At 35.2% G+C, this 51341-nt stretch overlaps 2 long non-coding RNA genes across 7 annotated transcripts in view; one reads left to right on the top strand and one right to left on the bottom strand.

Annotated features, from left to right (window-relative positions):
* Positions 1–28372: 28372 nt before the first annotated feature.
* LOC149771967 (uncharacterized) lies at positions 28373–41015 on the top strand. Of its 2 annotated transcripts, XR_016418079.1 has the most exons (4): positions 28373–28475; positions 35123–35226; positions 36773–36849; positions 37093–41015. It is a non-coding gene; the product is annotated as an uncharacterized LOC149771967 (long non-coding RNA). The 2 variants fall into 2 exon arrangements; XR_016418078.1 differs by lacking the exon at positions 28373–28475 and having other exon boundaries at positions 32459–35226.
* A 7138-nt stretch (positions 41016–48153) lies between these two features.
* LOC149771966 (uncharacterized) overlaps positions 48154–51341 on the bottom strand; it is a 12240-nt gene continuing 9052 nt past the window's right edge. For all 5 annotated transcript variants that reach the window (XR_016418073.1, XR_016418075.1, XR_016418074.1 and 2 more), the window contains one exon: positions 48154–50459. This is a non-coding gene — a long non-coding RNA (uncharacterized LOC149771966). The remainder of the gene's footprint in view (positions 50460–51341) is intronic.

Here is a 51341-nt window from a genome sequence, read left to right as displayed (position 1 = left end):
GTTTTCAACCTATGACTAAATCCCTTGGAGTAAAGACGAACCCAACGGTCAATTTCAATTGCATGTATAAAATTGTATTTACATGCAATAGTTTCCATGTTATGACCCAGTGTTTAAGTCCATGTGAGTGGGGATGGCCTCCGTGGTGAAGGCCAGATGCGTGTGTAATTTCATAATTTCGTCGTCATGCACAATAAATGTATGTATGTATGTATGTATGTATGTATGTATTTGTGTGTGTGTGTGTGTGTGTTATTGAATTGAATATAATGACTTATTTCGTATACTAAACTGCACACTTTTAGTGATGGCATTTTTAAAGATAACATTGATTTAATACAACAGTAGATGCTTTCATTCAGAACATTGCATCTTGTCGTTTATTTCTGTATGTAATGGATAATGCACATTACGTTTTTTCTCTCACAAAATCCTGGTTTTTTTGCAGCATGTTTGAAATCTATCTAAAGCAAAGTGTTCATTATTACACAGGGATGTTGATGGTATGTCTTCACCTACATCAGTCTTGTCGATAATTACACACATGCTTATTGATTATTACACAATAACTTCTTGATTATTACGCACTAGCTTGTCGGTTATTACACACTAGCTTGTTGATTATTACACACTAGCTTGTTGATTATTACACAGGGATACTGATGGTATATCTTCACCTACATACAGCCTGTCCATTATTACACACTAGGTTTTCTATTTGATTACACACTAGTTTATTATTACACAGAGACGATGATGGTATGTTGTTGGTGGTATGTTGTTGATGGTGTGTTGTTGATGGTATGTATTTATGTACATACTATCTTGTTACATTATTGTCTGTAGCTTCAAATTGATTTACGATGTACATTATATTTGTAAACCACTGGTGTCTACATTTTAACCATTGTCACCCTTTCCCGAAAACGAAAGTAAGGAAGTTTCTATTATCTCCCTTATTTCTGATTATGTGCAGTGTGAAGTTTCTTAAATTTTAATTTCCTTTAGTGCTTTCTCCTTTTTGAAACATCATTTTTCTCTCGGTATTTCATTTTTGATACGTCTGATTGTCCTTGCGACGCCGTTTCGTTGCTGGTAGACAGGTTACACATGAAAGACGTACCGAAACTCTTGTCACAATTTGGTTCACCTAATGCTTGAACGCAACTATGCCATAATACAATATCGTTGCATCGACACAAAGAGTGACGATGTCAGGGAATGTTACACAGTATGCATCAGTATATACCCACTTCGCGACTTCCGATGTAAAATGCAGATGCTTTGAGTGGGACGATCGATTAGATATCACTAATGTTAATTACACACGATCCAATAAGTGAATTGTTACGAAACATGGTGTGACATTAATATCGGGTTAGATTATCATTAATGTAACAGTAAGCAAAAACACATCTCATTACAGTACGTATTCATGCGCAATTCAATCCCCCCACCGCAATTTTTTCATATAATTATAACACGATTTCTCCTCAAACATACTGTTCAATTGAAACTGTAAATGGCTAAGAAGCCCCATGACGGAATATGGATGTAAACACCTGTATTTCTCCCGCAGGAGATTAAAACAATGAAAGTGTGTAAACTCAAGATGTTAAAAATCAAAACATTTATTAGAATTACGCTTGAGAAACTCGTTATTAATTATGGCACTAAAGCTTTGTTTAGCGGTGCAAGAAGTTCTGCCTTCAACACACATGTGGAGACGTAACCATAGCCTCGTTCATAAAAAAAATATCGTTTGGCTCCTAGTGACCCCACTGTTACGCCTAGGGGTCTAAGCTTTATTAACCAGACTAGGTAAATCCAGCAAATATTCAATTTTTCCAAGACAAAAATTTATTCAAAAAACAATACAAAATCAAACAAAGTGAAAGAATTAAAAATAACTTACAGTGTATGAATTCCTACAATGTAATCCTAATAATGTATTATCATTTTCTCACTATTCCGGAAGCTGTTCTAAGGTATTCCGAACAAAGCTTGTATAGCGCTTATGTGTTACCAAGATACATTTAGTTCAACAGAATTATTAATCCAAGCATCATTACTTCAATGTAATCTCGTGAACGTAGAATATCACTGAATTCCTCGAAAGTTTCACACAATTCGATTGAATTAATTAAAGATTCAAGTCCTTGAATGTAATGACTTAATCCTCCAACTTTTGACTGTATAAGTCAAAGATTATTTACTCTGCTATATCCAACAACATGTAAATCACAAATTTTTCTCTTTCTCTTACTAACAATGTGTATAACTGAAATAATCAACATGGTATTGCGACTCTGTGGTCTTTAAGTAATAGAAACCAGCAAGTTTTGTAAAATTCAACAATTATGTATTTCCCTATACTAAAAAGTTAAAGTAGAAAAAGAATTTGCAATATTTTGAATTAAATCCATAATAGTCCTATAGTTTCTAACACAAGTCCTAATGAATTAAGTTTTGAATAAACATAGGTGGTATTTAAAATAAAATCCAACGCTGAAGGTGTTAACGTGCCTGTAGTGGCCTGCAGTCTCGAATGTACTAATCCACTAATGGCCTGAATGGTAATGACGTGCCAACAATCTTTTGATTCTTTTGATGAAACACAATAATATTATCCAAAATTGCCTAGTTTGAATTCCCTATAACTCGAAGTTAATGTTTTGTCCAAGAATATTATTGAGCACTTTGTAATTCCAGAGAAGAAATAATTTGAATAAATAAATTCCCGACCAAATGAAATACTGAACACAACACATGAATTTGCTTAAACATCTTAAATCACGAATAATAATTTTTCTAGTAACAATATTATATTTATTTTAAAAAAAACTAAGATGCAAAAGAATAACTCCAAAGGTTCATTAATAGAACAATTGAAGCTATAATTAGAAAGTATGTTACTAACATTATAATAAAGAACATCATAAACATAATGTCTTTGTCTCAGACTAAAATAATTATCTTAATATTTAACATAAACTCAGAGAGAAATAAAAACTATGTATCAGTTCTTTACAGAATGAAAAGAAGAAGAAAAACCACAAAAAAAACAAAACAGAAACAAACAAACAATAATTCTGGTAAGGTAGACAATGAACTTGGTTTTGGACAAGGTCAGACACAAGATAGAATTTTACATAACACTCAGTATAAAATTAATAGAAAAAACTAACAAACAATTCAAATTAAATATACATAACACAGATGGTGTTTTCGTCTTCATTATATAGTGTTGTTTTGCATTTCAAAAAAATAAATCTGATTTTCTAGAATTTTCGAACAATATTACATATTTTGTTTTGTTTATGGTTTTATGTTTGTAATTGTCCTTCATTGGTGTCATCCGCTTTGTATCGACTAGTTTCACGGACTTGAAGTACTGAACTTTGTCATGTTTGGATCCAGCATAAAATTTCGCTGCCAAACATTCTCCCGAATATCTGATGCAATTTAAATAATTTTTATCCATCTATCTATCTATCTATCTATCTATCTGTCTGTCTGTCTGTCTGTCCGTCCCTCTATCTATATATCTATCTAGCTATCTTACCCACTCTTTGCATACAGATATTAATATATTATTTGCACCAGTATGTTTCTTCGATCAAATGAGAACCTTTCATGAAAGCAACAAGTTGAATATTAAGAAAATTTATGAGCACATTTGACAGAAATAACTGAAAATATCAGGCAATACCGATAATTAAATCTCAACTTCTCAAGCATTTCCGTGATGGAAAATACACATGAGGCCATTATGTTCTAGAAATAGGGTAGAATTTCGTATTTCTGTTATAACATATGAAATACATAATTCGTTGAAATTAGCTTTACAGAATACCCCTAATTATTTTCTTTGTATTTGGCTATTAGCACATCATGGAGCGATCTTCCGAAGACCAAAATATTTAGAATCGCAGATATTACTATACGTAACAAATAAGAGGTTATTCTCGGGATTACTGGGATGGTCGAATACTTACAGTTGTAATAAAATGTAGAATATTTTGACCTTTACGCCCATCACTGCCGAACACTTTACGCTCGGTAAAATTGCCATTTACTTACACATCACGAGAGAGTTATTTGCAGTAATGGATATACAGATAAGTAAGTTCTCCCCTTGACCGCGGAGTCAATAAAATCAAACAGTCTGGCTTTCTGTGTCAATATAACTTTTTACTACCCTAAATAACATGTCTAGAGTGTCAATTAAAAGAGAACTGTTCTTATTTTGTGTATTTTTATTATCCATTTTGATTTTTTTTATTTCCGATGGCAGTTGGCTCAAATCTATCCTCACAAGGATTCTAAGATATCTGAAAGCGCACTTCAGTGTATTATTATCAAACCAATACACACACTAATGCTTAAGGTAAAGCAGGCAGTTTTTTTTTCTTCTTCTCCAGAAGTAGGAAAACAAGAAAAATGTAATTCAGTACTTCATGTCAACACTTAAGTTTCTCTTTATGTTGGCAAGATAAATATTAACGATTATATAACCGACAATAGAAACACACTTTTTGCGATAAGATGCGAAGATAACTTATTACGTGAAACACTCCGGGTTCGGCGGGCATTCGTTTAGCACGCGTTGTTGTTAAATTTGTTGACAAAATATCAGATCACAAACTTCTCATGGAAGATAAACTTTTAAAAAGAGATTGAAACAAAGAAGCTTATGCTGAAAATAGGACTAAAGGCCATTCAGTATCCTGCACGAATTAGGACTAAAGGCCATGCATGGGTCTTGACAATAATATTTGACACGTAAGGAGCTGTATACGAATGAAACAAAATTAAAAAAAACATCTAAAAGGATCAGTCACGAATAAAATACTCGAGAATTGTATCCACTATGTCTATTTTTTAATGATGCAAATGTATTTTAGATTTATATAGACTTATTTTCTGTTTAGAAAGGGTCTGATCATGTGGAAAGCGTGTACAACAGGGAACCAAACGTCCAATAATAGCGCACACACCAAATGTAGAATAAACGTGGAGAAGTACAACTGAAAACTATAATAAAGGATAAGTTATGTATGGTAGGGTAAATTATGATTTAATTTTCTTGTCAATGTTCATAGAATATCAAGATTTCTTTCTCTATATCGTTATTTTAAAGCTTTAAAATGTGAATACTAAGTTAAAGAGTTGAATAAATATAAGAAATAGGCTCTTTGCTCGTTTTTAATGTCTTTGTTGCTGTTGCTGGTCGACCTACTTGAGCTGCGCATGCGTCACTTGATAAAAGTACTTGTGTGCACGTGATTTGTTTTGGTTACGTATGAATAGTGAACAACTTTTCATTACACGTTTGATAAAACTGCTGCCACTACATCCAGACATCCATGGTCATGCAATGTCTTGCATCATAGCTGATTTTGTTCCTCTCAGTTTTACAACAACGCTTTGTGCGATTGTTTATATTTACGTTCCGCTGAGACAGGCCAATGTTTTATCTCCAGAGGTCCGGGTGGGTGGGTATTATACTTGGTGTTAAGGGGATAGTGGGGTGGGGGTTGGGGTATGACTTTTTTTTTCTCGCACACTCCAAACATTTAGAGTGCAATTACCCGTGAATGACAAAAGGTATGGTACAGTTGCACATCTTATATTTGGGCCTGATAAATCCTATGTAACGGTGGTGGAGGTTCGGGTGAGTTTATATGTACTCTGATTTAAAATTAAACCAATATCACCAGAATAAAACGGTGAATAAGCAAATATAGTCTGGTCTTGAACGTTCATATTGTCAGCCTTTACGTGGAAATTATTGGCTGAATGCATTCCTAATAGCACAAGTCCAACATTCTCTTTTATTATTTTTTCTTTCTTTTTATTTACTGCCATTTCCTTTATCAAGTTCGATCATTGAAGCAATTCCGCTAACACATTATTCATCACATCAAAGATTGGTTCAATTTCTGATGAAATATTCAAATGAACTTGAAAACGATATCTGATATTATGATTATTCAGTATATTAGGGAAATTAACCCATTTCATTGCTATCATATACATTATTTACAAGTGTTCCAAGTGAGAGCCATTGTGATAATCCATTTAAATCGTCCCAGTCGAATGTAAATAATTCCAGTTTCTTTTTCCCCCTCTTGATCTCTGTTGCTTAGAAATCTCGTTTGCAGTGAGTTCTCTCGCTCATGTGTTTAGATATTGTTAACTATACTTTTGTATATTTCCTATACTTTTGTATATTTATATGTATGTATGTATGTATGTATGTATGTATGTATGCATGTACATATGTGTATATATATGTGTGTGTGTCTATATATATATAGACACACACACACATATATACATATATATGTGTGTGTGTGTTTGTATATATATATATATATATATATATATATATATATATATATATATATATATATATATATATATATGTGTGTGTGTGTGTGTGTGTGTGTGTGTGTGTGTGTGTGTGTGTGTGTGTGAATATATATATTACATGTTTAGTGTGCTGTAAATCCATTAGTGTCAAAATATGTTCCTATCTCTATTGTGTAATAATAAAATATTAACTGAATGAAATCTCTTCTGAAGAGGAAATAAAGTCATACATACATACATGCATGCATGCATGCATGGATACACGCACGCACGCACGCACGCACGCACTTTGTTTTCTCTTTCTTTCCTTTGCCAAGAAGGGAAATAACTCTGGCATGAAAAACATGAAAGGTTCTCTCTTTCAAGAGTAATTGCCTTATGAAACGGGCCACATATCAAACACTTCGTTTACTGTAACTGGTGGGTATTCCAGCTCTACAGCAACAACATACTATATTTGTATATTCAAATTATATTTCCAAACTTCAGACATAAGTATTTAGTTCCCTTTTTCCTTTGTTTGTTTGTTTTATTGCTTTTTGTCTTTTGCTACATATTTCACTAGTAAATACATTTTTATGTAAAATTTCCAAAAGAACAAAAGCAACGGCGTTATGTTAAAGAGTAGTATAGACTTATGATGATATCTACAAAATATGTCATGGATTATTGTAATTACGTAAGTAATTAATCTTCTCACTTATAACAATAAATAATAACAGCTAAACGAGCTTTTCCTTTCTTTTTGTTTCTTTTTTGTAATAAAATACTGGACTCTTTAACACATGGAAAACATTTTATTTTTATTTTTTGGATTCTATCAAATTTCTGAACGATTAATGAATCAAATAATTGAGCATTTAATTAATACTTTTCTTAAAAACTATCATTTGTTTTCAAATCAACTTCATTACATAAATAATAAAACAAACGGGAAAAACGCATATTTTCCAGGGAACCGGAATCGTGCCGGTGTAGTGTTAAATTTTGACCCTCGTTGAATTCTGACCCTCCGGGTCTGCTTTTAACGTTGAAAGTTGACCCAGAGTCAGTTCTTAACGTTGAATTTTGATTTTCACAGTCGTTGAAAACTGATCGCAGCGTTGAATTTTGATCAGCTTTCCGGGTCATTTTTTAACGGATATTGTTTTAAGTTATGCATACATGGGTTTATGAATCGTCAAAAAGGAAATGCTTAGTATGTATAAAATCAACAAAAGCAATGTAATGCAGTACATGTAGTAATGAAATTATGAATATATTTATCTTCCATATTTGAAATGGATATAATGAAATTTTGTTTGTACTTCGCCTGCTGCGTTCCATCAAACAATCAATGACCCTCTTCGAGCCTTAACGAAACAAAATCAACCATGGGAATGGAGGGAAAAACGATAAAGCGTTTGAAAAACTCAAACAGAATTTAATAAAATAACGCAATATTAGCGTAATTCGATCCTAATAAGGAAACGCAATTACTTGTACATGCAATTCCTGTCGGTCTAGGCACATTATTAACTAATAATGGAAAGATTATTGCCTACGTCTGTAGAGCACTTTCAGATGTAGACCAACATTTAAAGAAATACATCAGAGTAGTATAGTGGGACGATAGAGCGATAATGGGAATTAGCATTACAAACCACCCTGGGACGATATGGCGACAAGAGTTATAGCGACAATGGGAATTACCATTACAAGGTCCCGTGGGACGATATAGCGACAAGTACTTTGAAGTACAACCTGGGCCTGTATAGCGTCAAGGGAAAATTAACATAGGAATATATCATGGGCCTGCCTAGCGTCAAGGGGAAATAAACATGGGAATATATCGTGGATTATAAACACTGATACCACATTTAAAAAATAAATTTTTTTGGAGGGTTAGGCATGAAAGTCATTTGGTTCTTCTGCTTTTTCTTCTTCTACTTTCTCCATTTCTTTATCCATCTCCTAAATTTTCCCAATATTCCTTTCTTTTTGTGTTCATGCTCAGGAATCCAGTCTGGATGACCTATCGCTCTACATTTCTCCTGGACATTCATCCAGTTTTTGTTCATTCTCTCAAATGCTTCTTTTTTCTTTCTGTTCTCTTGTTCTTTCCTATCTTTTGCCCATGTGTCTTTAACGTTCTTGACTTCTTCTTCCAAGACCCTTTTCATAATTTCTTCTGCTTTATGGATTGGTCCCGTCCCCTTTTTAACAAAAGCCCACTCTGTCAAATTGAAGATATCATCCAAAAAACACCTGACTTTGATAACAATTTCAAGACATTGCTTCAGTGTTCCGACTCTTACATATTCAGGCGAGATGAAACCTCTCAACTTCTTTACCTCTTCTTTTATCATCCCTTCAATGTTCTCCCTGGCTATTTTCAGATTGTTTGCAAAGTCCAAGCTGCCTGGGATGGTTGGTAAGTTGGATTATAGTGGTTTTCGTTCTTTTGAACATGTTCCACTTGTTTATTCACGCACTGCGTAATTTTTAATTACTCCTGGGGGAAGGAAAAGGAGCCTCATCCCCCAGGCTTTTATGTACTCACAGAGTACTTTTTAATTTAGCCACTCAGGTGTAGGACTAACTAGTCCTTAACAACCTGACTGAAAGGCTAATAAACATGAGTGAGAATAGTCACACCACACACTCATATTTCTTAGTTGGATTGAAATGCCCCAGGTGTCAACCCAAGAAGTATGTGACGCCCGCTACGATTGGTCGGCAGCGATGACGTCACATTGGGACACCTGGTCTTGTGGCAGGTGGAAATCGTTCCACATACTGCCACGTGTACGTTGTCCGAGCGTGGTAAAGGAGGAAAGGTACTCGGAAAGCCAGCCATGGATGTCATGTACTCCCCAAAACGCCAGCCCGTACTTATTCCAAATCATGTCCAGTTTTACTAATGGACAAAATATACCAATAATGTGTTAGCCACCTCTGCAATTAATCAAATCATAAGAGTTATAAATTTTGAATAAATTTTCCGAGCACGTTTGAATTTAGTATACATAGTGTATATACTTATTGAAATTAAAAACCAATCGGTCAAGTCTAAATGACTTATAGCAGTTGAGTAACGCATGGTAAAAGAGTAAGTGTGAGAATTTAATAGGCGGTACCAAAACAGATCAATTCAGATGTAAGATTAGTTGATATAGGAGTGATACCAAGCCAAAATGGGCTGCCTGGGAACTTCCATTCTCTTTCAAGTCTTTCCACTACATACTCCGGATCTATCATCCAATACCAACTCTCCTTCAACTGGTTAAACAAGTCAGATACTGCTATCATCTTCTTTTCGCTTATTCCGTAGAATGACGCGAATGACGGGCCCTTTTTACATTTATATCTAAAGCACGGACGTGAAGGAAAACATGCCCTACTTTTGTCTTCTCATATTATCTACTATTCACACAAAGGTAATGAGACAAAAACCTAACCATATTATATACTATCCACACACGCAGAAATGCCAAATCAAACCACAAAATCTACCATCCACACACACAAGAAGCAGAAACAAACCCACCATTTACTATCCACACACGCAGAGATACCAAATCAGACCCCAAAATTTACCATCCACACACGGGAGAAGCTAACAACATAACCACAATCTACTATCCACACATGCTGAGAAGCAGAAACATAACCATAATATACTGTCCACACACGCTGAGAAGCCAAATCAAACCCAAAATTTACCATTCACACACGTCAAGAAGCAGAAACAAACACACCATTTACTATCCACACACACACAGATGCCAAATTAAACACAAAATCTACTATCCACACACGGGGAGAAGCCAAATTACACCCTAACTATACTATTCACACACATCGGGAAGCAAAAACAAAACCCAATTATACTATTAACACAAAAGGAAAGTTAAACAACCACACACTCTACTATCCACACAAACCTACTTGAGCGCTTGCAAACCCCAGTAATCTACTATCCACACACGGAGAAACAGAAACATAACCATAATATACTATCCACACACGAGAAGAAGCCAAATCAAACCCAAAATTTACCATTCACACACGTCTAGAAGCAGAAACAATCCCACCATTTACTATCCACACACGCAGAGATGCCAAATCAAACCCCAAAATCTACCATCCACACACGGGAGAAGCTAAAAACATAACCACAATCTACTATCCACACACGGAAAAGCAGAAACATAACCATAATATACTATCCATACACGTGAAGGTTTAAATAAACATACTCTCTACTATCTACACAAACGTACTTAAGCGCTTACAAAACCCAATAATATATCATCCACACAAACGTACGTGAGCGCTTACAAACACATAAACACACACACACACACACGCACAATTACACTAGGAAAGGAGGGAGTGTTTATATAAACACTACTCCACATTCTCACATTGGCAAATTGAATAGTGTTTCTTTTCTAGAGTTTTTGGTTAGCCCGGAAAAGGGCTGTTTTTTGGAACTCCACATACACCTGTTAGTGACGGCACCTTCCACAAACATATCTTCTGTTCCAGTAATTATCCCAGTTGACTGAAGTAGATGGGAGTGCAGAGGCTTGATGATTAGCTTCAGCACCCCAATCTTCTGTCTCTGGGATAATATAAACTTCCCTCTCTCTTCTTCTATGTCGCAGTCTAGGATGTTGTGGCCTCCTTATTTCTTCTTCCCAGCTTTCAGTTGGGCGAACCACAGGTAATTGTACTACTCGTGGAAGAGTCTGTGGTTGTGGTTGACGTTGTGGTACTGTTACTGTTGTTTGTGGAGGCGTCCTCGCCTCAGGTTTCACCTCACACTTAGGTCTCATCATAGGGTGAGACCTGATCCCTCTCTTCTTTTCCTCCTCTTCTTTCTTTCTTCTCTGTTCCTCCTCCTCTTTCATTCTTCCTTCTTCTACAATGGCCTCCGCTGCCAGTTCATTCAGGAGGCGCCTGGCATATTACAGGTGCATCTGGAGTTCGAACAGTTTGCTTATTCTGCTACTCATTCTTCACTGATGTCTCGTCGACAATGGGTAGCCAGACTGACGTGTGTTTCCATATATACTTGAAGCACGGACGTGAAGGAAAACATCCCCTAAGACCCAAATCTTACATTACCTATATGATTACCAAAAAAGAAACAAAAAAAAAACAACAAAAAAAAAAACAAACGCTCGGACCTAAAAGAAACACTCACTTTTTTCTACTAATAATTACTTATTCAACATTTCAGAAGGAAATCAGACAGGAACCTCATAGCGGTATTCATAGACTTTGAAAAGGCATTCGACCTAGTGTGGACTAAATGCTTATTAGCCAAATTAAATCACTACGCCATAACAGGCCGAATGTACAACTTCATCGAATACTTCCTAACGAACCGCAAGATAATAACCAGAGTCGGTGACACTCACTCTGATTTACAACCCTTAGAAAACGGAACTCCACAAGGGAGTGTACTCAGTCCCGCTTTGTTCAACCTCATGATCAATGGCCTAGATAAGAACTTGGCATCTAACCTAACTGAAATATCGCAATTTGCGGACGATAGTGGAATATGGAGAGCAGGAAACCCCTCCAACCACAAAATAATTAAAGACTTACAAGATAGCTTAAACAACATAGGAAAGTGGGCTGACAAACGGGGTTTCGAACTAGCACACGAAAAAACTATAGCCGTAATATTTACCCCAAAACGTAAAATAAACAAGCATCTCCCTACACTGACAATACAAAATCATGAAATTAAGTACGAAAAATTTGCACGATTCCTGGGAATGTATTACGATGAGCACTTAAGCTGGGGACACCACGTCAAAGAATTAATTAAAAGATGTAATAGGGACCTCAACCTCCTCAAAAACCTTAAAGGGACCGACTGGGGATCCAATCAAGAAACACTGCTAACCCTTTACAGGGCACTGATTAGATCCAAGCTAGACTACGGATGCCAAATATACAACTCAGCACCTAAACAGCATCTTAAAAAACTAGACTATATACAAAGAAAAGCCCTCATTACAATCACTGGCGCGCTACCATCAACATCTCTAGCAGAACTCCCAGTACTAACCGGAGAACTCCCGCTCTGTCTCCGACGACAAAAACTGATTCTAAGATACGCAGCCAGATTAACATCCCACTCAAATTCCCACCCCACTAGAATAGCGATAGAAAAATGTGACAAACCATTTAGCAATAAACTGCAACACCTAACCCCTACAAGGAAAGTAGTGAACGAACTTATAGAACAACTCTACATTGGAAACCTCAAACATAAAACAAACAAGCACTTCGTAACCGAACCTTGGATCAACGAAGAGCCAAAAATCAATATCTCCCTCACCAAATATGGCAATGAAAAGGATCAAGAACATCAATTACACACCACCGCAACAGAAGAAATTAACACCAACTACTCAAATTTCCTTAAGATATACACTGATGGATCAAAAACTAAATGACCAGACAAAACGTCAGCAGCATTTGTCATCCCTGAATTAAACATCAAAGTAGGACATAGACTACCCGACCACTGCTCAATATATATGGCAGAATTCTGGGCCATAAAAGAAGCACTTAAATGGGTCGAGACTAACAACACTCCGATGACAGTAATTATAAGCGACTCACTTAGCGTCATCTCCTCAATACTTAACAACAATACCAAATACGGAGAAAATTTTCTGAAACAAACCAACTTAACGCTAAAAAGTTTAAACAACAATAAACAGCACATATAATTCCTATGGATTCCATTCCATATAAATATACCAGGCAATGACCTAGCAGATTCAATAGCAAAACAAAAACTTAGCGAACATAGCCGCGTCCAATTAGACTACAGTGTTAGCGAAATATACAACCTAACAACATCATTAATGACAAAGAAAATGGCAGCAAAAAATGGAATGACAGTACCCAAGGTAGGAAACTTTACAACATCATTAATGAAGTCAAAAGAAACAGGAAACCACCCGTACTCCAAAGTAAAGATCAAAAGATAATTAATAAAATATATACAGGTCAAACCAAACTGGCTACCAGTTATGGCAAGCACATATGACCATTCCCACACAATCCTAATTGCTATTATTGCCGGATCCCTGAGGACCTACCACGCATATTCAATGTATGCCTTAAATTTAAAAAAGAAAGGGACATATTCAAAACAGATCAAAATAAAATAGGATCCCCAGTTACCTTCCCAGAAATCCTAAACAAATCCAACCCTAACCTGAACAGTACCTGTACAAATATAATAACCTACTTACGTAAAACAGGTTTAGATAAAAAATATATATATAATAGCCAATCATCGATATATCAATAATTGAAATAAGGAAAACTCAGTAGGGACCAACCAGATTAGATGTCCTTGAACCCTCTTAGAAGGTTCGAGTAATCGACAAGGATATCTATCTGGGACTAAAATAATTCTGATCAATTAACTTCCCATACGGCACAATTAAACTATATATATCAAAACCTTTTTTTTTAAATAAAAAAAATTATCATACAAAAATACTATAAAAATGTTATAATTTTTTTTTAATAACTATTCATATCCATTGACATAACAATACAAAATAAAATAAAGGAAACGCAATAGGGACCAACCAGATCAGATGTCCTTGATCCCTCTTAGAAGGTTGGAGTAATCGACAAGGATAACTATCTGGGACTAAAAGTAATCTGACCAATTAACCACAAATAGGGAAAACACATATTAATACCTAAAAATAAAAACATCATAATAATAAACAACATAAATAGGAATCAGGATAAATAGATAGAGGCTACCCAGATTTAAAGATAGGGAAGCTACCCAGATTTAAAGATAGGGAACCAACTAATATATATATATATATATATATATATATATATATATATATATATATATATATATATATATATATATATATATATATATATATATATGTGTGTATGTATGTATGTATATCTCACGTTGAAAAATTACCGACCGGATCAGAATTCAACGAGGGTCAAAATGTGATACTACATCTGGGTCGTTATTTAACAGGACATTTAAAAAGGGTCAGATTTTAACGTGAAATTTTGATCACGGTCGTTGAAAAATGACCCGGCGGGTCAGAATTCAACGAGGGTCAAAATTTAACACTACACCGGCACTTTAGGCAAACAGCCAACGATGCATACTGTATTCATTTCCAGGGCAAATTATACTAGTGCGAATGTATCAGGTGTAAACAGATACGGTTTCATGTAGAATAAAAACTATAAACAACGAGATTCTGAATTTAGGAAGTATATGGACAATTGTAACTACTTGGTTATTTTCATAATCTTCGAATAAACGCACGTCTTGAACACAATGGTATATGTGATTTTAAATCAATTGTTTGGGGGTTTTTTTGGGTGGTGGTGGGTTTTTTAAAATTTGTTTTTTTCTCCAGAAGATCGAATGTATGCTTCATTACTATATCACAATAACGAAATAATATTGCTTAATCTCTCTAGCTGATTTTAATAAATGGAAGAATTGTGAAAAAAGAAATTCAGTTTAGTCACCATCCTGTATTGCAGCAAATATTCCAAGATGATGGCCTCCTTCACACATTCGATATATATTCGGTAACTTGAATATGTAAGAAGTTGCGATTCCTATCAAAAAGAATCCTAACACCAATCCAGACTCGGCTTTTGGTTGCCCTAGCAAACGGTCTGAACACTTGGGATGATTCTTTCAATATCTGTCTAGCAACTACTAGGAGCTTTTACACCAATTGAAGTAAATGCGTTGTTATATTGCGAATGTTATGAGGCAGAGCTACAAACAGTACTCCGTTATACAACTGAAGCACTGAAAGAATCGCCCTAGTTATTCCGAGTGATGAAATACGTCACCATAGCTGGAGATAAGATAGTGGTTAATCCACTCGTAACTGAGAAGCCTTGTATGGATCTCCGAGTTGATACTGTCGAAGTAGAAGTCACTGGTTTTTATCCAGCTTGCGCAGTTAATAGAGCCATGGTATCGCATGTTTTTGAAAATGATGTTGAACAGGATGTTAATCCTTAAGCGGACGCCATCATGGGTCAAGCTTTACATGAGGTCACATTTGCGCCTAGTTTTCATCAGTCAGAAAGCATTGATCACGGTGATACTCTATTGGCTACACATTCTCTTAAATCTAATAATGGTGATAAAAAACAAGCACTGGTTGGTAAGAAATTGTTACGCTTGCATCGATGACGCCATCATCTACAATGACACATGGAAGGACCACATGGAAACCATCCGGAATTGTTTTTTTTTTTTTTATTAAGGTTCAGCAAAGCAAATCTGACAATCAAGTTGAGCAAAATGACGTTTGCCTTGCTTGTGTTACCTTTTAATGACACGTTGTGGGACATGGCCAAATAAAACCTATAGAAGTTAAGGTTAAGGTTATTTCTGAGTTCCCGTTCCTATCAGTAAGAAGCAACTGTTGCGAGTTTTGAGTATGCCTGGTTATTATTGGAAATTTAGCTCTAATTCTTCCATGATCTCTGAACCCCAGACCAATTTGCTAAGTAAGAAGACCAAGTTTCTCTGGTCAGAAAAATGTCAGAAGGCGTTTGATAAGGTAAAGGCCATACTCAAATTGTGCACCAATTCTGTCAGCTCGAGATTTCACTAAATCATTCAAAATGTATCTAGACGCAAATGATATAGGGGTTGGTAGAGTACTGTACATGAAGAGAGCGATTGTGTTGATCGTCCAGTGTGCAATATTTCAAGGAAATTGAATAAGCACCAGAGCAATTTTTCTATGATAGAGGAGTGTTTGGTTTTCATGGTGGCTTTGCAACACTTTGAGGTGTATGCTATCGCAACTTCTCCAATTATTGTCTTCAGCGATCACAACCCCCTACCCAACTTTCATCTATAAAATGAGGGATAAGAGTCAAATATTGTTAAGACGGTGTCTATGTTGCAATCATATAAAATCGATGGCAGGACATTTTTTCTGCTTGGGACGATTCTTTTACTTCTGGTGTGAACAGCTCCGGTGGCCTAATGCGGGAGGCCGTGGGTTCGAATCCCGGCCGAGTCATACCAAAGACTTATAAAACTGGTACTGACAGCTGCCTCGCTTTGTGCTCAGCATTAAGAGGTTAGTGTTGGGACTGATCGGCGTGATGTCAAGATAATGTGACTGGTTGAGACATCATGCTACATGTCTGCGGCATGATGCTCCAGTGCTTTACACCACTATAAATTGCCGCACTGTAGACATCGTAGCGATATGACTGAAAAATCCCCCCCACACACACACACACATACATACACACACCTTCTCTCTTCTGGTGGCACCACCGCTCTTCTTTTTTTGGATGCATTTTGGGGATTTGACTTTTCTTGCTTTAAGCCAGGATATCATTTTAAAACAGAATTAACGATGACACGGACGCGAGAACTACTGACACCAGGGTTCAAAGTAATTTGGTGTATGGTCTGAGTATCGATTCTTGGATCAGCCACTTGTGACAATTGCACTTCATATTTAAAAAAAGTTTGGTTTTAAGAGAGCTGTGAATAATGCCTTGAAGTAATTGACGTGCTTGTAAAAGAAAACCATCGTAAGACTTCTTTGAGACTGGCTTCTAATAAATGGGCTCGGACTTGTGTGCATTTTTCGCGAATGATGCCGTCCAGTGCACGGATCAATTTGGTTAGAAGATAAGATTGAAAGGAAGTCACGTTGACGAATGTTTAAAAGAAAAGGCGTGTAGGGTGTTTTCATTAGGTTTATTTTCAGAGAAACGCCATTGGGGACGTGTAAATGACAGGCTATCCTTCCTGGCGCCAGTGGTGAATTAGATTGATAAGAAATCTCAAATAATCGGGAAGTGCAGGTTTTAAATTGATGAGTAAATAGGCCTGATGCGTTTGCGTGGCATCGTCGTAGGAGTTCCTAACTGTCTGGCTAACACTTGCACTCGAGATTTACCGGTTCAACGTTTTAACAAGACCACACAATGGTCATCGAGACTGATGGTGAGATGTGCTTTACTTTGTTGAAATAAATTTTGTGTAATGTAAATGATACTAACATTACGATGATGGCCTTTTGTGTAAATCAAAGTTAACTTTCTTCTTCCTATTCTCCTAACAACATGTCATCAAAGATTACAATACATTTTGTCAGACACCTCTTCGCGAAGAATGCATTCAACAAACTAAATAAATTCTCTTGACTTTCATGAAGTATGATGTAAGCCGATTGCAACTCTTTGTAGCACCACACGATACGTTGGGAAGGACGATCAAACAAATGTGATTTGTTTTCAATCACACGTTTGACAAAATCGGGTTTGCCTGAACCACTCGGTCCAGCAATCAACATGTTAAAAGACAGCGAAGATACAATGCCTCCCAACTTTGATGATCTAACTTGTCGTCGATCATATTGAGAGCAGATGAGGAGGAGGAAGGTGTAGCCTTAGCTATGTTGTTAATATTTCTGAGAATAACATTGACGACACAAGACATTTCATACCTTCGACTATGTTTTTAATAATTCTGAAAATAACATCGACGACACAAGACATGTTATACCTTGGATACATGTTTAATATTTGTTCAAAGAACTTTACATTTCAAGAACTTAAAAAGACATACTATAAAAGTAAATGACTACCTATATCGCAAAGACACAAATCAAAATCACCAAAACTGAATATAAACAAGTCAGTGTACAACATACTCTATCGAAGAGTGTCCCAAACGATCAAGGAATACACTGATGTGCTCTTTTGCCTCAGTACCATTCACTCTCTCTAAATTATCCTTTGGGAATGGTCTTCCTTCCTCATTCGTTTCCATCTGTGCGACAGGTACTTTCCTGAAATTTTAATATTTCTTCTTTCTCTGTGTCGGGTTCTTCTACCATTGTTTCTAATATTGTCTTGAACATCATGCTCACTTCTGGCACTGGTTGTAAGAGAAACTCTTTGTTGGATCAATTCGTTACACAGGTTTTTGGGCATAGTCAGCCACGTCTTGCGTCCAAGCATCGAAGCTAACACGTTTCTATTCACATACTCTTTCTTCAGTGTTCAGCAGCTTCACATACATTTTGGAAGGCACTGAAACTCGATGTAGCGCATCGAATCCTTTCTTCGCACAGTGGTAGAGAAGTATCGATTATAAATTGCAAACACTTTTACAGAATGGGTGTCTCGTACACATTGAAGATTGAAGTGGTCATGATCTCTAGGCATGTTCTGCTCATCAGTAGTCCACAATGAATCTGATGGGAAAAGAAATTGGAGAAAAGTAGTCACCAGCCCACACACAACACCTTGTCCACAATTCAATGAAATCGTAGGTGAACATATTCATTAACATCCTTCCAAGGAATTTGTTTGAACAATACAGACAACAGTCGTTACATAGCATAATTATTTATATCCACGCGCTTTTTTTGTTTCAAGTACTTTCTCGAAAGAATCAGTCTTTAACAGTTTAAAAATATCACTAGTTTAAAAATCGAGAAATGATTTTCAGTTTGCGTCTCACTTAATTATTGACAAACTCTCTGTAAATTCATTCACTATGCTCCAAAGGCAGATTCTGAATGAGCTCTTAAAAACTAGCCATTCACAGGAATGTCTTTCTTTTCGAGGAAATATTAATAAGTTTGCCAAACGGTACTGGGTGGTAAATCATTCCGATCCAGATGAGTAGCTAACTTAGACACCACTCGCTGCGAATTATTTTTGTTGAGGCTACACTTCATTCAAATATTTTTTTGTAATGCTCTGAAGTGTCCTTTGGAAGCCTGTGTACCACTTTCACCTAGCAAATAGATGCGCCGCTGCCGCATGGTAAGTATAAATTCGTAGCATCCAAAGTCTTCTGACTCTTGGGTAGTTAATAAGTGTCTGACCATTTGAATAGTTTCAAAAGAATCAAAACTCGAATAGCATTCAAGTACCAGTGATAAAGCATTTGTGGTGTAATGAATGTGAGTGTTCTTTTGTATTTGTATTTTGACAAACTCTCTGTAAATGCGTTTTCTTAAATCAAGAGGCAAATGAGGATATTATTTTGGTCCGACCAAAGGAAGGAAGTGACAGCATGGAGACCATCCGGCATGTTCCAGTTAAGCCGAATGTTTATACTCCCATTCATGAAGTGTCACATCATAACTGAAACAGTCTACTTTATCTCCTTCTCCCAAATAGACAAATCAAGATCTTTTTAGAGTTTGGAGTGTAGGCCCATCTAGATATGTATGCCATTACCCTTTGACTGTCTGGTATTGACTTTCAAAGTCACAATAGCCAGGCAAAGCAACAGGAAACGTGCATTCTTCCTTGATAGGCACATCTTAATGAACTAGTGGTGGTGGTACCAGAAGTGGCATACAAGTGCGTGGATCAGATCCGTAAGTAGGTATATGCACAGCATCACACTTACGAGTAAAACAGAAACGTCATGAGTAGTTCAGTGGGACACTTTAGCCTCACGTAGACTTTTATGTTAAAAAAGGGTCCCGGCACAACTGCCACAAGATTTATAGCCTCATGTTGACTTCTATGTTAATAAAGAGTCTCGGCTCTATACCCTCAAACTAGAATTGAATATGGGCCTGTTTAGACTCAATAGGAATTGACGTTACGGTATTGGACACTGGCGACAATGTTGCAAGTGTCTGACCTCAATAGGGCGGAATACTGGCAACAATGTTGCAAGTGGCTCACCTGAATACGCGCTACCCTAGGTAGAAATAAATACAGGAGAGACATAGACATATATAACACATACAACACATATAAATAGATTGATACCGTAGGGCAAATGAGAACCTATATGGAAAAACACCCTGGTAGCATATAGAGACAAGGAGAATTTAACATGGAGAAATTTAACATGGGCGGGACTATAGCAGGTCAAGGAAAAGTTTAACATAGGTCGGGACTGTATAGTGGCAAGGCGAATTTAACATGGGGAAATTTAACATAAGTGAGAATATAGAGGGAGAAGTTAAAGTATAACATAGGTTGGGACTGTATAGGGACAATGTGGAAATGGTGTAAGGCCTGACTAGGGACAAGGATGGTAGAGGGCCAAACACTACAGAGACAGAGACAGACATATACTAATACTAGCTCGCGATTTATATATAAAGCATTACCTTGACCTGAAACTATGTTGGCGGTGTCCATACATCTGCATAATTGTAATGATGTATAAATAGATATAATCAAGGAAAGTCCAACGCCTAAATGATATGACTAAAAGTAATGCAAAAATGACGAAATTGTCTCAGAATTTAAAGGAGACTAAACATATCACTGAACATTAGATTACATTGGTTTAGACTAAAACGAATAAACCTAGTAACTATTTATAGTCTCAACTTTTGTGACGATCTGGATAAATACCCGTGTGTCTATTTATAGCATTAACATGTTGACATTCCTACGGAATCCCACTATATATTTATAGTTACAATTTGTGGGAAATTCCGTTGGAAAACCCCACTATCTATTTGTAGCCTCAGCTTGCGTGACGCTCCTGTTTGAAAACCCTAGTATCTATTTATACCTACAACCTGTGGAAAAGCCCAAGTCCTTATTTACTATATTTATAGTCTCTAAATTTCCAGCTTCAATAACGTCACTGTACTAGACACTAGAGGAATAATGGCAACAGTGTTGCAAGTGGCTGACCTGAATACGCGCTAATGTAGGTAGGTAGGTGAAATGTATTTGATAGGGATAAAGGGAGTTTAATAAAGACAAAGACCAATACATCCAACCAAACAAACGTACACGCGCGCACACATGCACACAAACAAACACCAGACGTACGCATGCACACAAACACATACACACACAAACGTATGAATGCACACACACACCACACAGAGGGAAGAAGAACATACAAATAGAAAAGAGATAGCATTCATTTTGTCAGAATCAATTAAAACTCCAAATCCCTTTTTTGCCCATGATGTACGTGTGTGTGTGTGTGTGTGTGTGTGTGTGTGTGTGTGTTTTGGTATACATGCGAGGGTCTGAGTTTGAATGCACACCAACATCTTGAGGACTGGACTACATTGTGAGGACTTACACATCAGTCCTCGAAATGTTTCGTCAGCAAACGGTTGAGAATTATCATAAGAGATGAATTACGCGTTATTGTGAAAGTCCTCACAAAGTCGGTAATGTGTGACAGACACTTACACTCACTGTATATCGTTCACACAATTTGCGACAATCCTTGGGCTATAAACTGGTGTGCAAACGCTTAGTCAATCAGAAGGCGCGTGACTTCTGATTGTTTGTCATCCAATGAGAACATCGCTACTGTGCAGTGTCACTGTAAATGTCGTATACCTATAAATACGACTCATAAAATAATTACTAGTATTATTAGTTATTTTTAAAAAGAAATAATTTTTTAAAATGGTAAACTGGCGCTGGCGCAGAAAGTGCGTTATTTTAAGCCCGGTGCGGCTGATATAGTGCGGTATTTGAGGCGCGTGATTTGGTGTGTACATGGGTTTTACTGCTTCGAGACTTAATGCACCTAACTCTTGGAAGGTGGCAAGACGTACTGGATCAAACTGGTAAAAAACAAATAGATTCTTTATAAAATTGTTTATTATATTCGTCCATAACAGCTGTTCGTACTTTCATTAATTATCATCTGTGACAACTTTCTTGTATCTGATTTCACCCACAGGGGCTCGTATCGTTGCTTAAAATTGACCTGTCATGCATGTACTATATACATGTACTATATAATACATGACTCTATAATAACTAAAGTCTTGATTATTAGATTCTCATGTCAAAACAGTTCACATTGATGTCATAAGAGTTGGTAAACGAAGAACCGGTTCTCTCTCTCTCTCTCTCTCTCTCCATTTCCTTTTCAACTTGAATGTCGAGAGAGAATATGATCTATATGAAATATAGTACAAGAAGAATATTATGATTTGTCTTGTTTTTTATTCCAGAAAAGACCGAAAAAGAAAAAGAAATAAAAAAAAGTCAGATAGGCAAGGAAAGTAAAATGGAATACCCCTGTGTCATTACCTGATACCCTTGAAAAGTAATTGGTTGGTCCCTTTCAAACTAGTAGAGTTCTCACTCTTGATGAAACAATTTATATCCCCCAACAGAAAATAAGGCTCTGTACATGACAGACTCGTTGATAAACAAACTTGGTTACTATAGTCTGAATCCTGACTTGGTATCACACAAGCAGGAGTGTTCCAAAATCACGTTCTAATAAACTAGTCAGCTACAAGTAAGACCTAGTGATTCTCAGGACTATGCCAGTTGGAGGTCCTTATCTCATCGCTGATTTTGTAGCCGGATTGGTCTGAATATTAAGGGATGAAAACATACACTGACACTCTTTTACTTATTTCTGCCCTTCCTATCATTACTCTTCTGACTGTCCTATCACTTCCGTCTTTACATTATATTTTACCACACACCATCCGTTGCTTTATAACCAAGCCCAAGTGTGACTGTTTCAGCATATTTATAGATAGATAGAGCTCCCCGTTTGTTTGTACCCCGTCAATAGCAAATCTTTAATGTGATAAAAAGTGCACAGAACTTAGTCATTTCATTCATTGAATTTCTAACCTGCCTGTGACCCGAGTGGCAATAACACTAGCATCCTCCGCACATTTCAAGCTTAACAGTCTTTCCATACTATCACGGCAGCATATTGCAGACACTATGGGTGAGTCTCTTTTCCTCAGACAGCATAGTGATGTAGTTCATCTTATTCGGTAACTGCCGGATAATTCCATATTACCATAATGTTGAGAGTTTAGTTTTATATCTCTTTCCACTCATGAATATGAAAAGTACACCGCTTGTTAAATCCACAGGAAAGGCACATTTGTATTTGTCATTTTTGTGTGTGTGCTTGATTTGACATTGTAAATATCGGACACAGACAACATAATATTTTCATTCTATGTACATACATGTGTAGTCCTGTACATACCACTTCACTGAAAATAGACGTGTCCAGGAACCAGAAATGACTGACAAGCATGGTCGTCTTTTAAACTGAAAACTTCGTTGAAAGTGAAATGTTCACATGATAACTGTGTTAGGGCCACCTTTGGCATAATCAGGTTTGAAATTATAAATCAATAAATGAACTGATTAAGTTCTGAGCATCTCTGATCTTATTTGTGCCTTTTGTTTTTTAAATTGGAGGGGGTTTAACAAATGGGGAAGTATATTTAGAAAATAGTTTAAGCTCGATTTAGTGGAACTTGCTGTTGTTATTGAATGGGATGGCCATGTTAGCATATGATATGTGAGAGCACATTCACATCAACACATATATTCCTGCAGAAAATTAATTCCAAATTTGGAAAACTCTGCATATTGTTATTTATACCTCTACACTTCCACACTAAGCCCTAATGAAATTTATTCGACTTAGGACTATCCCATACATATATACAATAGTCAGCAGCATCGCCATTGATTACATCAACGTACAAGGTTGACAACAGCTTTCTTGAGCAAATACATCTGTTGTAATATTTGTTTCACTGATGTTCTGTTACAATGATACAGAGTTATGGACTATTACATGTACTATCTCCCTGCTATTATTAGCGTAAGATTAATAGTTGCCCTAGATTGGACATCAGAAGACGTCACTGTCCTGTGCCATAAACATATATATGTATTATCCATACACAGAGCTAGGTGATATTTGACCATAAATATATAGTTCCCACATACAAATCTTGGTGACATCATCCATAAATATATGGCTCCCAAACTACCCGAGTTAAGATTTGTCAAACTTCTCACCTTCACACAAGTCTACTACTCCCCGTGCCACTGTTGTAATATATCCTCCAGTAGAAAACAGTGTTTTAGAGTAACAACAGTAGTACATTAAAAAACTCAAATTTACCAGAAAAATGAGACAAAAAATTCACTTTAATATTCCTAAAGGTTTTCTTATATTTTTTATAATTTTGATTGGGGAGAGATTTTGTCTCGAAAGCAAAAATAATACAATTTGGGGAAAATCATGATGGTATTATAATAAAATCGCTTACTTGTTAGTAAAAGAATAGCCTATCAGATTTAGCTTGTGACCTGTTTTAAAAAAATAAATGGGCAATGTGCATATGCATCCATGGTAACTCATTTCTCGAGAAGTGTAGATAATCATAGACAACAGACAAAGTTACAGGAGAATATTCTGATTTCAATTTACTATCATTCTTACCATTATCATGATTATCTTCAAAGGAACTAAAGTATATATGACAAATGGAGTTAAATATCAAGATTCTGTTAAAGGATTGTTGGAAATTGACTTTTAAAGTAAAATTGCTTTTATCATCAGATTAAAGATCATAGTACTTTCATAGATAATAAATGTTGTTTTTGAAGGATTTAATGCCATTTTTCAGCACAAGATAGGCTATACATGGCGGCCAGTATAACTGGTGGAGGAAATACCCTTGAAAAGCTTAGGAAGAACCATTGACCCACGAGAAACTGCTGGCAAGCTATCTCAAGTACCCACGTTAGCTGAGCCTGAGACTCAAACCCACAGATAGAGGCGAGATGGCAGTGACCAGGAACGGTGAGTACTTTATACAATGGCCAATCGGGGCCCCTAAAACAAATATAAAGGACACTGATACAGCTATCAAATGTATTATAACCGTATTTACAGTAACAAAGAACCACCTAAGAAAATCGGCTACAACAGCTCCTCATGGAACTTGAGATTTCATTACAGTATTCTGAACAGTGTTACTGATGTAGGTGTCCACTGTCTGTCACATTGCCAACACATGTTTAGTAGCTGACTGTTTTAGGCAGATGTTGATTTGCCCCATCGAAATAGTTTCTAAAGACTTTGATGAGAACTTTACTAATTCAAAACAGGATAATTAGTGTAATAGATTTTTATGGCAAGTAACTTTTTGTCATTGAAAGATTCATTCTCATGAGAACTGGGAGTTGTGAGTAATGAATGGGGTCACCCTAGCCTCAAGGGGACTTACCATGCAAAAAACAGTCCATGCACTCTAGCCTCAATGGGAATTTAACATGGGAAAACTGGGCCGGCCCTTTGGCGACAAGGGAAATTTAACATGGGGAAAACTGACCCGGCACTTTGGCGACAAGGGAATTTAACATGGGAAGAAGTGAGTTTGTACCCTGGGGACAATGGGAATTTAACATGGGAAATAGGTGATTTGTACCCTAGCCTCAATGGGAATTTAACATGGGGAATTTTAACATGGATGGGTCTGTTTAGAGACAAGGGGAATTAACATTACAGACCCCCTGTAGAAATTATAGCGACAAGATTTATAGCGACAAGGGGAATTAGTATTGTAAACCACCCTAGGCCTGTATAGCGACAAGACTTTGAAGTACACCCTGGGTCTGTATAGCGTCAAGGTAAATTTAACATGGGGAATTTTAACATGGATGGTGTCTGTATAGGGACAAGGGAAAATGAACAGGGGAGATGGAGATAACACAGACAACAGACAAGAGACAAACACAGATACAACATTTAAAAAACAAAATTTGGGGAGGCATGAAAGTCAATTCTTTTCAAGGCCTATGAGTGACCCTTACTTTCACTTCACTTATTACATACTATCTACACACGGAAAGGTACCATAACTAACCCCCTTATACTATCCACATGCCGAGAAGCAAAACAAACTCAAAATATACTATCCACACATGGGGAGAAGCCATAACAAACCCCATAATCTGCTATCCACACACGCAGAGATGCCAAATCAAACCCCAAAATCTACCATCCACACACGCTAAGCAGCAAACTTACACCCAAACTCTACCATCCACACAGAAGGGCAGGTTAAATAACCACACACTCTACTATCCACACAAACATACGTGAGCGCTTACAAAACCAATAATCTACTATCCACACACGGGAAGAAGCTAAATTAAACCCATAATTCTACTATCCACACATGCGGAGAAGCAAACAACTAAACACACAATACTATCCGTTTTAAATTTGATGTGGCAACAAGAAATGGTACAATACGCAACACAGGGATCGTAAGTTCACACTCCAATCTGTCTGCACTGCAATGGTAACAACGCTCTTGCATTGGCATTATTTTGCGACACTACCTTAGAAAAAAACAATGCATCACTCAATGAGATCAAGAGATTGAGAGAATAACAGTGGTAAATCCAGTTGGATTACAGAACCAACATGACCAGTGAAGAAATAAATTTGTTTGATACCTCATGACAATTATTTTTTACAATCTAGTAGACCCAAAAGTGACTTGTAGAAAAATTTAGAACGATGACATACACCCACACGGTTATATTAAATGGTTGACGTCAATGGTTGCTATTTCTTTGTTATTAAATGTTCGTACAAACGATATGTGTGTAAGCGAAAGCTAACACACGCACGCACACACATGCAAGTGTTACTGCATTGAGTGACAGTAGAACGGGCAGTACTTTAGTCTGGAGTGTTTTGAGAGATGGACAGATAGGCTTAACATTACAGTGGAGAGAGAAAGAAAGAATGGTAAAGAAAAAAAAACAAACGTAGGATACCATTTTTGGCTCCATTATTCTTGCGGTATTATAGGACAAATAATTGTTGAGACAACCATACATTCTATGTGAAATATGTTCCTTGTTTTCATTCATTCATCAATTTCATAAAAAGGTAATGTGATATTTATTGTCGACTGACTGCTTAGCATATCTCAGATTTAAGATATGTCCTGTGTTTCACAGCACACGTTACAAACAATGTTGCAAAGTTTTCACAAATCTAAAGCAGAGAAGAAAAAAAAGCACCATAACGCTCCTTGTTCTATCCACAGTTTAAAGTGGGAGAAAATAGGTCTAATATTATTTTTTGAACGTGTGTTTTGGTTTTAAAATTCAGAGTTAACCACGGGCAGGGTTATACAGTGCAATGCCACTCACGTCATTCTTGAACATTGTTACATTTTTCCGAACATGTGTTTTGGTTTTAGATTTCAGAGTTAACCATAGGCAGGGTTATACAGTGCAATGTGACTCGCGTCATTCTTGAAAAAGCCTTCTGTTTGTTTTTCCTTTCTTGAAAAACGGTAGATCTAATGTTAGAATTTTTTCCGTGACAAATTGCAGTGCCAAAATAAAGAGAAAGCTACGATACCTGAATTTTACAAGCTCGTCAACTCAAGATTTTATTTCATCCAACGATTTACTGATTTACAATTTGTAAGGATATGTTTAAAAAAAAAATATAAAAAGAATTACATGACAAACGGATCAGTTCACAGAAATAGGGTGACTACTGATCACAATTTTGGAGAGTATCTTCAAACAGGCACAGATGCCATTAGGATTTCAATCAAAACTACTATGACGGAGAGAGAGTGTTATTCTTACTGTAGAACATATCATGACCCTTACGTTTGTTTTTACAGTATATTTTCCTTAAGAAAGATTCAAAGAAACACATATTCCACTTAGATATTCACAGCCATAGAAAAAATTCACCATTATTAAATATCACCAGAGTGAACTCAAGATTACTGAAACTAAAAATTCCTCCTTTTTTGATAACGTGGATGTAAAGTTCTCACATAATAGTTCATCCAAATATGCTGTGATGTATTTTAATATAAAACTGACACAATTTCTGTGGGATCGCCCAGGGTACGATTGTTCTTGCGTTTATTTTACTTTTTTTAAATTATTTTATAAATCGCCTAGCAGTGAGACACGACCTATCTCGACACTGTGCGAAAAGGTAATGAAGTTGAGGGGGGATAATGGAGAAATCCTACTTGTCATTAAATATTCATATATTCAGATATCCAAATATACCTGCTAAAACAATGGCTTTGATTAGTTGTACACTACATTCTCTCAGAAACAATCCCATAAACCATCAATTCTACTTCCTGCTTCTGCTTGAACCAAAGTTCGTGTGGATACCTTTCAAATTTGAGCAATAACAATTATTAATTGCTGCATCTTAGCTACAATTTTCTTCGTTTATATATATTTAAAAATTATCAGACATACAGGTAATTATAACTGCTGACGCTTTCATTTATTTTAGTGCGCAAATTTAACAAACTAGTTTGTATAGACCATAGTCACGTTACCAACTGCTAGACCAATTTGAATTTTCGTTTCATTCTTTTATCAGTTTGACTTTATTTTCTCTTTTTGTGAATATTGGTTGAATTTATTTGATATTGTACTTACATTGCTAAGTTTTTTGTTCATTTATATGTCTTATCGTTTGATTGCTTCGTAAGAAGTTTAGCTTGCTTAGTTATTCACATACTACTATAGTCTGTCTCTACATCCCCGTTTGTTTTTGTACCCCCCTATCAATTTAAAAAACTAGAACGTTTAATGTGATAAAAAGTGCATGGAACTGAGTCAGTTGAGTCATTGATTTATAATTTATAACCTGACTGTGACCAGAATGGCCCTAATGCTGGCATCCCCTGCACCATTTCATGCTTAACGGACTTCCTATACTAACACGGTGCCATATTGCATACACTATAGGCTAGTTTATTTCCATCAGACAACATAATGACGTAGTTCATCCTGTTCAGTAACTGCTGAATAATTGCGTAAGTAACATAACGTTGAGAATTTGGAATTATATCCCTCTGCATATTTGAATAATGAAATTAAACTGCTTGTTAAATCCACATGAAAAGCAAATTTGTAGTTGTCATTATTTTCCTTTGCTTGATTTGACACTGTAAATATTGGAAGCAGACGACATATGTATGTACATCTGTAGCCGTGATACACCCCTTTGCTGAAAATGGACTTGTCCAGAAACTGGAAATGGATCCAAGCATGTCCGTCTATTACACTGAAAACTTCCGTTCAGCATGAGACACGCATATGATGACAAAGATATTTCCACTCTATTCAGAGTCAGGTTAAAAACAATAAATCAGTGAATGAATTGACTAAGTTCCTTGCATTTTTTATCACATTAAAGGTTTCCCATTATTTAAATCGGTCTTACTAGTTATATTCATTTGATAAGTGTTCACGAGTTTCTACTCCAAGATAGTAGTTTGTTTTCTGAGGTGTTTATGATTAACTTCATTTTGATTACACTTGATATAGGGTGAAAAATTCGTATAATTTCATGTTTATGTCATTGCTATTTTCTTTTTAGAAAGACATTTACTTCTTTTAAAGGGGCCGAGTGGTCTAAAGTACTCTTTGTTACTGATCACTGCCATCTCACCTCTGTCTGCGTGGGTTTGAGTCTAGGATTCGGCTAACATGGGTATGTGAGAAAGCTTGCCAGTAACTTCTCATGGGTTGGTGGTTCTTCCAGGGATTTTTCCGGGTTCTTCCTCCACCATTAATACTGGCCGCCATGCATAGCCTATCATGTGCTGAAATATGGTGTTAAACCCCACAAAGACAACAACAACTTCTTTTAAATAGTTGATATTCATTTTATATTCATTGTATATTTTACATAGCTGCTGCATACTTGCCAGAGTGTCGATCATTTTCATTGCATGTGATTCAAAGTTGAAGCAACTCTGTGGTATTCTGAATCGTCCCAACTTATTCCTGTTGTGTATTCCTGGTGCAAAATTGGTTGTAGATATCACCATATTTAAATCCAAAGTGTTAGACATTGTCCAAGCCCTAAAACCTGACCTGCTGATTCTTTACATAGGTTCCAGTGATGTTGGAAAAGATGTGAACATTATTTACAAGGTATTTTTACTTGTTAGTTTTACTTTAGAAACATTTGTAATTATTTGTGCCCAATATTTGCAGCAGAACTATTATAAATTTGTATTGTATATTTAATTTATTATATTGATCTTACAGAGTAGAACTGGCTAGTGATGAATTCCAAATAATCTCTCTAATTATAATAAGACCATCATAATTTTCAAGAATATTTTTGCATGTTTAGCATTTATATTGTCTAGTCGTCCTACAGTCTAAGACATGGACCCTAATTGTTATGTTTTGGGGTCGAGGTCTTACTGTCGAATTAATGGTGCTAGTGTAGCATGTTTTGGTGTCACCTAGCATCATAATGAGAAGTCAGATTTCAGAAATATCTCATTTTTACAGCCCATATCAACACTTTTCTACAAATTAAAGTCATAATGTTTTAGCGAGATTGTTCTTACTCTGATGCTCTTTTTCTAATAAATTCAAATTCTCCCACAATCACGTGGACCTATTTTCAAGTTATGTTGGCCTACATTTCATTTGCTTGGAATGTGATTTATGCCGGGAACGCCATAATTGGATTAAGTTGAAGTATGTTTCTTTAACAAAATGAATAAAAACATACAAATGTAGAAGAAAGTGTTTCAATAGCTTTATTTCATTCAAGATTCTTGTCATACTTTTAACCGATTTTGGTATTCTTGGCTTCCAACAAGCTACGTTTATTAACTAACAACCCACCAAATACAACAAATATACAGGCTTAACATCACGAGGAGGGTAACATTAATTAGGTAATATATACATGACTTTATGAGAAAATTTGTACCATTGCATACAATTTTTACATTGCTACAACAAAATTTAATAGTATGCATTGTTCCTAAATCTTGCCATATGATGTCAAAATGGGATAGTTATTTTTGCTTAGAGCTTGTTAATTGAACAAAATAACCCTGGTAGCAGATGTTTCTATGTTTGGATCATTTTGTTTATATTTCCAAATACCAGCAGTTACCATGGTGATTTTCTGAAATTTTCAGATTTATTAGTCACATTTTAGTTTAGTTAATTCTTTTTGTGCATTTCTTTCAGTTGTTACAGAGACTTATTCATCAGCTGCTGGAAACAAATCCCACACTGTTGGACGATGTTTGGAATTCTGCCTCGAACCACCATTAACTTTAAATCTTTGCATTGAAACTCGACTGTTTTACCAGACTTACAAAGAGGATGTGCTGCACTAAATGATGGCATTTTTAAGCTGAGAATGTGATAAGTGCCATTGTATTGACTCTAACCCATTGTTTGATCGAAGTATGCATTTAGCACTTGATGGACTCCATTTAAACAGAAATGGTGCATATGTATTGAAAACAGTATTGGAGTCATTTGTTGTTTGTGTGGACATGGTGCAGATAAATAGTGCTGAATTTTTTTTATCCTCGGACCTGTGCCACCCGTATGTCTTATGCAGATGTAGTAAAGCAGTTTCCATCCAGAGAGAAACTTAAGTCAATGGATTACAAGGATAAGATGATTAACATATATTATAGTTTTTACTTAAAACTTGCTTTTAACATGAATAAGGTCACATAGTCATATCAGTCTATATTCTTTAAAGTTTTTTGGTATTTATTTCATTTTAAATTTTTCTTTGAATGGCATCTCCATTACAGCAATTTGTCCATGTTAAATCATAATATTGTGCCCCTACTTGTTTTTTAAAAAGTCCGAACTCATGTTTTTTTTTTTTTTAAAGAGACAGGTAAAATTATTAATGTACTTATTATTTACTTAAGAGTAATTGGACTGACCAAAGTACAGATAATTTGTTTATGTATATTGATAATGTTTTATAATTACGATATCCATGTTCCACTTTATGGTTGATAGTCACAGGTTAGGTTAGGCCTACCACAGGCTTGTCCAGGCTCCGACTTTTGAATGATGTCTGGGTTTTCACAAAGATTTCATGGAATTATTCATATGAAACATGATTTATATGATCATGTCATATCTACACCCACCCAGAAATTTTAAAAGTCATTGACACATCTATTGTTCATAGATCAAAATTATTATACTTTAGCTTTATCTGTGCAGTAACATTCTTTGCTATAGCTATCTAATGCCTAATAGTTGTGCACTAATATAATATGTCTTCGGCATGTGTTAGACATCACTGTAGACCATGGGTACACAAACCCTGGCCAGATGGCCGAATCTGGCCCACAAACTTGTTCTGTCTGGCCCTCAGGACATATTAAAACAACACAGAAATCTGGCCTGTTAGCAGTAATAATATTAAAGAAATGTGTCTGTAGCCCTCAAGTGGTCTTAGAAAATGCAATCTGGCCCTTGGCCAAAAATGGTTGTGCACCCCTGCTATAGACTATGACAAGGAAACCTTATAGTTATGTAACTGATACATTGGTAAAGCTTCATTAAAAATCAAATAAAACAAATAAACATCTTTCTCCAATGACTCGAATTGCGATCTGTCAGTTACAATACAAATGATGATATAAATCATGCCACTTTTTAATGTTAATGTAATCTCAGAATGTGCATGTTAATTTACGGTAAAATTATCCTTTCATCAGCATATAATAAAATCATTAAGTGTGGCATATCTTTATTCACAGTACAAAAGCTCAGTATGTTCCTACCTTCTATAATGGTATTATTTCTAAAATTACTATTTATTATTCAGTCATAACAAAATGTGTTCATTATTAACCAAATTGTTTTTTTTTATATTTCAATTCATTTTAAGAATGTACACATGTTAGATAAGAAATTTTTTATATTGTTACTACTAACAATATTTTTTGTAATTAAAAAAACATTTGCCTGGCCTGCAAAAGTCTAAAACAACTAAAAAGAATATATACAACACTCGTGCAATGGGAATTTTCAATTTTTAACAAAGGTACACAAATCGTATTGGGGTTCCTGTGGGTATTTATGAAAGCCAGTGGGTTTCAAAATTTTGTGAGTACTTAACTTATTTTTACTTCATTTGTACATATAATATTCAAACAATGTTGTTTACTGCTCTAATAATTGATTTATATTTTGCCCAAAATTTACATGAAACCTAAAAATTACAATATTTGGCCATCTTAGAAATTAAGGTTTGGTACTGTACATCTAATCTATTATGCAAGGCCATTACTGCTATGTTTTCCAATTATAGAGTATGTAATCAATCTTGCAGCTTAGTTAAAACATATATTAACTTATTCTGTAGATGACAAAACTGAATCTGTTCACTCATACAAAAACAAAATGTGCCTACTGATTATGTATTTGATTCAAGTTTATCCAATGTGCATGTGTTCATTAATACATACATTGTGTGTGTGTTTGTGTGTTATTACAGACTATTGGAACCTGGATAAATGCAGCTTAAGTTTACATACTTAAAGTTGTTACTGTTTAATATTGTTATTTGTCTTGTCTTTTCCCTTTTTCCATGTGATATTTTTACATGAGCGGAAAAATAATCATCAGTGATGCTATTGTTGGCTGATAGTAATTTACTGACATCTGTATAGCTACTTTGCTACGTTATGATTACTAAGTCATCTGAGAATTGTTAACTGTTAGCGATTATTTACTGAACATAGAATGAGAATGGCCTATTCATTTCTAGATGTGAAAAACTGACATTGCCAGCAATATGAATCTATCTTACACTTTTTATATAAACTGCATATTTGCAAAATGTTAATAATAATGGAAATTACATTTTTAGGCATCTTTATTTCACAATATTTTTTTGATATTAGAGTGAATATTCTTCACCAGATTCCACCCCTTACAGCCTATGTGTGCAGCCATCATTATAATATTGTTCTCATATTCTTCTTTTTTTCTTTCCCATGAAAGGCATGCACTTAATTTTACAGTTATAATTCCAGTGACACATTTACATGGTCTTTTATTTAACTGTAGCAGGTTTCCTTTTCTTATGTGTCAAGAGTTAATGCTGATACTTTGAGAAATTTGTTTCTATTAAAAAATAATTCTCAGGAAGATAACCATTTAAATGTTTTTGCAGATATATACTTTGTTATGCACGTTAGAGCAGCATGAGATATTAGTGAATGTCAGTGAGGATGTTGCTGTAATTTTGTTGATTTTTAAGAAGCATTTTTAAGATTTTTGTATTTGTCTACATTGAAAAGTGTGACTCAATTACTGTCAGATATTTCTTTTCTCATTCATGTATCTTAGAACATAATAATAGTGCACTGAAACTTTAGAAAATGTGAATCACATGCTACTGTCAGCACAAATTGGTGAAATCACAAAAAAAAAATTAAACAAGTTAGGCTATGAAAATATTTTGTCTAGAAAAATCTACTGTGGCAGATAACAGTATTTTGGTCCTTATGAAGACCTTAATCATGATTATAGTAACTTTGTAATGACAATATTAACTGATTCGTTATTACAATTGTACTTATTTGGCTGAAATATTTTATATACTGGGTAACATATTAAAATAATCTTGTGCATAGTAACAGTGACAACAAGTTATGTTTGTTGGTTGCTAACCACTATTGAAGAAATGTATTTCAGCAGTGGCATGTAAAGCTGGAAGAGGAACTCTCAAAACCACCTACTGCATTAGTCATAAATAAAAAACAATTATTTCTGGTAACCTAACCATGTTAATGGTTACTTACCATGAATTTCTTTATGTTTAAGTTGTGAAAACCTGACCATTGGTGAATGATAACCCAACCCCCCTATTATATACCCAGTTTTCCGTATTCACTGTTACATTTTTAAGGCCATCTTGATTATCATATGAGTAATTCGTGGAGAACAATTGAATGTTCAGAATATATTTTGTTTTCCACTTCTTTATTTACTGTTCTCTGGAACATACATGATATTTAAGGTTTAGTAGCAATGAAAATAATTACTTATTTAAACATTTTAATTTTTTTATATTTTATCACTTTTGCAGGAACAGTTTTCTTTCCATTTTATTGAAGAATGGGAACAAGCTTTACCTCTAGGACAGTTATCAAAAATAACTACTGATCTGCATTTTTATGTCCAGTGCCATTGGTGAGATATTACAATAATTGTCATTAGAAATGCACCTTGAAATTAACAGATACATGTTTTTGGTTCACTGATAGTTCTATCTATGGCCTAACTTCCATGATCCATATTTTATGGTATAGTTAAACTTACGATTTTCTTATTTTTCTGTGATTTAGTTTTACCTTTATTAAACACGATATTTTCCATTGGTACACCAGCCTTGAATCACACTTCTGGACTTTTAAAATGCATATTTTCCAGATTGACAATAGCAGAACATTATTTTTTATTACATCTTACTGAAAACTGACCTAACTTATGGAAAAAATCAACTATGATACTGACACCTTGTTAGGGTTGGCAGGTCTGCTTCCTCGATGTATCCATTTTACTTCCCCACCATTAAGACTGTCAGCCATATACAACCATTTAAGTGTCAACATTGGTATTAAAACCTCAATTCCACCACCATTACATCATTGCCTTGGTACCTAGGAAAAGTTTTTAATATTGTCAATACTAACATTAACTCAGTTTATGTATTTTAAAAAAACAAACAAAATTGGTCCAAAGTCATGGTCAGCGAAAGTCACTGTGATTTTACTTGAGTAGGAAAATAATGAAAAATTATGCCAGTGTTGGCTGATAGTAATTTACTAATGGCTGTGAAGCTGCTTTGTTACAACATGATTACTAAGTCATTGAGAACCGTTAAGGCTTAATTGATAGATGCCAACATACATTGATAATGGCTTATTCATTTCTGCTAGGAGAAAACTTAAAGTGCCAGTAATATCAATGTATATTATAGTTTGTTCATAAACTGCATATATATTTGCAAAATGTTTATAATAATGGAAAGTACATTTGTATGCATATTTGTTAAAAATTAATTTCTTTTATAGATCAACATAAATATTCTCCAAATTCCACCCATTACAGCCCATGGGTGTATCCTTATCATATTGTTAGCATTTTCTTAGTTTTCATTTGTTTTTTCTTTCTTGAAAGACATATTTATTTTGACATTTATAATTCCACCAGAGACACGTTTATATGGTCTCTTTTTTAACAGGTGACTTTTTCTTTTGTATCAGGTTTGCTGATACTTTGAGTAATTTCATTCTGTTCGTTTTGTTTTGTAAGGAAGATATCTTTTTAAATGTGTGCACTGATGTATACCTTTTTATGCTGATTCGATCAATACGAGATAATAGTGAATATTGGTATTTATTCCTGTAATATCACAAACAGCTATTCATAACATATACAAGGGAATTGTTCAGTGTCAGTGTATGATTGTATCAGCCAGAAAGTTATTTTTTGAACCAATAATTTAAGAAAAGACTTGATTATAATTGGGGTATTATAGTTTATTGTTGCAACTACTGTGAAAGTAATGTCTGTTCTGAAAATGAAATTAAGATAATGTGGTAATTAGAATGCTAGTTAATAAAAAATTTATTTGGATGTATTAAACTTTTACATCTGACCATATTAATGTTGACATTATTTTTTGTTGTTACCGGTTGCCATCATTTCTTGCCATCATATAATTTTTTTTAAGGATCAACACATTCATGCTGCCTTTACGAACCAGTAGCCAAAAATGAAAGATTATTCCAGAGAATTGCCCCTGCAAAGGTACGTAGAAAATATAAAGTTTGATCTGTATTTCCATATCCTGTATTGTTTTATGACTACTGCTTTTACAGTTGACCAGTAAAGGTAAACTCTTATCTTTAGATGTGATCAATTTTTCAATCACTATTCTAGAAATATAGTAAATAATAAACTGTTATTTAAAATAATGCAGCTTGGTTATCATTTATGTCCTTTTCCTTTTGCAGTAACATTATAACTGTTGAAACTGCTCTTTCATTGTAGGTATTCAGCTGTTCTGAGTGTCCAGTGAAATTCACTAAGGAAGACTTCCTTTCGAACCATTACCTGTGCAGACATGTTCCTCATATAAGGGAAATGGAGAAGATTATGTGCATGTTTCTTAAGCATTTATGCCAAACTCTGAAATACCTGTTTAGAATTTAACCCAGTTAATTTTCTTATTGGCAACATAAATGCATTAAAATTTATGTATCATATATTTGGTGTTTTTAACTTGGAAATATGTGATATGAAGTTGTATTGGTTGCATTTTCCAGTATAGGTTCACAGGTATTGTTTTTTCCTAGAGTACTATATTAGCTCTTTTTTTGTCCTTTGGTTAAGGCAGTCATCACCACTTTTGAATGAGAAAAACTTCTACTTTTTTTCCCCTTGAACATAACTACATCACATTGTACATTTTTAAAATTAAGTTATAAGACATGTGCTGGTTACAGACACAATTCACATTATTTCTCTGTCTATAGTGATCCAAACTGTATTTGCATTTATGAGATGAATATTTCAAAATGTCACCAGTGTCCATACACTACTTATGAATGCTATACAAATGCAGTGCTCAGGAATTTGAGTAGCAAACTGCAGAATTTATTTCAAAGATACAGCTTCTATGAGAAAACTCGATACAAGATGACAACACAGAAGTTATATCTCCCATGTCCAATTCTTTACTGCAGGAAACCTCATTACATCCACCAGTTGTTAGCAATACAACTGTGAAAGAAAATGTGATTTATCAGAAGTTACCATTGCAAAAACTGTGTTTACAACCAATTTGGATAAATCACATAAAGCCATTTGCATTGAACATGAATGATCACTCACTTGATAGAGTGCCATTTCATGGATTCAAAAAAAAGCAGCTTCAACTGTTTGAGGATGCTGCTATCAATGTATCCACTTTTCCAAATTGTTTAGTGTAGAGGGGGACTTTTCATATTTACATTACTTAAAATAGAAGTGGACAGCAGTGAAGTACCTATTTATTATATATGAAATAATAATTGGAATTTGAAGAAAATGCGTCAAATGTTGTTTTTGGAATTTTAGTTAATGCAACATTTTTAAACTCTGATAACCATGTATACAGTGTACATTAAATACCTTCTTATCATCCTATATTTGAAATTGTATTTGTGCACATATTAGGACCCTTGCTAAAGTTATTATGTTAACCAAAAATTTCTGGATTTAGGTAAGATTTATTTGTGATTGTGATACTATCTTCCTTATGTGTATAGTATACAAGTTTTTTGTTGGGTTTTGACTCTCTAGCCCAGGGGTGGGCAAACTACGGCCTGAGGCCCACAAAGGGTTTTCGTGCGGCCTAGGAACAAGTCATCCTTCGCACTGACTCTGTTTATGTTACTCTGTTTATGAAATAAATGTGCTTCTTTTGAAGTTTAAATTTAAGTTTTCAAATATTAACAACATATTAACAACTGAAAATTAAGTATGATGTTATTTAGAAAAACCTTTTGTTTTTGCTATTTCAAATATTAATTATTTTACTTAATGAACTATGCGGCCCACGACAGGTGTAAATTTGTGTATGTGGCACTTGCACTGAAATGTTTGCTCACCTCTGCTCTAGCCATATTGAAGAGTAGAATACTCTTGTCACTGTTTAATTATAATAGCATCACATTTCCTTGTATGCCCATTTGATAGTTTTATTAATATTTGTTTTCTTTATTATTATTTTCCATACAAAGGTAGCCAAAGTTATGGGATCCATCCCACAAACTAGGAGTTCAACAATAGTACATAGTATTATATTGTATTTCTAAATACAGTAGCAAAATAATATGGCACAGAGAGAGAACAGGGGTGCAGAACTTTTGTCAAAAACACGTTGACAATGGGCAAGTAAATTAAAAAGTTGACTTGTCTGTATAAATGACCCTCTTGTCCTTGTTTTCATAGTGGAAGGCAGGACTGTTAAAAAGTTTACTTTTATTAAGCTGCACCATATAAATGCATGCAGTTGAGATCTGTGACAGCTGAAACACACCGGATATTTCATTTTCTCTTAGTTTTGTACTTTTATTATTAGGGTCTACAACTTGAACAAGAATGCTTTCCCAGTTTCTAACTGCTGCAGAATCGATAGTAGCATCTGAAAGGACAAATAAGAATTTAGCTCTATATATTATATCCTCGACTTTTGTCAGTAGGTCATCAGATTTACAAGTTTTTTATTTGTACCTCACCAAAATTTTATCGTCTGCAAAAGATTTTCTCAGCCTTGCTATAGTATATGCTGTGTTAAACAGATTCTTGTAAAGCTCAGTTTGGCTCACATTGTATTTATTGATCACTGTATCTAAATCACCCACATCTTCTTTATCAGATTTGACCTTTTCACTAAAATATTTTAATTGACATGTATTGTGCTTTGCACTTTTTGGTTTGTTAACAGTGCATCTTTCCTTGTGATAACCTGTTCTGCAAACAATCTGCTGGTTTTCGTTGGTATCAGGGCCATCTCTTACATGCATTGCAAGCTGCAATTGTTCGATCTTTGTGGGTATAGTGCCACAGAAACTTCTGCAGCCAAGAATCGTTGAAGTTCCATTTCTTTATTTATCATATTCCATGCTACAGTCCGGTTTAATTTTAAGCTTTTTTTAATTGTAACATTTTATTCAACTTTTCTTCATCTTGCACATGCTTTATAAGAAAACAATCCATCCAGATGCATTCTGTGGAAAAGCTATCATAGTCGCACATAAAATAGTTTCAAGGAATCAATTGAATGGTTCAAAATAGCAGATTCCTTGGGGGAAACTCTATCCTCCAGTCAGTGAAATTTGTTCTTGTGTAAAACAGCACTGTCTGCTTCCATTGTTTGTATCTACAAAATTTGTGGCTGCTTTCAGCCCTAATCAATACATATCAGTAAATAGACAATGCACTGGTATTGTACATGCTGGTAAGAATGAATGACATTTGACCAAGTCATATCAGAGACTTATAAAAATGGTACTAGCAGCTGCCTCACCTGGAACTTAGTATTAATAGGTTAGTGTTAGGACTGATTGACCTGGTGACAGAATAATGTGACTGGGTAGGGCATGATGCTACATATCTGCAGCATGATGCCCCAGTGTTTGACATCACTGCAAACTGTCACACTGAAGATATAGCGATGTGACTGAAAAATTGTTAATGATGACTTAAAAATCTAAAACACATACACACATACACTTAATGTCTTTTCTTCATTTATTTTCATGATTGTTAACTGACACAACATTTGTGGTATTAGTCAATACAAATCTTAGTAGAGAGTCAGAAATCTTTTCATTTCTTTGATGTAATAAATTTGATAGCTGTTCCAATTAAGAATATTTCCATATATTGGACAGTTTGTTTTCCTTTTATTTATTATTTTCTCACACCAATACTAATTCTAGAGTGACTGCAAGTCAATTCATACTGGACATGATGACATAGTTAATGATTCTCACTGCTCGGCTCCTTAAAATGCAGTTAGTTTAAACAGTATTAAATTTTTTTCTCCCTCTTTTCATCATGGTATATAGTCAGTAATTATTTTGTTAACCCCAAACTTTTATTTACATTTCTATCCCATCAATAAATGGGTCTTGATTTTGCTCTGTTATATGATGTCCACGTGAAATTGACCAGAGCTATTTGCGCTTCGAATATTGACCCACTAATGTTTCTTTTTCATATTATCAGCTGTCGTCTGTTGTATCGTTTTATAATGAAACTTATCATACGTCTTCGTGAGATGAACATTTATAAAACTTTATTTTCAATATTTGTATTTGAACCGCTCTATTGATGTTACCACTGTTGAAAATTATTAATGTTTCCTAAATTCTTTTATGCTGTTCTTGTGGCTGGGAATACATAATAAAAGTTTCAAATGGCTATTATTTTGTTTTTCTCAACCATGCGACAGAAAAATCTAGCTGTTTTGCTAACCTTACTTTTCTTATCTCAGTCTAGTCGTCTCAGTCAAGGTGTCTATGCACTCAGAACTACTTTTTTAAAAAGAAACCCTTGTTGTCTGCTGCTGTGCCTGACGTAGTTGTTCTAAAATCAAACAACAAAAATATATAACAAAAAACAGTAACTTATGTCAATCCATCTTTGAGAACACACCATACAAAAACATTTTGAGAGAGAGAGACAGTGATACACATGCATACAATGTCGAGATTTTTGATATTATGCTAGTTTGTTCCACACAACATAGTAAATTTTATCCCATATGCAGGCATTGCTCAGTACATTTTCAGGTCAGCGTCATTAAATGTAGCTAAAGCTACCTAACTAGTTTTATATACTTCGTGTGAAACAATATACTGTTTGCAACAATTAATGACACTGACATGACAATTTACTGTGCTACAGATGGGACAAAATTCTCATTGCTGTGTGAAATGAACTATGACAGAAAACACTGATATGTGCACACAGACTATAGACCTATACACTTCATAGCCTCCCAACTCTCTTAACAACTACAGAAAACCTAGTAACAGCCAGAAATGTGTTATGTCAAACAAGGTTTATTCTAATTTTGTTAAGCATATCCATAATGCCCCAGTTGAATCAAAAATATACTTACAATATTTAACGACAAATATTGCACTTACCAGCCAGAATGAATCATTTATCCGTCGGCACATAGCCTCTACTGCTACAACAGAAGTGTTGTCCCAGTATCGTTCCATTATTTACAACGTAATTTTCTAAATCAGATCTGATGAAAATGAAAAATTCTCTTGTAATAAATATTAGTTATTTCTTGTTAATTTCATATAACAGTCATATATTAAATGTAATAATACTTCAATACTATGCAACGTTTTATGTTGTTTTGGGGTTTTTTTGGGCTCATGCATAACTACTGTGTACTTAGATGACACGGTCACGCCACAGTCCTCGTACACGTTTGTATTAATGCACCACGTAAATATTTGCACGTAAACTATTTTTCAAAAGTGAGAAGTTATTTTTTACTTTAAAGGAAATTATTGGGTGAGAAAAAGAATCTTCGTTGGGTTTTGGACCGAGACTAGGAAATCCCCCTCGGCAAGCCTCGTGGGGAGACAAATAATGTAACCCCTTGACTGGGATTGCCTTGTCTCGGTCCAAACCCCAACATAGATTCTATGTCTCTTTCTCACTCTGTATCCATATGTATGTCTCGTGCTCTCTCTCTATATATCTGTCTCTTTTTCTCTCTATCTCTTGCTCTGTCTCTCTTGTTCAATCGAGTGAGAGGCTCCCTCTTGCTCTGTCCCACTTACTCTTTCTATCCGTCTTCTCCCTGTATAACTTTGTCTTAGGCTTTCTCTGCTTTTCTTGCTTGATATCTCTTGTTCTGTCTCACTCGCTTTCTCACGCTCTCGTTTTCTCTCTTTCTGTCTCTCGTGCTCTGCATCTCGCTTCTCTGCACCTGTCTCTCGCTCGCTGTCTTTCACTCGCTCTCTTGCTCTGTCTCGTGCTTTCTTTCGCTCTGTGTCTCGCTCACTGTATCTCTCTGCTCTTCTATTGTCTATATTTCGAGCGTCTGTGTACTGTATGCTATGTCCTGTTATTTCTAGTGTATGTGCACATTGGTTTTGGATTTTTCTTTATCCGTATGACCCAGAAAAACATAGTTGACACCAACTCTTCACTAATTCTGTTGCACCTAGGTAAATACGAGTTCACGCCTTACAAGTGATAAGGTGCGTTAACAAACACCGCAAGCACGTACGTTCAGCAAATGACTATCATCCATCCTGTACTCGTATCCTTCATTAGCGACTGTGACCCCCTCCCCCGGTCATATAAACGCCGGTCACTTCTCTAGCCCGATGGCGACAAAGAACAGTTTTCAATTCAACAGACGGGTAATCTCAAGGTCTAAGCCACTGTATACTAATCATTTACAAATCCTCCCATAAGTAATTATTTACATTTACTACTATCGATACAATAAACATCCGACCAATTATATATATATATATATATATATATATATATATATATATATATATATATATATATATATATATATATATATATATATATAATTAAAGTAACTGATACAAAATAATTCTTGACAACATCGTATTCCTGAGTCCTGGGAGTGTTGACGATGTTAGTAGAAGACAACATTTAATGGTCATTACCTGTATGTTACATATTTTTCAATAGGAATTGTCATCTGCAGATTAATTGAAATTTTATAAAACAAAACTTTGCATACGTGTAACTGGTTGAACACCACCAAGCAAGTCTAGTACTTGACGTGTCATCAATACCAGGGATACAACTTAGTTCCACATGATTAAATATGATTACAGACTTACCTTTATCTAGCATAAGAAACCTCTTGTGACAAAATCGACATGTGTATCGTAAAACTCCGTTGATCCGTCCGCCCGAAACAGCACCAAACACTCATTTCACATTATAGGGGGCTGTGTACATACATACAGACGAACCATTTTTAATTAGGCCTCGCCAAGGCTGATCTAGCAAAACAAACCACATGACAAAATTCCACGAGTTACCGAAATATTGATGTTACTTCACAGATAACCCTAACCCTAATTCGAAATGACAAAATCCATTTTCCTACACAACCTCTGGACGGATTTTCATGAAGCAATTACCTATCTATCAGGCTCCATGAGACATGTATCGTATTGAAAACTGCGTCCAGATTAGCCCATCCGTTCGTTGGCTATTGACAGAAAACTGTAACCCTAACCCTAACCAATGCTACATCGATGGGAAATCACAAGAATCCGAATTTCTCCCAAACTACTAAAAACAATTTTCATGAACCAAGTTCCGATCTTTCGGGCTCCATGAGACACGTATTGCTGTAAAAGGTGCATCCAAATCATATTGTCATTGCGTTATTACTAGAAGCACATAACCTTAACACTAAACCTTAACCCTAAGTCACAAGAATCCGATCTTCTAACTAATGCATCGACCGGTTCTCACCAATGAGGTATTGTTGGATTACTCTCATGAAGACACACCTTTGGACATAGGTATCATAAAATTCCGACGATCCGTCCGCTACCTTAGTACCAAACACTCGTTTCACATTATGGGGGCGTTGTAGGTCGCAGACATGCGAACGAACCATCCTTATGTTTGTCTCACCAAGGCAGATCTAGCAAAGCAAACCGCATGTTAAAATTCCAAGGCAGTTTCGAGATAATCAGAAAATATTGATGTGGCAACTTGGCCATTTTACCTCCAGCAGACCGTCTTACGGTGCTAGTTTGCAAGACGGGCTTGAGTGCAATTTATGTCGTACACGGTATGTTTTGTCACTCGAATCCAAATAACTCCATAAGCCCTCAAGCTACCTTCATAGACTAGGTGTCTCAGCATGCGTATTTACTGGGCTCATCTGGTTGGGCCAATGTCAGCAAGCAATTCAAAGGGGTTACCAAAATATTCACCGAAAAAGACGAAATTCATCTAAAAATGACTTAGTCAAAATTTTATTGGAAAGGTTATAACTTAGCCAAAAAATCAAGCTCTCTATCTCATCAAAGTATTAATAGATTTATCTCCTTAAGATCCGTCGTTGGATACAGGTATCATAAAACTCCGATGATCCGTCTGCTCACTACAATACCAAACACTCATTTCGCATTATAATGGGTGCTGCAGGTCGCAGAAAGACATACGCACCATCTTTACATAGGTTTACCCAAGGCAGATCAAGCAAAGCAAACCGCTTGAAAAATTCCCAAGATCTTGGGAAAATAGTTACTTCATGGGTAACCCTAAATCCTAACACAACATGACAAAAAATTAATTTTTGCTCCAAAATCTCTCGACCGATTTTCATGAACCAAGTACCTATATATCGGGCTGCCTGACACACGTATTGCAGTGAAAAGACCATAAAAATCGCCGGGTCCATTCTTACGTATCATCATAAAACTGCATCACTAACCCTAACCTATGATAATCATAAGAGAAATCACAAGAATCAAATTTTCTCCCAAAGAACTTTACCGATTTTCATGAAAGAAATACCTATCTATCGGGGTCTATGACACACGTACTGCAGCAAAAAAGCGCATTAAAATTGCCGGGTCCATTCGTACGTTATAGCAGAAAACCGTAACCCTAACCATAACCTATATAAACATATGGGAAATCACAAAAATTCAATTTTCTCATAAACCACTAGACCAGTTTTCATGAACGAAATATCTATCTATCGGACTCCATGAGACAAGTATTTCAGTGAATAAGGTATCCAAAATGGTACTCTCGGTTTGTACGTTATACCAGAAAACCGTAACCCTAACCATAACCTATCTAAACATATGGGAAATCACAAGAATTCAATTTTCTCATAAACCACTCGACCAATTTTCATGAACGAAATACCTTTTTATCGGACTCCATGAGACAAGTATTTCAGTGAATACGGTATCCAAAATGGTACTCTGTTCGTACATTACTACCGGAAAACCGTAACCCTAACCATGTCACAAGAACACAATTTTCTCACAAATGCCTCAACTGATTTTCATCAGCGATGTATCACTGGATTCATCTCCTCAATATGCATTTTTACATTATAAATTCTCTACTTGATTATTTCGATTCAAGTCTCTCTGCTTTTACCCCAGTACATAGTTTTTAAAAAATATCAAAAAGGTGCAAAATACTCTTTATTTTGTCAATGAAAACCTATCAGTGAGTACTTATCTTCTATGCGCGGCATCCTTCACAGGCTTCTGTTTATATCAAGGATTAAATAAAAAATGACTTCTCTGTTACAACATTTTCTATGTGTCAAACCCTAGGTACATTGTTGAGTTCATCGTGTATACACACTTTCCAGACACTTGCACTCATCTCCTGTATTCATATCATCATTATTCCCAATGTTAGATTAAAATACATTGGAAACCATCCTTATGATTACCAGGCCCCAAATTTCTGGAATAGTCTGCCTCTTCAACTTAATCATAATGTACCTGCAACACAATTCAAGAAAGCTCAGAAAACTTACCTTTTCTGCAGTGAATCGACTTGTGCTATTTTTCACCTGCATTCTTTTTTTAATGCATTTTTGTCACAGTATGTGGAATTTTCCATTGATACATTTATCCAGACTAAAAAAATACTTGGATTTCAATTATTATTATTAGTAGTAGTACTTGTGCATACTAGTTACCTCTGTCTGCGTAGGTTTGAGTCTCGGATTCAGCCAATGTGGGTATGGGAGAAAGCTTGCCAGTAGTTTTTTCTTGGGTTGGTGGTTCTTTCCAGGGTTTTGCATTGTATGTGTCCTTTACATGTTACACTGTTATCATATTTTGTGTACAATGTAATTTTTTGGTGTTTAACAAGCTCTTAAAAGAACTAATTGGCATCTTGTTTATGTTAAATTTCTATTTAGATTAAAAGAGATTTTTATTATTGGAAGATGATTTATGCATCCTTTCAAAACCTCTTCTCTGCTTAACCATTAATGTCATTATTAGAACAATGGTAGCTCACCATGAAGTGTATTAAGTATTTTGAAGGAAAGATGTATCCCTTCTTCTTTAAGTCAGTGCAAACACTGATGGGACTGAACTTTGGCCGCATGTGTCCCAATTAAATATTAATGTTTTACGCAGATGCTGTAAGAAATATTTAAGAATCTGTCTTCCCTGAATCATGTGGACGTTTATGGCAAATTTGTTCCATTAGATGTGTTACATCACACAAACATGGCATTAGTTCTATGAAACATTTAGTTTGTTGAATAAATCCTCAAGCCTCTTTCAGTTAACAAATAACCACAATTGCTTTTTCTACTTGACTGATATTAATGTCATTGTCATTCACTTAGTCAACAAATATTTTCTCAATCTTAAATCTGTTAGCATGTAGATTGCCTTCATGTTTCAGTCATTCTCCTGTTCTCACCATGAAAGTAAGTCAGCATATATACATTGTTTGAAGCTGCTGAAATAGACGTATTTTCCTCAATACAGGACCCGCACTTGGGAGAAGTAGACAGTTACGGTTTCGTAGTTTCAACTCAGGGGTGGGGTTGGGAAAGGAGTGTGCTGTTCTTTTAGCCATTTCTACATTTGTAACTGTACTGAACTGGAGAGGAAAAAAACCAAATGCAATTATTCTCTGTGAATTTAGCATGGGAATTTTTTTTTATAGTCATGCATGCCAACTACCAAACAAACATAATGCAAGAAATTATTCTGTCTATGAAGTGCTGGTTGGGGTGGGGTGGGGAATAGAAACAATAATGGCAGAATGATATGCGAGAAGGCAAAGAAATCAGCTGAGGATCTCACTCCTATTAATTCAGAACCCTTTATGTACCATAATTCCTATGATACAAATGTAGGAATTGAATAGCGATGGAATATAATGACATTTACCCAGGTTTCTGTGAGTTATTCGGGTTTCTTTAGCTTTATGGACCTCACGTGTTGGCAATATTAATGAGAGTGTATAAACCCAGAGCTTGTGATGTCTTACAGCAATCAGCCACCAGGGGCCTGTTTATAGTGGTGTCAAGCACTAGGGCATCATGATGCAGACATGTGGCATGATATCCCTCTTGGTCACATTACCCTGACACTGGGCAACCAGACCACCAGGGCAGATATATATATATATATATATATATATATATATATACACACACACACACACACATACATACACCTCCTGAAATGGAAAATAATTTAATGAAAGGAAAATAAATATTTTGTCTTATCATTTCCCATTATTAATTTTATGTCTTGGCCTGTGCACTTTATATATAGGGACTAATACTGATTTTAATTTTAATGATAAAAGTACATCTGATAATTGTGAGAAGGTAATTGTGAGAAGACAGTAGATATACAATCTAGGACGGAAATAGAAGTCAAATAAAATAATTTCTTTTGATTCAATTATTTCCCTATTTGAAGAAACGAATTGTGGATGCTTAGAATTATGACAATGTGTGGCCTAAAAGTATGGTCTTATGTACATGCAAGTAATAAAAAAAATATTGTATGATGTTAAATGTTTTATTAATTTTGTTTATTTCACACAGAAACATTAAAGACCACAACATCTGAATAAAAAATGAATTTGAAATCATGCAATGAAAAAGACATTGCCATTTTTTCATTTCTTTCCTTAATACTTATTACAAGGCCTCTTAACATGTGAAACAAGTCTTTATTTAAATGCAAAATCTCAAGCACCAAAAATGCAACTTCTTAGTATATAAATTTTAATTATAGTTACAACGAAATTAATGGTGTTTACAAATCACAATATAACTTATACACTCGTCAGAAGCTGTCCAGGTGTGTAAATTCTTGAAAAACATTTGGGACACAATGGGGGTCAATGGAGGTGGCAGACTGGTAAAAAGATTTTGAAAAGCAGGACATCTTTTATGTACAGCATCTTACCTATCTGAAAACATTATTAAAGCATATACTGAATAAAATGGTAGCAAAATATGAAGAATGCAGTACAACTTGTCATTCATTTAAATCACTGTTGTAGACCTAAAGGACAGACATGGTAGGCATTTGTAGCCTGGGAAAAAGCCTTTCAGTGTCCAGGGAAGCCAAATAATGGTGGCTGTGACAAAAAGCCAATTCTAAATATTTCTAATGGTAAAATTGGAGTACAGCTTCTGCATTTATTGGGTATACATTTTTTAAAGCTTAATTCCTCAATTATTCATTTGCAAACACTCAGTGTAACTTTCACTACATTACTGTGTAGAGATTTAAAGTCTATAAAGCAATTAAAAGCCAAATACTGTATACTTACTGAAAAGAAAATTTACACTTACAAGGAATGTACTTCAGTAATTTTCATCTGCACCCACATATTTTGTTTGCAGAGGTACATTGTACCATTATTTAAAAAGTTCAGGTGAAACACTTAACATGTATACTGTACTCTTACATTAAAGAACTGTACAATTTGCAATTGCAAATGACTTGCAGTCACAATTAGAAAATCTCAATGACAATGTTTGGACTGAATACAGAAAATATATACATTTCAAAACATGCTAAACTAGGTAAGTAAATTATGAAACAACAGTGTACATGTTTTATACAAAATGGATTTTTGTTACCAAAAGAACAATTTTTCTGGGAAATTCATCAGACTAAATTTTCACCACAAAACATTGGTCATTTGGATGTCGTTTTTCTAGACATCAATAAATGAAATTTATGGTATCCAAAAATGGTTTACTGTTGCAAAGGCAACATTCTATCATGCATGTACATATTGTTCACTTTGTTACTTGACAGGAGGAACACATCCACTACCCACCGTTTCTTGCCCATAGGCAACTACTTTCTACCCAGATAGCCACCAAAATATTTAATGTGAATACTCTTTGGACAACAATTATTGCCCATGGTTTGATGCCAGTTCATGTTTCATATATTTATGAACATATATACATATTTAGTGCTTTAAGCCAGTTACTGACACAAGTACATGATATAAAGCATGCACACATGATAATCCAATCATTTAAATAGTGGAGCTCCCCCCCCCAAGATTCATTCAATTTTAGCTTATTTACTACATGTTCCATATTTTTAAGCTTTGCTTTTAGGGATGTTCCATTTGAACATACATAGTACCCAGGGAAGGCAGTTAAAAAAAATATATGTACATTGATTTCACAGATTTCATATTTAACTGATAAGAAAATTCTATACTGCATCAATGGGTGAGTATCCCACTTTGAAAGTGCCTTCCTGGGTCCCATGTATGATTTAATGGAATAGCAATTAATCTGGCTGCCATCATTTAAATTTAATCAGCAATCAGAAGTAATCTGTAATATGCTTTTTACATTTCTTTTATTTTTTTTACCAAGCTGAAATAATAAGCAACATCTTAACCATTATTCAATAACACAATCATGTAAAATACAGTTGGAGCAGATGCCTTTGCTAAACAAGAAAGGTAAACAATAATGAAAAGTGGAGCTCTATTAATTGCTCTTGCAACAGAGCAAAATTTTAACACGAGTAAACCAGTACTGCTTTTTATGAGTAAAATCATGGAAACAGCAGAAAGTGTGGTCAGAAATGTACATCCCTTTCAGTATTACTGTATACTGAGTTAGCAATACAAATAACATGTTTACTAATAATTGGTGATTCTTGATAAGTTGTGCTGTTGAAGACTGACGAATTCTGCTTGTGCTCTGACAGATGAGGCAGAGGTTGCATTCTCTGTGTAAATCTGCAATCTGTAGCAGGTACATGGATTTCAGTGGAGCATAACCTTGTTCCTCTCAATCATGAGAACGACATTCATCACTGGATCTAAAAGATAAACCTACAATATTTAGTGACAAATAATGCACTTAGCAGCCAGAAGGAATCATTAACCCATAAGCAACTTTCACTGTATTACTTGCAATATTTCCAAGACAGAAGAATACATTTTCAAAGAATCTGTGAACTTGAAAGTTTTAGCACATGTTTATCCACTAGGGTCCGTATTTGGAGGGTCTTTTATACGTAGGGGTAATTTTACAATTAATACTATGGACAACATAAGTATGTCACAGTTTCACCTCCTGTAAAGAAAAGGAGAGTTAAATACGATAGTGACACAGATCTCTAATTACCAATGAATAATCTAAAGCAAGATATTACTCTTCATTACAGCTTGTACTAAGTATAACTACAGTAGAGCTGAGTAGCCAGTATCGTTTCATTATTTACAATATAACTTTTCAAAATTGAAACTGATGAAAATGAAAGTTTCTTGTAATAAATATTAATTACTTATTGTCAATTTCATATAACTTCCATATATTAAATGTGATAATATGTGATTACTATGTGACGTTTTATGTTATTTTTCTTTGCTCATGCTAATAACCTGTGTAATTGGGATGCAATGGTCACACCACAGCCTTCATTAACATATTTGCATTAATGAGCCACATGTAAACATTTGCACATGAACTATATTACACTAATGAAGAGTGGCCGAGTGGTCTAAAGTGCTCTCCATTATGGATCACTGCCATCTCACGTATGTCTGCATGGGTTAGAGTCTCAGATTCAGCCAATGTGGGTATGTGGGAAAGCTTGCCAGTAGCTTCTCGTGGGTCGGTGGTTCTTTCTATGGGTTTTCCCTGGTTCTTCCTCCACCATTAATACTGGCCGCCATGTATAGCCTATTGTGTGCTGAAA

Source organism: Sinohyriopsis cumingii, unplaced genomic scaffold (assembly GCF_028554795.1).
Source record: "Sinohyriopsis cumingii isolate HCF-2022 unplaced genomic scaffold, ASM2855479v2 utg001542l, whole genome shotgun sequence".
NCBI lineage: Eukaryota > Metazoa > Mollusca > Bivalvia > Unionida > Unionidae > Sinohyriopsis > Sinohyriopsis cumingii.
Note: the sequence above shows the minus strand (reverse complement) of the source record. Positions and strands in the feature narration are given on the sequence as shown.